General features: G+C 38.4%; 2 protein-coding genes across 4 annotated transcripts; both read right to left on the reverse strand.

Annotated features, from left to right (window-relative positions):
• Window positions 1-3458: 3458 nt before the first annotated feature.
• Window positions 3459-49876, reverse strand: ART4 (ADP-ribosyltransferase 4 (inactive) (Dombrock blood group)). Of its 3 annotated transcripts, none has more exons than XM_066253210.1 (4): window positions 49713-49876; window positions 13795-13903; window positions 10630-11335; window positions 3459-4169 (listed from the first exon to the last, which is right to left on the reverse strand). In XM_066253210.1, the coding sequence occupies exons 1-4, from the start codon at window positions 49859-49861 to the stop codon at window positions 4078-4080; spliced, it is 1056 nt and encodes a 351-aa protein (XP_066109307.1). In that variant the 5' UTR covers window positions 49862-49876; the 3' UTR covers window positions 3459-4077. The 3 variants fall into 3 exon arrangements, with proteins under 3 accessions (XP_066109307.1, XP_066109309.1, XP_066109308.1); XM_066253212.1 differs by lacking the exon at window positions 49713-49876 and adding an exon at window positions 31520-31570; XM_066253211.1 differs by lacking the exon at window positions 49713-49876 and adding an exon at window positions 14497-14630.
• A 4055-nt stretch (window positions 49877-53931) lies between these two features.
• Window positions 53932-57398, reverse strand: MGP (matrix Gla protein). The gene is made up of 4 exons (XM_066253214.1): window positions 57241-57398; window positions 55755-55787; window positions 54766-54841; window positions 53932-54308 (listed from the first exon to the last, which is right to left on the reverse strand). The coding sequence occupies exons 1-4, from the start codon at window positions 57299-57301 to the stop codon at window positions 54167-54169; spliced, it is 312 nt and encodes a 103-aa protein (XP_066109311.1). The 5' UTR covers window positions 57302-57398; the 3' UTR covers window positions 53932-54166.
• Window positions 57399-72089: the final 14691 nt, after the last annotated feature.

Genomic DNA, 72089 nt, shown 5'->3' on the forward strand with positions numbered 1-72089 from the left:
ACCTGGCTAGCCATTCACCCCTTTCCCCACAGGTGTGGTGGAATGTCTGGGAATCCATGTTTTCCTCCCCTTGCATTTATAGTACAATGCCAAGGGCCATCCTGGTTATGCCAGTCACACAGTACAGAGACTATTCTCACAATTTCTCTGCACACCTTAACCCAAATTAATAAAATGTTCTCCAAGCCACTTTTTCTGAACTTGTATGTCCAGGGTTTTACCACCTTCTCTTGTCCCAGGATGTTTCAACAGCTGGGGGGGGGGGGTGCTCATGGAAAAGAGTATGACCAGGACCCTATTGCAGTCTTTCTGTGAAATGACTGGAACAATGACTGGTGGCAGTTCAAGGGGTGTCCTTACCTGATGCCAGTGGGAATGGCTAGTGTAGCTCTTGATGTTAGAGATGAGTAGTGCCTACTTCTGTAAAAATGCATGGTCTTCAGGTGCTGGCCGTCACCCACAGCACTTCTCACATTCTCCCACTGCTGAGCACCAGTAGTCTGCCCACTCTGGTGGTTCTTGTCTGCCGCTGCTCCCAGAAGGTGGGAGAAAACATAGGGGATAGCTGTGCTCTTCTCAAACCTGTTACTCCTATTTAATATTTCTCTCAAAGACTTCAGTTTGGGGTTCCTCTCAATTAGTCTCAAGTTCTTCCAGGTTTTGAAGAACAAAGTGGGGAAGATACACCTGGTGCTATCTCACACCTGGTCTCATTCCTCTCCTGAGGCCTACAGCACAATATGGTCTGTCTGAATGTGGCGTAAGTGGGGAGAAAAAACAGATTTGCTATAAAGCCAAAGCAAAACAAAATGACTGGTTTATTAATAAAAAATAATAAAAGGAAGAAAGACAGAAAGTCCTATGATATTTGTAAGAGCTCCCCAACCCCACCACTTTTTTATCAGTAGCTAATGTTTAATATATCTTGGTATATCTCTGAAAGCATTTAGCTAAATAAATGTCTGTTGAATTTCACCAAATAAAGAACCAGTCTGCTCAGTGAAAATCTATTTGATTCATATTTTTAGACAACTCAGGCCAAGAATCCTGATTCCCCCAATCAAACCAAACTCTACTGAAATTTCCTTTCACTGGATTGATTTTTTTAAAAGTAAGAGTAAATAGAGAACTTCAGGACAAGCAGATAAGCATATTAGAACACTGGATTATAAAGATAAAAATAATAAAGGGGGCCAGAGTATTTTTGTATATCCAATAAAAGATGCATGTATAGTAATAAAATTACTATAGGAGATAAATACTATGTAGCCTTATAGTGCAGTTTCTGCTAATAAACCCTGTGCATTTGTACACATTGGAGATTCCATATATCTTCAGAACAAAGGAACAGAAATTACAGAGAATTTTTTGAAACTGGTCTCCTAAAGTTTAATGTACATAGACTTTGAATTAATTTAAATAAATGATCTACTATACAGATTCCTTGCTTAGAAAATTGGGGCTAAAGACAGATTAAGGGGATGCAAACTGTGTCCATTTGTCCTTAACTGAACCTACACATCCATTTGATTCAAGAGAATCATCTCGATCCCCAGAAGTTTATTCAAGAAAGCAGCAGCAAGAGGAGGAAAACTAAATTATCTTTATAAAAGTGTGGTTATTCCCTAAGGATTATAATCTCATAAATCACAAGCCTCGAGGGTTTATTAACACAGATTTCTGGTTTGCTGGTTCCATAGATTTGGGTTCAAGCCTTAGAATTCCTATTTCTAATAAGTTCTTCAAAGATGCTGATACTGAGAGCATGTTTTCAGAGTAACTAATTTAGGAGAATTGTCTTACCCAGAAAACTGATTTTTCATGGACAGCCAATGATGAAGGTTGGTTTTTGACTTCAACTTCCTTCTCCAGTCTGCATTGCCCCCCTTCTCCCTAGCAGACCTGTCTATCTTCTGACCCATATCTACACTGATCATTCTTATACCTCACCTCTTTTTTCCACTCAGCTTTCTTTCCCACCACTTTGAAGCCCTTTTCTCTGATAGAAAACTATAGTCAGACCCAGGCCAGAAGAAACTCATTTGTCTCTAAATTCCAAGCACTTATTATTTGTACTCATTTTTGGCGCTAAGCACTTGATACATACCTGACCCCATTGTTTTTTCCCTCCTTTCTCTCAACCCTTGCTCTCATGCCAATGCCCCAAGACCTCACTCAAAGGCTGCCTCCTACTTGAAACCTCTCCTCTTGCTTCAGTGAGAAGGAATCTCTCTTCATTTTCATGAATGGAAGACTTGATTTCCCCTTTTCTTTTGGTATTTCCTATGTGATTTGTTTGTGTCCTTTTCTTAATTTTTCCCAAGACATTATAAACTTATGGAAGAGCTGGTCTAGTGTATTCAGCTTTTATTCCCCAAAGTGTTTTGTGCATAATATGAATCATTAAATCCATTTATATAACACAGAAAAAAAATCATATATATGCAAGATTTTGAGAAGCTATTCTTAACCCGTCATCACTGCCTCACCAACAAAAGTTCACTGCAAAGCTTTCCTGGATGCATGCTTCCAGGACTCTTTACTAGGTAGCTACTAACCTGCCAAAATCCCTGTGCAATGGACTATAGCGATTTTCTTTATGGAAATTCTATGTTTGCTCTATTGGGTGTAGAAGCCAATGCAAGCTAAGTGATAAAGGTGTCCTTGGCCTTAATATTCTCAAAATCCCAATGTAAATGATGTAGTCCTAAATGGCTGATTCCCTACAAAGTGATTTCATGCCTCTGATTTCCCACTGAGTCTCTTCTATCATGACACAGACCCTTCGGGAAGTCTTACTGGGCTAGATGAGTTGATTTTCACCTTTGCTGTTTCTTATCCAAATCTTTAGTGTAGACTTTCAGAATTTATTTCACTCCATTTAGCTCCATACACGGGTCTTTGGAGATGAGGTCAAACAATCTCCCATCACCTCACACGTTGTATACAATTGGAGAGAGGAGCAGGGGATCATTCCTGGCTGTGAAGTTTGTTCATTTATACTTCTTTTTACCTAACTGCTTGCACATAATGGGGACTCAATATATTATTGGTACTTGCTTGCTAATGAGATGTTTTCTTTCTTCCAAATCTTTGACTTTATCTCAACACACATCTATATGCTTTCCTAAAATATGTAAATTTGTGGTGTATACTTAAAATCCAATTTTCCATAAGTTCTCTATAATTTAACATAGGAGTTTAAATTTTAACTTTTGTAATAGTTTAGAGACATGTATGCAGCACCCCATTACCGTCAGTGCATGAGATTTGACTAACATCTTTCCCTTGTATTTCTGAAGTTTCCATGTTTCCTCCCATCTGAGACTAAGCTAATTTGGTCTTGAATATTAATAAAAATCTCTGAAGAAAATTCACTCCTTAATTATTTCTGTGGGGCTCAAAGCTTTTCCATTTGATTACCAATGCTGCTTCCCTGGTTTGTTCTTATTTAGGACTACTTAATAAAAAAATGTAGGAGTGCCCTTATATTCATCATAACTCTTCTAATTGCTTGAAATGGAAAGTTTAACTCAAATTACTTAAGCAAAAATATAATTTATTGATTCATGTAATGAAAAAGCTCATGATATATGGTTTCAGGCACAGTTGGATCTAGGAGCTCATACACTTTTTCCCAGACTCAGTGTTTTTCATTCTTAACTCTTCTTTTATTGTATTAACTCCATTCTTAGGAAGGTAGACTCTCCCCTCCTAGGGGCAAGATAGCTGCTAGTAGCTTTTGGTTCATAGTCTGTTTTCATTGATCTCCACTCAAAAAGAAAAAAGGCCCTACCCCACCCCCAAACCTGATGCCAAAATTGTACCCTGAATTTATCCCATAGACTCTGATTAGGTCATTTCTACTCCAGCATGGATCTCTGTGTGCATGTAGAAGAAACATACTGAGTTACAGGCCCACATGAAGGCACTGGGCTGAGCCAGCTCTGCATCAACTGATGATGGGGGGTGGGGGTGGTGGTGAGAGGGAGGGCAGAGTGATTCCCCAAGGATATCACACTGTCCTGATCAGAACAAAGCAAAAGGGTTCAGGAAAAGCCAAATGGCAAGGTTCCTTTATACTCCACTTCTGGAAGAGATGATGACATTGATCAACAAGGAGAGAGCAGCAATAACTATAGGAGCAGGGATGCACTTTGTGCTGGAATCTGTAAAAACAAACAAAAAAGTTAAATTGGTTTTAGATAACAGATTTTTTTGTAAACTAATTTCTCTTGATTCATTATTTTAACTAGAAAATGTCTAATAAAAATATTTGAAGTTAACCACTTTGAAAAAAGTATTATCAAATATTTCTAATCAAACTCAGCTTGCATATTTTGCAGATGATAAAACAGGCACCAAGAGGTTAAAACATTTATTTCGGGTTACACAGCTGTTGGTGGTAGAGATCTCCTGATTTTCAATCTTTATTATTATTATCAGCATTATCACCATCTTAATTATCATCTTCTTCATCACCGTTATGAAAGCTAGCATTAAGTAATTTATTCGGTGTTTGTAACTAAAAGTTTTGAGTACTTACATGTGCCAGACACTATTCTAAGTGCTTTCATTCCCCAGAATCTTGTAAGGTAGGTGTTATTTAAAAAATTATTTCTATTTTGCCTGTAAGGAACACAGGCACAGAGAGAGTAAGGCATTTGCCCATGTTTACACTGCTAGTAACTGGCATGGTTAACATGTAAAACCAGGCTTACTACAAACAACTGACTATATTTTTTGTAGAAACATGCTTAAGAATTTTGATTATGTGAAACATTTTAACAAATAAATCCCCCTTCTTTGTGAATTCAGTGGTACGGAACAGAGCATGTATTTGTGTGTCTACAGATTTTTGGCGCAGGTTATTTTGCTGAAGAGGCAACATTTAAGGGCAAATAACTAACATAACATACTTTGAGTCTTTCCATGGGCCTGAAGCCATTGGTTTCTATGGTAACCAACATAAGTCATGCAAGGGGTAAGAGAAGAATTAGAAGGGAAAGCTGTTAGTTTAAAATGTCTTAAACAATTTTTCTTTTGCAGATTCATTCCCTTAAATACATATATCCTGCTATTAATTTGACCTCTTGACTCTCTAAGGGCAACAGATTCCTGGGAATTCTTTGAACTTGAGAACTGCAGTAGCAACTTACAGAACCAATTTTGAAATAAATTGAAGGACTGGAATTCTCTTTAATCTATTGTCTCTTCATTAGAAGAATTACAGTGTGCTGGCTGGCTGGTTTTAAATGTGTTCATGTAGGCTTTCAAATATCATGTCTGCCAGGTTAAGAGGAAACAGGAGAGGAAACATAAGTCACTAGCTCATAGGGACCCTGGGGGACACAGAATAGTTTATGGCTTTTACTAGTAAAAAACAGGAAAGGACAGGAAACAGTCTCCTGAGATGATTCCAGTTTCATGATGAACTGGCTATCAGTTCTCCAGAACACCAACTGTGATTCTCTAGGCTGAGGTGAATTGTCTAGTACAGGTGACTGGGAGAAGTGAAGTGGGGAGCAGCGGTTATATGGAAAATCAAGTCTGCCAAGGGGGTGGAAGGGAAACAGAATGTCACCCCAAAATATGCCTATTTGACATAATGATTATTTTGAGCTGAAGGCAATCAAGGCTGAGCAGACTTAGGAAAAGATTCTACCTCCCCCAAAAGAATTTAGAGCCTGACCTGTGGTGGTGCAGTGGATAGAGCATCGACCTGGAATGCTGAAGTTGCTGGTTAGAAAGTCTGGGCTTGCCTGGTCAAGGCACATATGACAAGAAATCAATGAACAACTAAAGTGAAGCAACCATGAATTGATACTTCTCATTCCTCCCCCTTCTCTCCCCTCTCTCTGTAAAATCTATACGTGACATCTTAAAAAAACAAAATTTAGAAAGGGGTCTTGCACCAGAAGAGTTACTACCAGAATTAATTTTTTATATCAGGGAGACTTATCTGAATGGCAGTGCAAACATTTGTTGGTCGAACATTTACTAATCTCGTCTTCCTATGAATTGCCTTCCTCCCTTTTGAAGCCTCAGAACCTTGTTTCTTTCCTTAGCTCAGGAACAATATAAACTTCAATTGCCTGGCTGCCTTTGAGTCTCATATTTTTATGGGGCTCCTGTATGTATAAAATTAAAGATTTTTTTCTTGTTAATCTGCCTTTTCATTATGGTGGTGGTGGTGGGGGGGGAAGGTGTCAGCCAAGAACTTAGAAAAATAAAGAGAAATTATTTTTCTTTCCTTATAGTACATTGATCTCAGTCCATCTTAGCAAAAAACTCCCAGAAAAGGAAACACATAGCTTCCATTGTTCATACATGGATCAATTCAATATTGCCTCAAGATGTTGGGGTAAATATTGTATTATTTTTTGGTTAATGGAAATGACTTAATAAAAGTGTCAGACATAGACATTTCTCACTCACTGAGAAAAAAAACAACACTGAAGTTAATCAAGCTTTCTTTTTTAATTAGTAGAGGTAAGTGGGTATTTGTTGTGTCCATTCCAAGTCTCTACAGTCTTTTTGTCCTCAACTAAAGTGACTCTATTAACAACAAGCCAGTGGCAGGTGATCCTTAGGTGAGGTAGAACCAGGGAATGAAGCAGTCTTCTCTGAAATTTTTGGTCAGAGCCCAGAGTCAAAGAACAAATGTCATCCTTAGAGCTCAAGATTATCTCTCTCTCTTAGATTCTCCCAGATAGTTTTATAGCTGTGCTGGCTGGGAAGACACACCAAATCCAGCTCTTGGTCTATGGTACAATGTCTTTGAACAACATATCACTTTCTAAGACCAGTGGGATATTTAGTCTGCCATTTACAATCTCTTTTCCGAAGGCTGTACAAGTTGCTATTTGGCAAATTTCTAAGGAAAATATAGATATGGTAAGTCACATTGCAAGTGACCACATTCCAGGTCATTTACACTATGACTAAAGCTCCTTAATCTTTACTAGGGATTGAACCTTCCAGAATATTTTACCTTTCTAGCAAATACTGGAAATGTTTTTACTCAGTTGAGATATATGGTAATCTGACCTAAGGCCCAACTCCATGAAACAGACTGCTTTATTTATTCATTCACTTATTCAACAAATATGCACCAGGGGATGAACATTTATAATAGTTAACACTTAGTTGTCATTTATTTTATGCTGGGGAGTGTAGAAATAATTTAGTATTTTATTTTATTTCCACAAAAGCCTTGTCAGATCTGATTATGATGCTCATTATGTAGATGAAGAAACTTAGAGATTTTAAGTAACTTGAGTGAGAACACAGCTAAAAAGTGATACAGCTGTGCATAAACCCAGACAGGGTGGATCTGAGGTCAAATGGCCTGGATTCCATGCCAAACTCTCAAATACTTGGCAGTCAAGTTTCTGCCCTCAAAGAGCTTACAGAGCAACACAAGATGATCAATTCCATTAAGTATGATTTATGCTTCAAATATCCAGTCAAGGCCAACCAAGCTTCCAGAATCTAGGAATATGCTTGGCTTACTCTTGAGCTAAGCTTTAACTCAAAACCAAGCTAAAGTGGTGTTTGAGTAGTTTCACCACAGGAAAGCAGACCATTAGTCTGGATGGGAGGGTCTTGAAATATTTTTCTTTGAGACATACAGAGTGACAAGATATGGGTAATAGTTTCCTACTCCTTGACGTAAATTCTATGATTTTTTTTTTGAAAAAGGAGACAAACAGAGACAGACAGACAGAGAAACAGACAGTCAGGAAGGGAGAGAGATGAGAAGCATCATCTCATAGTTGCATCACTTTTATTTGTTCCTTGCTTCTCATATGTGCTTTGACCAGGGGGCTCCAGCAGAGCTAGTGACCCCTTGCTCAAGCCAGCGACCTTGGGCTTCAAGTTAGCAACCTTTGGGCTCAAGCCAGTGACCATGGGGTCATGTCTATGATCCCAAGCTTAAGCTGGCAACCCGGTGCTCAAGCTGGTGAGCCTCTGCTCAAGCTGGTGAGCCTCTGCTCAAGCCAGTGACCTCAGGGTTTTGAACCTGAGTCCTCAGTATCCCAAGTTGATGCCCTACTTCTGTACCACCACCAGTCATTCTTTATGATTTTTAATATAGTTTACTGTGCTTGTTAACCTAGTAGAAAAATTATTTGTCTCAAACTAATGATGAGAATGAAGCAACAGTATTCTCGTCAGGTATGGTTCCAAAGAATCCTGGAACCTGGTTATAACTGTTCTTATTTATTATCAAAACCTCAGTTTTCTTAAGATTCTACTCTAAGTTGTTCATTCTCCTATGCAAGCATTAATGTCTTGGATCTATGGAGCAGACATGCATTTTCCTTATATTGCTGCCTGTCACTCTGGCAAGGAGAGGAGGAAAAGATAAAAGATGTGGTAAGTCACCTTTCACTTTGTCTAGGGCTAGAGTGAGCAGAACCTAGACCTCAGGTGGATGCCAGTTTAAGGCCCTTTGCAACACTGTAGCTCTGACAGGGTGAGACATGCTGACAGCCTGAATTATTAACTGTAGGAATATGCTATGAAAATATGCAGAGCTAGGCCAACAATTATAGAAGCAAAAGCCCTGGGAGGAAAAGAGTCCAGGGGCCTCTCTGACACTTACTGGAAACTGTGTGCTGGAAACAGCATAACAGCAGGATGAGATTCTGCTACAAGAAAATGTTTAGGCTCTCAGAACAGAGATTAGAAATCAGCATGCTCCTTATTTTTTACTTCAGCCCCTGAAAACTTCTGCTTACTGCTTCCTTGAGTTATTTGTACTGGCTAATTAATATGTGAGTAAGGCTGGGGATGGGACTTCAGTCCTTCAGTTGCTGACCGGGGGCTGTTGCCTCCCCTCGGCCCCTCAGAGCATTCCATCTGGTCTCTGAGTAGTTCATTGTCACCCCTATAAGTGGTGCCCTGTGTGAGGAACGGAAACAAAATGACAGGTTTGCTACTCTGAATAGTTCATTGACATAGTGACAACAGCAGCAATAATGATGGAGTAGAGAAAGGTTCAGGAATATTTCAAAAGCAAACCCTCCCATCCAAACTAATGATGTTTGTAGCTGGGCTGAGAGTAAACAACTGCACATATAGACAAGAACATTCCTTTTCCATTTGAATCAAATAGGGCATAGTGTTTGCTACTGAACTACTGCTCTGTGAAATGACTGACTGGCAGCATACAATGATAAAATGGAAGCCATGTTTTTCTTAAAAAAGGGCTTAACGATTTATTCTGTATTGTGATATCTCTACTTTCTTTTGCTTCAGTTCATTTTCCACAATATCATCAAAGTACTTGCTAAAATATTGATCTAATTGATGCTCCATTCTTTAAAAACTTCTAGTGACTTCTTATGACCTACATACAGCATGGAATTCAAAAGTCCTGAGCATGGAACACATGAGTTTTATAGAACTCTCCTGGCCTGACCACTTTCCCACTCCCCTACTCCTAGCCCCCTCCCATGTCCTGCACATCTGACATGGCAGCCATCCAGAATTTTGGAGAGGCCCTGAAGTTCCTAGGCTGTTTGAAATCTCTATAATTCAGTATACAGTATATCGTATTTCCTCAGGTATAAGACGCTCCCATGTATAAGATTCACATTAATTTTGGGGCCCAAAATTTGAAAAGAAAAAGTATTACATAAAGTTATTGAACTCAAGTTTTATTCATCATAAAATTCATACAACTCCTCATCACTGTCAAAACTCCCATCCATTAGCTTGTCCTCATCTGTGTCTGATGACGAATCACTGTTTTCAACAATGAGCGCAAAAACAAGTGCGAAAAAGCGGGAAATGCAAGTAAAAAAAATCTACAGCCATTGTATAAGACGCACCCAGTTTTTAGACCCCAAAGTTTTTGAAAAAGGGTGCATCTTATATATGGGGAAATACAATGCTGTATTCTGCTTGACTTTTCCTCTCTTCTCTCACTGAAAACCCCCATTCCTACTTCAAGTGCCATATGTCCTCTACTATGAAGTGCTCCTTGCTTTGCCCAGGGAGAATGAGTGACTTCCTACACTGAGAAGCCACATCATTGCTTAAACACTGGGTATTACTTTGTACTTGTGTGTGTACATATTTATTCATATTTCCATTTCTTATTAGATTAAAAATCCTCTTAGGATAGTTTTGCTTTATTCCTTTTATTGATATATTGCTTGGACCTTCCTATGCCAATTCCTGAAACATAGAATGTGTTTAATAGATAACAGTGAATGAATAAAGACAGTGAATGAATAAATCATGCTTCCTGCTTTACTTTTCACACTCCTTATTCATGACATGACCATAAGAAAAAAATGAATTTAAGGGAGAAGGTAAAAATGCTCTATTTTATGCACTATCTTTTCCAGGGCAGTTTTACTCTCTCATCCAGAATGCCCATATATTAGTGCAATTGCAGAAATACATCTTCCTAGAGGTGGTTAAGGAGAAAGAAGAGGGGGAAGCCAAGAAATACAGTGGGTTTTTTCTAATCTCCAGTTCCACCATTATTGAAGGTCAATTTCTATGTTTTTGGCCTTTCCCCCCAAGCCCACTCAGAAAGATATATTTCATAAAAGAATAATAGTCTGTGATCCTGATAAGAGTGAATTCAATTTAGATCAATAATAATACCTTTTAGCAGCTGACAGTTATATGTGCTCTGATTTCCAGTTGATCGCAATTGCATCCAGTTTTTGCTTGGATGGTAGCTCATGTTTACAACTTCAAACAGCTCATACGGAGGGACCAGGACCTCCTTCTTGAGAGAGAAGTCTTCTACAGGTGCACCCAGGCAGGTATATATTGTAAATAGGGTTTGGTTCCCAAACTTCTGTCCCTGTTTTCTTAGGAGGGAGGTGGGAAGAAATTGACCAAATCGAAAGGTGGCACCTTTGTAAGCTTTCAAGTAGAAATCAGCTTCATGATGTACCTCATAACACAGAGAACCGTTCTTCATAGCAACCCCTTTCCTCAGCAGCTGGATTGCTGAGGTCAGGTAGTAGTGTAGGTATTTGAAAGGGAATGAATGTTTATATTGCCATGGAGACCTGGCAGCACTGGCCATAGCTCTAGTGAAATTAGAGCGAACATCACTGTTCAATGTGTAAACCAAGATGGCCACAGCATGTATGATAGTCATGTCCGTGGGGAGAGCTTTAGCTCTGTTCAGCCAGGTGAAGTGGGCATTATTCCAGACCCTGAGATAACTTCGATGGGCTTCTAGTTCTTCTGCAATATAATCCCCTTGACTTAGCTCCTCCATGACCTGTTGGCTGCAGCCTTGGTATTGATCATCAAAGGAATCTGGTGCCAAGTCAAAGTTGATTTTAATTGCAGCCTATAAGAAAAGAAAAAACCTTGATTATAACTTATCAAGTCAGATGGTGAGTCTGATAGCAGATTTTCTGTATGTGTAAGACTGCCTCCTCAAAATCAGTATTTGTTGAAGTTTCACTCATAACCATTACATTGTATCAGTGACCTGTGTTAGAGTTGGTTTGGTAAATATCACTGAAAGCTCAATAATGCTCATCTCTCCAGGGAGGAAGTAACCTCTTTTGTATTACCAAAATCACAGTATTTTTTGTTTTTGCATATTGGGTACATTGAAGAAAACAATAAATAACCTTAAAGTTTAGTTATACTTTCTATTTCCTCTATTGACACCTTTAATATTCCCTCACGTATGTTTTAAGGACTGTCTCTTTAATAAGTACTTAGAAGCTACATTAAGCCTTTGAACTTTATTTAAGAAAAGATTTGAGTAATGAATAATGTTGGGTCTTCCAGGGGATCCCCAGTAAATAACAACCCTCTCCTCTGTTCGGGCTCTGAAAAAAACTGAGGAAAAAAAAGCACATAAGCACATACAAAGGCTATGCTATCATTTTTAGTAATGAATAATATCATGGTTGAGGAACACATCTTTAGATCCAATGGTGAGTGGGCTTGTTAGGAATAAACCCCCAAATGAGGCTAACTTGCCCACTCAGCTACAGGTTGTGCTGAATTGCAGCTTACCCAGGTACGAGTTTTGTCATGGAGGAACACAGAACTTCCGGCCATGGCCATCAGGCTCGCTCCCAGGAGTAAGAAAAGCAGAGTCAAGCTCAGCATACTTAGTTATTCTTCCTTATGTCACCGATCAGGGTAAATTTGTCCCCCTCCAGGGTAGCGCAGTGAGTAAAGGGTTGGACAGTGGTCAGGAGTGTGTCTAGGAAAATCACTCCTCTTGGAAATTGGGAGTGAGATAACACTTTTTCTTTTCTTTTTAAAAAATTATTGTTATTTTTTTTATTAAGTAAGAGGCAGGGAGGCAGACTCCCGTGTGCAACTTGACCAGGACCCACCCAGTAAGCCCCTTACTGGGGGATGCTCTGCCCATCTTGGGCTGCTGCTCTGTTGCTTGGCGAGGCCATGCAGCCATCCTTAGTTCTTGGGCCAATCTGCTTGAACCATCTGAGCCATCACTGCAGGAGGCAGAGGGAGAGAGAGAGAGAGAGAGAGAGAGAGAGAGAGAGAGAAAGAGAAAGAGAGAGAGAGAGAAAGAGAGAGAGAGAGAAAGAAAGAAAGAGAGAGAGAGAGAGAACAGGGAGGGGAGGAGAAGCAGATGGTTGCTTCTCCTGTGTGTCCTGACCAGTAATCGAACCTGGGATTTCCATATGCCGGCTGACACTCTACTGCTGAGCCAACTGGCCAGGGCTGCAAAACACATTTTCTAATGGGTAACCAAGTAAATATTACTTATTGATACCTAGTGCATATTAAACTGAAGTCAGAGTTGAAATATAAATTTATTAAGTACCATCAGTTCATCATGGAGAGCCACATTTCAATGATCTAAAGATAAACATGTTTCTTGCTTGACAAAGAAATGATGCTTTTCTAATAAACAGCAGCCATTAAGGAATATATCAAGAGATATAATTGCATCCAGTCAATATCAAAGATGTGGCTGAAACTCAAAAATCATGCCATTTGGTATTTTTTTTAGATTTTATTTATTCATTTTTAGAGGGAGAGGAGAGAAAGAGAGAGAGAGAGAAAGAAGTGGGGAGGAGAGGAAGCATCAACTCCCATATGCGCCCTGACCGGGCAAGCCCAGGGTTCTGAACCCATGATCTCAGCATTCCAAGTTGATGCTTTACCCATTGCACCACACAGGTCAGGCACCATTTGGTATTTTTACTGTTCTTTATATTAAATTATCTAGCTGTGTGTAAACAAGAGCCAATTTTTAAAACTTCTTAAATAATTTTAGCCAATAACTCTTCACAGCAAGTTTACAAGTAAATCTAGAGAATCTATTTAAACCAAACCAAAACAAAATTAATAATAACACATTATTGTCAAATTTCATTATGATAAACTCAAAAAGATTAATTATTATGTTACTAGATATCAAATATATAGTCTGTTAGCCTTTAACATTAGGTTATTTTTCTTCATGTGGAACTTCAAATTATAATAGTTCTTTTGAGTTGATCCATATGATACACTCTAAAACCAGATAGATTTGGTTAATGTTGCATTATTTGTCTACAAAATTCGGTGGAGAATCCAGAAAATAATGCCACGCCTCTAACTTCCATAATGTCAAATTTGTAAACTGTATAAGATTTCACAACTTTCAATAATTGTTTTCCACACTCTTTGCTAGCTAAATTTAAGATTTCTTAATGACATTAGATCTCAAGTGCTTACGGGTCACTGAGAGGTTTTCACCAGGAGAAGGCTCCGTGGGAGCTTTAATCATACAGATATCACCTCCCCAGTCGTCCTGACCTGGGAACTCACCGTAGGTCTCTGCAGCCCGGAGAACAGCAACAGGAGAAGAAGTTGCGCTCGAAGTAACCACATTCCTGTCCCAGGAGCTGCAGTTGTTGGGAGCAGAACCGTCCTGCATCTGTGGGCCAATGCACAGCATTTGTTTGTGTTAAATGTACTTCTTTGCTCTTGCGGCTTCATCCTGAAACGAGTTCTCACAGTTCTCCTTTGGGCCTATGTGTCAGTCTCAGCAAGAACCTTCCTTGCCCACCACCAACTAGCGGTTTTTCCGAAGGAAGAGATCAACTCCAACTTCACTGCAAACCTGAAATCTCTGAAATAGTCAGGCTTGTGCACCAAATAAGGAGTGCTACTAAAATGAACTGAAATTAGTTTCAAAAAAAAAAAAAAATCCCCAATCTAATCTGTATGTGGAGGAATTCAAAGGCCTGTTGAGGATCAGGCTTAGAGCCTCCTCCTCATTTTTCTCAGGGAGGCATGAGAAGGCTACAGTGTTTGGGGCCAAGTGGTTTTATCTTGAGCAACAGGCTTTCCCTGCAGTGATATGATTGGCTCGTGCAGGTTGCTGGGAAGATACCACCTCAGGATGGGCCTAGTCAGCCCCATTTGGGGCAGCTGATAGGCCCTGCCCAGAAGGGGCTGTCTTAAAGCAGCCAACCTTTTAGGGTTATTGTCCAAAAGAAGGCTGTCATTTTTGCTTTCCCACGTTACCTTTTAAACTCTCCAAGCCAGAAATGATGCCTCTTGGGGTCGTAGCTCTCCCTATCAGGGAAGGTATCAGATCCTCCACCCATGCTGCTGCAGTCTGTGTGAGTCTTAATGACTGCTGTCGGAAGAGAGCCTCCCAGCAGCTGACATTAACCAGAAGCAGGCTCCAGTGTGGAGTGAACCCCGACAGGTGTTCTAATAAACACTCGCTCCTAGGCACTTCCTGTGTTAGTCTGAACACCCTTCCTCTCTTCCCGATCCTTGTTTTTCTTGCAGATCTTTTCCATTTACACTTCCTGATTCATTATTTTGCTGTGAAAGGAAACTATGTACCATTCCTAGAATTGTGGTATTTTTTTAAAGCACCCTAAAGTATTTTTTTAATCTAAATTTTCTGATGATCACAGCAGTTTCTGTCTCATTACAAAAGTTTAGACTACCTAGAAAATAGTATAAAGGAGGAAACAAAATTACCCATAACCCATAACCTATAACCTGGAGAAAGGTATTATTTAGATTTAGATTTTGGTTTTATACACACACATACACACAGTCATGCACATACAGACACTCACTCATACACATTCTAGGCCTGAAATAATGTAGTATGCAATTTTGCATAGTTTTCCCCCCCTAACATTTTAATATAAGTACATTCCCATACAATTTATTTATTGAAAACAATGTTTGATGATTGCACAATATTGCACCATCGGAGCTACCATGCCAAGGAATATGAGGTGGATCCATTGATTAGTAAATAGAACATGGACTCTGGAGGAAGACCTCAGTTCAATTCCTGACTCTACTACTCCTTAATGTTTGACCTTGGGCAAGGTCCTTAACCTCTCTGTTCCTTAGATACGTCCCATGGTTTTTTTTTTTTGTTTTTTTTATTTTTTTTATTTTTCTGAAGCTGGAAATGGGGAGAGACAGACAGACTCCCGCATGCGCCCAACCGGGATCCACCCAGCACGCCCACCAGGGGCGATGCTCTGCCCATCCTGGGCATTGCTATGTTGCAACCAGAGCCACTCTAGCGCCTGAGGCAGAGGCCACAGAGCCATCCCCAGCGCCCGGGTCATCTTTGCTCCAATGGAGCCTTAGCTGAGGGAGGGGAAGAGAGAGACAGAGAAGAAGGAGAGGGGGAGGGGTGGAGAAGCAGATGGCGCCTCTCCTGTGTGCCCTGGCCGGGAATCGAACCCAGGACTTCTGCACGCCAGGCTGACATTCTACCACTGAGTCAACTGGCCAGGCCATGTCCCATGTTAAATGGACATAATAATAGTACCTATCTCATAGGATGCTTTGATATATTCATAACCCTTAAAACAGCATCTGGCACCAAGAAACTGCTCAATAAATAAAAAACAATTATCAATTTTTACCAAAGTTTATTTCAACTTAGTACAATTATAAATAGTGATTTGTAAACATGTTCCAGACACAAATCTTTGTGTGCTTCTTGCAATTTTAAGAAACATTCTAGAGATGAACCACCGACTGATGAGAGATGAGATGTATATTTTTTGGACTTAATGGAAAATACAAGAATGTATGAAAATATCCCTATAAGACTTTAAAAATTCTAAACATTTCTTATTATCAGTTGTTAATTTGAGATATGAAAAGAATTAGAATTAGAGTCTGACAATTTAGATGATGGGTCTAGTTTTATAGCTTGCTGGCTGAGTTGACTTAAAAGAATGAGTAAGCACATGGCCAGTAGGGCGCCGTGGGTAAAGCGCCGACCTGGAACACTGAGGTCGCTGGTTTGGAACCCTGGGCTCGCCCCGTCAAGGCACATACGAGGAGCAACTACTACCAGTGGATGCTTTCTGCTCCTCTTCTTTCTTTCCTCTCTCTGAAAAATCAGTAAATAAAATCTTTACAAAAAAGGAGTAAGCTATGTTGAGCTTCAGTTTATTCAGCTTTGTAAAGTTGTCAAATGTAAATAATAATTACTTTTATTTATCTATTTATTTATTTTTTGAGAGCATACTGCGCTTCAGGACCCGTTTACTGTGTTATCTCAAACCACACGGTAACTGTGTAAAGGAAATATTTTAAGCTTTACTTCGCGGGTGCATTTGCTGAGGCCCTGTATGTTAAATAACTTATCATTGATGACAGGCCTTTTCCTTTCACCCCTGAGATTTACTGTCTCCAAAAACTCTAAAGGATTGTAAATGTCGTTTCATTATTGTCATGAGGATTTTGTTAATATTCCTAACATGACTGACATTTCCAGGTGAAGACCACTAGGGGGCAGCAGAAAACTTTGTCACTTTTTTATACAAGGTGGCAGTGAGGAGGGAGAGAGAAAAGAAAAAAGAGAGAGAATACCAATAATAAATTGGGGTAATAAAAGGCCAAAGATCTAGTGTGTGAGTGTGCATATGTTTTTAAATTAAAATTAAAAAAATGTTTTCTGACAATGTTTAAAGCCATTAAAAATCATCTTTTGCCTTGAGGGCTATTTTATTAAAATTGTCATGAGATAATTTAATATTAGTCATTTAGAGCTTGGGGTTTACTTGGAATTATTATTTTCTTTTTTTTATTAATTTCAATGGGGTGACATTGATAAATCAGGGTACATATGTTCAGAGAAAACATCTCTAGGATATTTTGACATTTGATTATGCTGCATTCCTATCACCCAAAGTCCAATTGTCTTCCGTCACCTTCTAACTGGTTTTCTTTGTGCCCCTCCCCTCCCCTAACCCCCTCTCTCTCCTCCCCTCAACCCCGTAACCCTCACCCTTTTGTCCATGTCTCTGAGTCTCATTTTTATGTCCCACCTATGTATGGAATCATATAGTTCTTAGTTTTTTCTGATTTACTTATTTCGCTCAGTAAAATGTTATCAAGGTCCATCCATGTTGTTGTAAATGATCCGATGTCATCATTTCTTATGGCTGAGAAGTATTCCATAGTATACATGTACCAAAGCTTTTTAATCCACTCGTCCACTGACGGACACTTGGGCTGTTTCCAGATCTTCCCTATTTTGAACAATGCTGCCATGAACATGGGGGTGCATATTATTTTCTTGATTATACCCAATTCCTCAAAATGCAGCCTATTTGTGCTGTCTTGGTGAGTAAAAGGGGTATGGGTTTTAAAGTCACAGACTGCGTTGACACTTGGTCTCCATGACTTTCTAGCTTTTGTGAATTTGAACAAGTCATGTTATTTCTATATCTCACTTTCTTTATATGTAAAAGTGAGGGTGGTAAGAGTCACGTTTCAAGGCTGTGTTGACAATGAAATTGAAATACTCTATACATATCACGGAATGGATCTAAAACTACACTGTCTTGGAAGCAGATTGATTAGTGAATAGAACGTGGGTTTTTTAGAAAGACACCTCAGTCTGATTCTAATTTTATCACTTCATTAATGTTTTACCTTGGTCAAGGTAATAACCCTCTGTTCTTTGTTTTCCTAATGTCATTGACACTTAGCAGTTGCTCAGAAGTCATTAGCTCTCTTTACACTCTACTCAGATATTTAAAGACCAACAACTTATAGGGTGTTCAACAGAAAGAAAGTTAATTTTTATTAATTAAGAAAAAACTAAACATCTGTTTAAGAAAAAAATCTTGCTGGTTTTCTAGAATAAATTTTAGATACTCCAGACTAGCTTTCTAATGCCACTTTCAGAGTATGGGTTGAAGTAGTATCTAGAGGGCCTTGCCCAGGAGAGAACTATATTTTTTGCCACTAGCCTCTAGGTTTGGAAATGTCCCTTAATATCTCCTGTTTGTATCTTGTTGAACTTCTTTAACCTATGTAAATTTAATGGTGGTGTTTTACTATTCGAAGTCCTGGTGATCTAAAGAAAAATAGTTTGATAGAGAGCCTCCAATTTTTTAAACATATGTATACTGTTGTTGTTTTTATTTAATTTAATTAATTAGTTAATTTTTTTTTTGAGAGAGAGGGAGAGAAAGAGATCCAGGAAGAAAGAGAAGGAAGAAGAGAGTGAGAAGCATCAGTGATAGTTGCTTTACTTTAGTTGTGCATTGATTACTTCTTGTACATGCCTTCACCAGGAATTGAACCTTGGGCTCAAGCCTAGCCAGTAACCCCTTGCTCAAGCTGGTGACCTTGGGTTTAAGCCAGAGACCTTGGGCTCAATCTGGTGACCTTTTCACTCCAAGAAGCTTGGGATCAATTTTGCATGTAAACTGGTGAGTCCATGCTGACAAGTCTGCATTCAAGCCAGCGACCTTGGGATTTTGAACTGGCTACCTCTACACTCTAGGACTAGGTGGATACTCTATCCACTGTGCCACCACCGGTAACCCAGACACCCAAATATGATCTAATAGTTTTAACATTTTAACTTGTTGGTTCTCTTTTACCTTTAATACTTTTACAGAAGTGAGCAAAACTGCCTTAACTATGTTATATTTTTTATAACTTTTTATTTAGATAAAATTTTGAACTTACAAAAACATTGCAAGTTTATGTACCAGGAATATATATATTCAAGGAACTCACAAAAGCCCTGTCCACATTCATTGATTGCTTATACTTTCACTATTTACTAGACCATTACTTTCTTTCTCTTTTTTTTTTTTTTTTTTTTTTTTTTAAGTGAGAGTATGGGAGATACAGAGACAGACTTCTGTATGCACCCTGACTGGATCCACCGGGCAACCCTGTCTGAGGCCAATGCTTTGCCCATCTGGGGTCATGCTTCCAACCGAGCTAGTTTTAGCACATGAGGTGGAGGCTCCACAGAGTCAACCTCAGCTCTCATGGCCAATGTGCTCGAACCAATGGATCCATGACTATGGGAGGGGAAAAGAGAGAGAGAGTGAGAGAGAGAAGGGGAGAGGAGGAGGAGAAGTAGATGGTTGTCTCTTCTATGTACCCTGACTGGGAATCGAACCCCAGACTTCCACATGCAAGATTGACACTCTACCACTGAGTCAACCGGCCAGGACTCCATTACTCTTCCTTTTTTTTTGGAACCACTTGAGAGTAAGTTGCAGACATCATGTCTCTTGTTAAAAGATAAACTGAGACATATTAAAAATTTTGAGTTTATTTGAGCATAAATAATTTTAATTGAGTAGTATATACACTGATACTCATTGAATTCATACATTGATAATGAAGAAGCTGCAATAAGATTGCTTTGCGGTAGCCTAGCATAATTGATACGATTGCTTCATGGTAATTAAAAAAATTCCAAAAAATTTCCAATAAATTTATTGAAAAAAATCTGCATGTAAGTGAACCCATGTAGTTTAAATTCATGTTGTTCAAGGGTCAAATGTATTTGATGAGCTATCATGAAGCATTTGCCTTATCAAAAAAGCCTCGTTGGCTGTTGATGATTGGTTGTCCTTAGATTTTGATTTCTTAACCTTGAGGCCTTTATAGGCTTAAACTTTGGTTTGCTTTTGTAGGCTAACAGGTATTTAGAACCACTTCAGCCTAATTGCCTCCTTATTTTATTAATTTAACACCCATAATGGTGAAAAGTATTTTTCTTCTTCCCTTTCTGTGGTTTTGGCTGGCTTAATAATTAAATTGATATAAAACAGATTGACAGAAGAAAACAAATTTAATTTTGTATGTACAGAAACCCCATAAAAATGTGAGACCCAAAGACAGGCAACTGAAGCTTATATAACAAACTGAGCTAAGGAACAGAATAATGCTCTGGGGTCTTAAAGAGGAAAACAGCAATTCAGAGGAATATGAGAAGAAAAAATATTTGGTAATTAGATATTTGCCCTTCCATGCAAATCTTTCAGATTAAAAAAAAGTTATCTTTGGTAATATAACTCTTTTTCTGATACCAGCCCCCTATCTAAATTACCCTAGAACAGGGGTAGTCAACCTTTTTATACCTACCACCCATTTTTGTATCTCTGTTAATAGTAAAATTTTCTAACCACCCACCGGTTCCACAGTAATGGTGATTTATAAAGTAGGGAAGTAACTTTACTTTATAAAATTTATAAAGTAGAGTTACAGCAAGTTAAAGCATATAATAATAATTACTTACCAAATACTTTATGTCAGATTTTTGCTAAGTTTGGCAGAATAAATCTTTATAAAACAACTTACTATAGTTAAATCTATCTTTTCATTTATACTTTGGTTGCTCCACTACCACCCACCATGAAAGCTGGAATGTCCACTAGGGGGCAGTAGGGTCCAGGTTGACTACCACTGCTCCAGACAGTTAAGGGAGAGGTAAATGTTATTCCTGAGTCTGCTAGGTCTTGTTTGCCTTCAGCTCAAAATAATCCACGGGACAGAGTGACACATTTTGGGGTGGTGTATGCTGCTCCCCTTCACACTCTTCACCCTTCTATGCCTCAAAATTTATTTTCTAAAAACAAGAGTATTTTCCTACACAACCACAATCCAATTACCAATATCAAAATTTTAACATTTATATAATACTGTTATCTGATCCATAGTCTATATGCAAATTTTATCAACTGTTCCTGTGAAGTGCATTATAGCTCTTTTCTGGGATGACAATTTGCATTAGGTTGTTCAGTCTCTTTAGTCTTTAAATTGGAACATTTCCTTAGGATTCATTTTGCTTGTTGACCTTGACATTTTGGAAAATTATTGGCCAGTTATTTTGTAGAATAGCTGGGGTTTGTCTCTTATTTCCTGATGATTAAGCTCAGGTTTTGCAGACTCAGCAGGGAAGCTGGGGAAGGGATGTCCTACCATCCATTGTCATAAGCACTTTGCAGCCATTGCTTCAATATGAAACATGTTATCTAACTGTTCTCATGTCCATTTTTCCCTCTTAGCATAGGACCCTAGTGTTGGGAAAACTTACTTTCATCTTCTTCCACCCACTGTGAAAGTTCTCTTTAACATTCTTGACAGAGCAACTTGTGCTGTGTGCGTTTCTATGATATTGTGACTTAGAGGAAGCATATATTTGGTCTTGTCCGTGGTTCCTGGCACACAACTCCTAAAATTTTGTAATTTCTTGAGTGATATGAACTGTAGGGGAGTTATTGTTCTCATTTTCTCAAATAACACCAGAGCCATGAAGATGTAATGGATATCTTTTGTTATTTGTAACAAGCTCCTTTCAACCATACTTGAGTTTATGTTCAAGTATTGACATTTGGAAGCCCTTAAAGATGGTTGTGGGGGCAGGGGTTGGGGTGGGCATGGGGACCTAGCAGGTTATAGAATTGGAATTTACAGGCCCACCACCTCCAAGGAAGGGGGGTTGGAGGTTGAATCAATCACCAATGGCCAATGATTTAATTCATCATGCTTTTGTAATGAAACCTCTATAAACTCCACCAGGATTGAGTTTGGAGTTTCCAGATGGTGCACACATTCACAAGTCAGGACAGAAACTCCTGCAGTCAAGACCATTCTGGACCTTGGTCTACATACCTCTTCACCTGTCTGCTGACCTGTATCCTTTATAATAAATTCGTAAATGTAAGCAAATGTTTCTCTGAGTTCTGTGAGTCAGCAGATTAATCAAACCCAAAGAGGGGTTTGTAAGAACCTCTGATTTATAGCCAGTCATTCAGAAGTACAGATAACAGCATGGACTTGTGATTGGCATCTGAAATGGAATTGTAGGACACCCCGCTGATGTTACAGAATTGCTTGAAGTGTGGAAAACCCATACATCTGGTGTTAGAATTGAAGTTTTAGCATAGTATTGACAACAAGGAGATACATAAGAGGAGTGCTTTACAATCCCCACACCACAGTTTGCATTCAGTGTTTGTTGAATGAATAAAGGAATGAATGCTTTCAAACTTTCAGTAACTGGGTGTTCTCTATCACCCCAAGAAGTTGACATTTTCATTGGAAATGCAAATTAGAAAAGCTGGCATTTCCAACAGCATTTTAGTTATCTGTTAATTTCTTTCAAGGAACATGGAAGAATTAAAAAATAAGAAAATCAAAATAAAAGTAAATAAAGGAAGAAGGATGAAAAAAAGAAAAATTGTAACAGAAAAGAAGAGAGGCCCTGGCCGGTTGGCTCAGTGGTAGAGCGTCGGCCTGGCGTGCATAAGTCCCGGGTTCGATTCCCGGCCAGGGCACACAGGAGAGGCGCCCATCTGCTTCTCCACCCCTCCCCCTCTTCTTCCTCTCTGTCTCTCTCTTCCTCTCCTGCAGCCGAGGCTCCATTGGAGCAAAGATGGCCCGGGCGCTGGAGATGGCTCTGGTCGCGACAGAGCAACGCCCCGGAGGGGCAGAGCATCGCCCCCTGGTGGGCGTGCCGGGTGGATCCTGGTCGGGCGCATGCGGGAATCTGTCTGACTATCTCTCCCGGTTTCCAGCTTCAGAAAAATACAAAAAAAAAAAAAAAAAAAAAAAAAAAAAGGAAACAAATGAGCAAAAGATAACTTAAAACAACTTTTGAGGTGACGTCAGAGAAATGACATGAGAGATACTCCCAATCTCTCCCCTTGAAATTTCAACAACTAAAGGCAGAGAGAAAACCCCAGGAGCACCTGAAATAAACACTTATCAGATAAACGTATGATTTGGTGAGAAGAGGGGTGGAAGATAGAATTCGCTCACAGAGGAAAAATCCAGAGGACAGAGTTTTTCTCTTTCCTTACTGATCTGAGGGAGGGAGGCGCTTTTAGCATGGGTTTTGTTTCAGAGCAGGGAGAAATAGGGAGACTGAGAGGCAGAGGGGAAGGAGCTGAATTAAGGTGGATGCGCAACCAAGAGCAGGAACATGACTGGTTCAGGCATCTGCCTGCATCGCTGGGCTCCATCTGCGATCACAGGTGCTGCACACGCACATAGCCTGCAGCACGCACCCAAGATAGGCATGCGAATAGCCTGTGGAGATCGGCCTAATGGTGCTGAGGCGTGCTGCATCTGCCTGTGTGGCCCATGGACTTTGGCTTACGTGATGTGGAGGCATTCTTTTTTTTTTTTTTTTTTGGAGGCATTCTTGATCTGCAATCTGCACTCCACCCACCCTGATTCCTAAACTCGGGCACCACTTTTTGCACACAGCCCCTGCCCTGCCCAAGATTGTGCTTTGAATGGTATCAGAGGAAGGACGTGGCTGTCTCTCTCCCAATGCCTGAAGTCCTGCATTGCTCCCCTTGCTATGTGAACATTGGCGGTAGTGAATCCTCCACAGTTGAGTCTCTGAGCCGCAGAAGTGCTAGGCGTTTGATCCCCTGCTCTGTTGGGATGTGGGGAGAGGAACCTGGAGAACTGAGATAGCCACTGCTACAGCCATACAATTGCAAAGCCCTAACAACAAGCCCCTCCTACCAACATGACTGCAGCCGTGCCTACATCATTACAACAGCAATGCCTCAGCAGAGATCTGACCAAGAAACTCTCAGAGGCAAAACTTGTAGTACAGTACTACCTGCTGAAAAAGGGAAAAATTACTTCTCAAAACTGGAAAATACTTTTATTTTTGCTTTTTCTCATGTTTTCTTTCTTTTTTCTTCTTTCTCTTTTTACTGTTTGAACTTCATTATCCTTAGTTGTTATATTTTTTATTCTTATTTCTTGTGAGGATTTTATTTCTGACACTTTCTTTTTTACTTTTTTTCTCTATTTTTCTGTTTTCTGTTTTTCCTTTCTTCCAAACATCATTTTTCATCAACATTATTATATTTTGGACTCATACATTTCTTTGTGCCATTTTGCTTGTTTTAGACTTCTTTTTTTTCCTCTTTTTCATTATTTCTCAGTTTCTGCTCCTTTTCTCTGTAGTGTTTGTTCTACTTATCATTATTTATAGAATTTTTATTTGATCATCGTGTTTCTTCAAAATTTATTTTTATATATTTTTTAGTTATCTTTTGTCAGTGTTATTAAAAATACGCCTTTCAAATGTCATCAAGAAAAAAGAAATAAAATATCATGGATACACAAGACAGAGATGTAGCTCAGATAGATGATGAAAAATCTCCAGAAAACAATCTCAATTACATGGAAACCTTGGAGCTAAAAGACAGAGACTTCAAAATTGAAGTTCTAAAAATACTCAGTGAGATACAAGAAAACACTGAAAGACAATTTAGTGAGCTCAAAAAACAATTTAACACACAAAAAGAGCACTTCACCAAGGAAATTGAAACTATAAAAGAGAACCAAACAGAGATGAAAATCTCAATACATGAACTTAAAAATGAGGGAACAAGCTTAGCTAATAGAACAGGCTAGATAGAGGAGAGAATCAGTGACATTGAAAACAGGTAACTAGAGATACTACAAAGAGAAGAAGAGAATGATTCACAAGTTAAAAAAAATGAGAGAGCCCTATAAAAATTGTCTGATTCCATCAAAAAGAGCAATATAAAAATAATGGGTATATTAGAAGAAGAGGAGGGGGAAAGAAAATGGAAAACATATTCAAAAAAATAATTGATGAGAACTTCCCAAATCTGTGGAAAGAGTTAGAGCCTTGAATCCAAGAAGCAAACAGAACACCAAGTTACCTCAACCCAAACACACCTACTCCTAGTCACATCATAATGAAATAATCACAAATCAATGACAAAGAAAAAATCCTCAGGCAGCTAGGGAAAGAAGAATATGACATATAAAGGAAGGTCCATTAGCCTATCATCAAATTTCTCAGCAGAAAATCTACAAGCCAGCAGAGTGGGCCCCAACATTTAAAGTACTAAAACAGAGGAACTACCAGCCAAGAATACTATATCCATCAAAGCTATTCTTTAAATATAAAGGAGAAATAAAAACATTTATAGACAGAGAAGCTGAGGGACTTTATCACCAGAAAATCCCCACTTCAGGAAATATTAAAGGGTGTTATTTGAACAGATACAAAGAACAAAACAAGACAAAACTACAAGTAAAATCTCCAACAAGACCAAAATAAAAACAAATATAATCTGTGACAACAATAACATAAAATGGGAGAGGACAAAGATTAGCAGTAGCAAAGGAGAATGGAGTGCAGAAGCACTCATGAGTTAATGAACTCCAATGAATGTGATAATTTTTCTTTTAATTACCTAATGGTAACCACCCCTGAAAATACCACTACTAAAACATGTAGCTTAAAAAAAGAAGAAACAGAGGAAAGAAGTATGGAATACCACCAAACAAAAAACAAATGACAGAAAAACCAAAGAGAAGAACAAAACAAGACCAGAGCTATCAGAAAGCAATATATAAAATGATAATAGGAAACCCTCAAATGTCAATAATTACATTAAGTGTAAATGAATTAAATTCACCAATAAAGAGGCACAGAGTAGCAGAATGGATCAAAAAGCAAAACCGAACTGTATGCTATCCTCAAGAGACACATCTAAGCTACAAGGATAAAAATAGATTCAAACTGAAAGATTGGAAAATGACTCTCCAAGCAAATAATATCCAAAGAAAAGCAGGTGTAGCCTTACTCATATCTGACAATGCTGACTACAAGATAACAAAGGTAACCAGAGACAAAGATTGTCATTTCATAGTGATAAAGGGGATGTTGTATCATGAAGACATAACACTTCTTAATATAAAAGGTCTACTGGAAAGTTCTGTTTGTTTCTATTACAACAAGTTTCAACACATAAGCACATGTTTATCTGGCGCATGTGTGCCTCTCTATTTTTATCACTTAATGTATACATACTGATGTAGCAAATTAACTAAAACAAAGTTGATTCACGTTAGTCTTATGTGTGAAGTGATAGTGTACCCATGGCTACTGATAAAAATTCATTTACGCCACTGTAATTTTTATGAATTTCAACAAGGAAGAAATGCTACAGAAGCATGTCTGTCACATCCACCATATTCCCTGGACTTAGCACCTTCTGACTATCACTTGTTTTTGTCCTTACAAAATTTTTTGAAGGGCAAAAAAATTAAAAAATGAAGAAGATATCAAACAAGCACTGGTTCAATTTTTCACATCAAAAGATAAAACATTTTTCAAAAATGGGATATACAAATTGCCCTCATGCTCGCAAGAAATCATTAATAATAATGGCAATTATATTATTTAATAAAGTTTATTGACGGTAAGAAAAATTTGTATTTTGTTTTATTTCAAAAACGGACAGAACTTTTCGGTAGACCTTATATATGCACCAAACAAGGGAGCACCAAAATATATAAGACATCTACCAACTGATCTAAAAATAGAAACCAACAAAAATACAATCATACTTGAAGATATCAATACACCACTAGATTGTTCATCCAAACAGAAAATCCAAAAAGTTCATCCAAAAAGAAATATTAGCCTTAAATAAAACACTAGAACAAATGGATATAATAGACATCTACAGGACATTCTGTCCCAGAATGTCAGAGTATACATTTTTCTCTAGTATACATGAAACATTCTCAAAAATAGACCATATATTGGACCACAAAGCTAACATTAACAAATTCAGGAAGGTGTTGATATTATACCAAGCATATTCTCTGACCATTATGCTTTGAAACTAGAATTCAACTTCAAAAAAGAAGTAAAGAAACCCACAGAAATGTGGAACTTAAACAACATACTTCTAAAAACTGGGCCAAAGAAGAAATAAAAGCAAAGATCAAAAGATATATACAAATGAAAATAACAACATGATATATCAAAATCTCTGGGATGCACCAAAAGCTGTAATAAAAGGGAAGTTTATATTATTACAGGCTTATATCAAAAAATAAAAGAGAGCCCAAGTAAGCAACATAATCTCACATCTTAAGGAACTGGAAAAAGAAGAACAAAGGCAACCCAAAACCAACAGAAGAAAAAAAAATTAGAGCAGAAATAAATGAAATAGAGAACAGAAAAACTATATAAAAAATTAATACACAAAGAGCTGGTTCTTTTAAAAGATCAACAAAATTGACAAATGCTTGGTAAGACTCACCAAGGAAAAAAGAGAAAAGGACTTATATAAACAAAACCAGAAATGATAGAGGAGGAATTACAACAGATATCATAGATATACAAAGGATCGTTGTAGAATAATATGAAAAACTATATGCCACCAAAGTCAACAATCTAGAAGAAATGGATAAATCCCTAGATCTATACAATCTCCCTAGACTGAATCACGAAGAAGTAGAAAGTCTAAATAGACCAGGGGTCGGGAACCTTTTTGGCTGAGAGAGCCATGAACGTCACATTTTTTAAAATGTAATTCCATGAGAGCCATACAACAACCCGTGTACATTACGCATTATCCAATAAAAATTTGGTGTTGTCCCAGAGGACAGCTGTGATTGGCTCCAGCCACCTGCAACCATGATCATGAGCAGTAGTAAATGAATGGATTGTAATACATGAGAATGTTTTATATTTTTAACTTTATTTTTTTATTTTAATTTATTCATTTTAGAGAGGAGAGAGAGGATAGAGAGAGACAGAAGGGGGGGAGGAGCTGGAAGCATCAACTCCCATATGTGCCTTGACTAGGCAAGCCTGGGTTTTGAACCGGCGACCTCAGCATTTCCAGATTGACGCTTTATCCACTGCACCACCACAGGTCAGGCTAACTTTTTTTTAAATTAAAGATTTGTCTGCGAGCCAGATGCAGCCATCAAAAGAGCCACATCTGGCTCGCAAGCCATAGGTTCTCAACCCCTGAAATAGACCCATAAGCAGGGAGGAAATAGAAACAACCATCAAAAACTTTCCCCAAAATAAAAGTCCGAGGCCAGATGGCTACACTATTGAATTCTACCAAACATTCAAGGAATGTTTGGTTCCTATCCTTCTCAGTCTTCCAAACAATTGAAGAAGAAGCAATATATCCAAACACATTTTATGAGGCCAACATAACCTTCGTATCAAAATCTGGCAAGAACAATACAAAAAAAGAAAACTACAGACCAATATCTCTAATGAATACAGATGCAAAAATCCGAAACAAAATACTAGCAAATCAAATACAACAACCCATAAAAAAATAATACATCATGATCAAGTGGACTTCATCTCAGAAACACAAGGATTGTTCAACATATGTAAAACAATTAATGCAATACACTGTATCAACAAAGCAAAGAACAAAAATCATATGATCCTATCAATAGATGCAGAAAGAGCATCAGAAAAAATACATCATTTTATGTTTAAAACACTCAATAAAATGGGTATAGAAGGAAAATACCTCAACATAATAAAGGCCATATATGACAAATCATCAGCTAACATCATACTAAATGGTAAAAAACTGAAAACTTTTTCTCTAAAATCAGAAACAAGACAAGGTTGCCCACTGTCTCCACTCCTATTCAGTATGGTGCTGGAAGTTCTAGCCAGGGCAATAAGACAAGAGAAAGAAATAAAAGGCATTCATATCAGAAAATAAAAAGTAAAGGTTTCACTTTTTGCAATGAGATGATTCTGTATATCAGAAACCCCAAAGACTTTACAGACAGACTATTAGAAAAAAATAAACCAGTACAGTAAAGAAACAGGATACATAATTAATATACAGAAATCTATTGCTTTCATATACACCAACAATGAAACTTTGAAAAATGAACTAAAAAATAGAATCTCTTTTACAGTTGCAACAAAAAGGAAAATACCTAGGAATAAACATAACAAAGAACGTAAAGAATTTATACACTGAAAATTACAAAGCATTATTTAAAAAACCCGAAAAAGACACAATGAATTAGAAAAATATCTCATGTTCTTAGGAAGAATAAATATAGTTAAAATGGGCCTGACCTGTGGTGGCGCAGTGAATAAAGCGTCGACCTGGAAATGCTGAGGTTGCCGGTTTGAAACCCTGGGCTTGCCTGGTCAAGGCGCATATGGGAGTTGATGCTTCCAGCTCCTCCCCCCCTTCTCTCTCTCTCTCTCTCTCTCTCTCTCTCTCTCTCTGTTTCTTCCTCTCCTCTCTAAAATGAATAAATAAAAACAAACAAAAAAAAACTAAGCTTTAAAAAAATATATTAAAAAAATATATAGAGCCCTGGCCAGTTGGCTCAGCGGTAGAGCGTCGGCCTAGCGTGCGGAGTACCGGGGTTTGATTCCCGGCCAGGGCACATAGGAGAAGCGCCCATTTGCTTCTCCACCCCTCCGCCGCGCTTTCCTCTCTGTCTCTCTCTTCCCCTCCTGCAGCCAAGGCTCCGTTGGAGCAAAGATGGCCCGGGCGCTGGGGATGGCTCTGTGGCCTCTGCCTCAGGCGCTAGAGTGGCTCTGGTCGCAACATGGCGACGCCCAGGATGGGCAGAGCATCGCCCCCTGGTGGGCAGAGCGTCGCCCCTGGTGGGCGTGCCGGGTGGATCCCGGTCGGGCGCATGCGGGAGTCTGTCTGACTGTCTCTCCCCGTTTCCAGCTTCAGAAAAATGCGAAGAAAAAAAAAATATATATATATAGTTAAAATGGCCATATTACCCAAAGCAGTATACAAATTTAATGCAATTCTCATCAAAATTCCAATGTCATTTTTTAAAGAAATGGAACAAAAATTCATCAGGTTTATATGGAACCATAAAAAACCCCAAATAACCAAAGTAATCCTGAGGAAAAAAATGAGCTGGAAGCATTACAATACCTGACTTCAAACTATATTACAGAGCCATGATAATCAAAACAGCATGGTATTGGCAGAAAAATAGACACTCAGACCAATAGAACAGAATCAAGAGCCCAGAAATAAAACCACATATATACGGTCAAATCAACTTTGATAGAGAAGTGAATAACTCACAATGGAGAAAAGGAAGCCTCTTCAATAAATGGTGCTGAGAAAATTAAAAAGCCACATGCAAGAGAATGAAACTTGACTACACTTTGCCTCCTTGCACAAAAATTAATTCAAAATGGATTAAAGACCTAAATATAAGATCTAAAACTATAAATTATATAAAAGAAAACATAGGTATTAAGCTCGTAAACCTTAGTCGTAGAGAACAATTTATGAATTTGACCCCAAAGGCAAGGGAAGTAAAGGTAAAAATAAATGAATGGGACTAGATCAGACTAAGAAGCTTCTGCACAGCAAAAGAAACTGACAACAAAACAAACAGCCAACTAAATGGAAGACGATATTTTCAAACAACAGCTCAGATAAGGAACTAATATCCAAAATATATAAAAAACTCACAAAACTCAACAATAAACAAGCAAACAATCCAATAAAAAAATGAGGGGAGGACATGAACAGACACTTCTACCAAGAAGAAATACAAATGGCCAATAGATATATGAAAAGATGCTCATTTTCACTAGCTATTAGAAAAATGCAAATCAAAATTACAATGAGATACCACCTCACACCTGTTAGATTAGCTATTATCAACGAGACAGGTAATAACAAGTGTTGCAGAGGCTGTGGAGAAAAAGGAACCCTTTTCCCACCATTCACTGTTGGTGGGAATGTAAATTAGTACAACCATTATGGAAGAAAGTATGGTGGTTCCTCAAAAAATTAAGAATAGAATTACCATATGACCCAGCAATCTTTCTACTGGGTATATACCCCCAAGCTCAAAACATTGGTATGTAAAGACATCCCCATGTTCATCACAGCTTTATTCACAGTAGGCAAGACATGGAAACAACTAAAATGCCCTTCAGTAGAGGATCGAATAGAGAAGATGTGGTACATATATATTATGGAATACTACTCAGCCATAAGAAATGATGCATAGTATCATTTACAACATGGATGGACCTTGACAACATTATACTGAGTGAAATAAGTAAATCAGAAAAGGCTAAGAACTATATGATTCCATACATAGGTAGGACATAAAAATGAGACTCATGGGCATAAATAGGAGTGCAGTGGTTACCAGGAGGAGGGGGAAAAGGGAGGGAGATGGGAGAATAGGAAGGATATAAAGAGAGACAAATATAAGGTGACGAAGGATGATTTGACTTTGGGTGATGGGTACACAACATAATGGACTGTCTAAATGATGTGGAGATATTTGTCCAAAATCTATGTAGTCTAGTTGACAAATATCACCCTGTTAAATTTAATCATCTAAATAAAAAGAAAAATAAATAAATAAAATAAAATAAATTTTTTGAGGTAACATTTTATTCAGGTGCTGTAATCTTACCCACCTTTTCCTTTGCCAATACATATACCTCATCTTTGAGGATGAAGCAACGTATGGAAGACTGATGACTAGGAAGCTTAGAGCAGGGGTAGAAGGCAGAAAGGGTCCAGACTGGATGATGGGGAAGAATTCCTGGTGGCTCAGAAAAAAATGTGAAACTCAGGCTCACATGCAAGGTGTAGGTTCAAGAACTACAGCTGAGTTTGTCCACAGTTTTGGGTACACAATGAGCAGTGAGAGATCCAATGTAACTCTGGGAGCATTTCAATGCTCTGAGGTATCAGAGTGATTGAGAATACCAGGCAAGGTAGTAGCCATCCATTCATGCATCTGTTTATAACATGTTTTCTGAACTCTGTGTGATGCCTGAGGGATTCAGCAGTGACCAACCAGATGTCGTCCTAGCTCTCAAGGAACTTAGACTTATGCAAATTTGAAGGTCAGTTCATAGGTAACAGAGACTTCACAGTTAGGAAGAGATTCAGGCAAAAAGCTCCATTTCCCTAAAGAGACAGAAAACAAAAAGAGAATATTAGTCAGATTAGTTGGCTAGAGCATGAAGATTAGACTTCAGTCATAGTCTCAAGAACACCAACTTTTAATAGAGAACCCTTAAAATTTTGAAGACAGTCGGGATTGCAAGTACTATACATTAATTGTATTTCTAGGGAAGGGTCTGTGATTCCACTTATATTCTGAAAGCCAGTTGTTGGAAGGGGAGAGCAGCAACTAAAGCAGGGGTTGGGAAACTTTTTGGCTGAGAGAGCCATTAATGCCACATATTTTAAAATGTAATTCCGTGAGAGCCATACAATGACCCCTGTGTACGTTATGCATTATCCAATAAAAATTTGATGTTGTCCCGGAGGACAGCTGTGATTGGCTCCAGCCACCCACAACCATGAACATGAGCGGTAGGAAATGAATGGATTGTAATACATGAGAATGTTTTATATTTTTAACGTTATTATTCTTTTTTATTAAAGATTTGTCTGTGAGCCAGATGCAGCCATCAAAAGAGCCACATCTGGCTCACAAGCCATAGGTTCCCAACCCCTGAACTAAAGGGACCTGTACCCAACACTTGGACACTGGGTTCCAGGGAAATGAGCTGGATTGGGCTTTTCAGAAGTGGAATGTGGGGGCCCATATGTGGGAAGATGAACATGGCAGAAATGGGAGTGGAAACAAGGAAAGAGCAGTGTCATTACAGGAGCAGCCTGGCAGTGTTATTGTAGTGAGCTTCTGACAATTCTATTTCAGGGTTTTAAACATGATGTATGAGATAATTTAGTATTTTAGGGGCAAGTGTTCATGAGAGAAGAGTTTTCTATTGAACTTGTGTTCCTGTATTTTCTGTACTGTTCCACTTAGGCCCATGTTTGGATTGACATTCTGGTTGTTCCTCATGTGCCTTGAGCTTGCTGAGTAGACTGAGGTTTCCAAACAACAACAGCAACCCTCTGCACTCCATGGATTAGCAGTTGTAAACTCAGTTTCACACGTGTCAGCCCCTAGACTCCATTGAAATTAAGACACTTCCCTTTTGGTATAATGGTTTTCCATTCCATCTTCTTTGCTTTACACAGTTCCACTTTGTTCACTAAGGTATAACGAGCTGGAGGGCTTTTACCAGATTTGTATCTATACCCTGTGTGGTCAGCTCCTTCCACTTATTTTCTACATGATGTGTCTCTAATCCTCAGGAGGGTGTAATTCAGGGAGCACGAGCTTTACTTTCCTCCTGATGGTCCTAGTGATGTAGTGCTTCCTGTGGCTCAGAAGTCTGCCTCTTGAAGGTTTCTTTTAACTTATTATCTTATCAGTGATAATGGATTTTATCCCATATCTTGTTTCTTTGGCATCGCAAACTACTCCCTAAAAATGTAATTAACTTCCACTTTCCTCAGTCCTGACTGTGTCTTAAAGAATTTGTAGCTTTGCCTTCTACTAAAAATTGATGATCTTTTTCCTTCACCCAGGTATTGTCTCTCTGAGAAGTGAGGTGAAGTTTGGGTTCACTGTCCATTGCTGTTCCTTTAGGGGTGGGAAGGGTGAGCTCTCTTTTCATGGATGGTGGTGAGGACAGGAATAAGCCATGCTACAGCAATTCTTTCTCCTAGGCCCTATGAATATGTGAAGTCAAATCCATTTCACCAATTTAAAGAAAAACTTTCATCATCCTTGACAAATTAATATTTTACTCATAAACATAATATTGGTCTTATTCTATAAAATTCATAATTCTGGCTTTATGTTAACAGAATTTTCACTTTTCCCTTACTACAATTTTTTTTACACCTACCAACAATGAAAGGTGCAAACAGATCCACAATTTCTCTAATTGTTACTCTATTTTATTTTTCATTGACCAGAGGGGAAAATGTTTCAGTCTGTTTTACCCCAAATGTAACAACTCTTCAAATAACACATATTATTACATCAGTCTCATTTAATCCCAATTTTTTCACTGTTGTTTGGAATAATCTCTGATCTGTTATGGCCAACTCTCTCACTTTTCTAATATTTAAAGATGCTGTTCTGTTTCTTCAAGTTTTCCCTTTCCACACTCAACATTCTGACTCAGCTGTTCCTCAGACTCTCTATCATCCTGGCTGTCTTCCTTATTCTGAATTCCAGTAAGTCAATGACCCTTGCGAAGTACAGCACAAGACACCACACACGTGTCTAATCAAGGAGACTGAGTGAGGCTTCTTTTGTTCTGAATGCTTTCCTTCCACTGACATAAAGGAAGGTAAAGCAGATTTCGGGGGGCAATTATATCATTTTTTTGAGTTACTGAATTCATACCTATTAGAAATCATCAGTCATTCCCACATAAATTTCTATTATTAAGTCAAATATCACCAGTCCTATGCACCTGTCCATTTGAATTAGATTTGGCAAGCTCAATTTTAGGACCTTACTTTTATGCATACTTATCCTCTTTATTTTAACCTGTCAATGACTTCATAAATCCTACTTATGATATAAATCTTATGAATTTGAAGTTCGGATCAAACCAATACTTAAGTAACAGTTTGCGAGTGTAATCTTTGTGAGCGTGGAAGCCCTGTCTTTTGTCCACTGCTTGCCAAATATTATGCTATGCATCTTCTAATTTATTTTTACTTAATCCTCCCAATAATTTGTGAGTGTCTATAATAGTCTTTTTTTATAACTGACGAGCACATTGATAGCACTGGGGAACAAAATGTTTGTTGCATCCACAAAAATACCTGTTCTTACCTAATTCCAGTGTGCTGATCTCAAATCTGACATTAGTTTTTCTCTGTAAGCTACAGTTCTTTTGCAATTCAAGATTTTAGGTTTTCATCTTATTGTAAAATTTTCAACATTTAGTTTAACATAATGAAGTAGAATGTCTACTTGGGCATCATCTTTGTGAAAATATAATAATTTATATAATGCAGTAAATACACTAAAAGATATGATTGCATCAGAATTTGTATACAATTTTGAAATAGAACATATTAAAACACTTACTTTAATCATAAAATTTGTGCAGAACTTATTTAAATTCTATTCAGGCAAAAATTTGCATTTGTAGCTCTTTCGTTTGTGTACTTGTTGAGGCCAATTTCGTTTGATGCTCCAGCAGTAGTCTGCTCATCACTAATAGATCCAAGATTTTTAGGAAACTTATCAAGGTGACTGTTCAGGAAGTGAATCTTTTTTTTTTTTGTATTTTTCTGAAGCTAGAAACGGGGAGAGACAGTCAGACAGACTCCCGCATGCGCCCGACTGAGATCCACCCGGCACGCCCACCAGGGGGCGACGCTCTGCCCACCAGGGGGCGATGCTCTGCCCCTCCGGGACGTGGCTCTGCCGCAACCAGAGCCACTCTAGCACCTGGGGCAGAGGCCACAGAGCCATCCCCAGCGCCCGGGCCATCTTTGCTCCAATGGAGCCTTGGCTGCGGGAGGGGAAGAGAGAGACAGAGAGGAAGGAGGGGGTGGGGGTGGAGAAGCAAATGGGCGCTTCTCCTATGTGCCCTGGCCGGGAATCGAACCCGGGTCCCCTGCACGCCAGGCCAACGCTCTACCGCTGAGCCAACCGGCCAGGGCCAGGAAGTGAATCTTAATGCTCATGTTACATCCAATGTCGTGGAAAGCCAACAGCATCTTTTGAACCAGAAGTTCATAATTTTTTTCTGCTTTTTTGTTGCCAAGGAAGTTCTTTGTAACTGTCACAAAAGACTGCCATGCTGCTTCCTCCTCCTTATTCATCTTCCTGGCAAATTCTTTGTCACATACGAGGGTTCAAATTTGAGGTTCATTGAATACACCTGCTTTTATCTTCTCAAAAGACAAGGCAGGAAAAGCAGAAATAATATGTTGAAAGCCTTCACTTTCTCTATTCAAAGCCTGAACAAACTGCTTCATTAAGCCAAGTTTGATGTGAAGTGGGGGAAAAATGATCCTGTCTGAATTAACTACAGGTTCCTTCACAATATTTTGCATCCCTACTTCCAGAGCTTCATGTTTCGGCCACTCCTTCTGTGTTCATTGTTTCTCCCGAGCTCGGCTGTCCCACAAACACGGAAAGCAAGGATACTTCGTGAAACCTTTCTGTTGTCCTAGCAGGAAATTTACCATTTTAAGATCCACACAAATGATCCAGTTATGCTCTTTATACTTCAGAAAGTCGAGGACAATTTTTATGTCATTATAATCTTCTCGCAGATGAGTTGAATAACCAGTTCGAACCGCTGCATAAACATTACCGTTGTGTAGGAAAACACTTTTCAGTCTCTGTTTAGAGCTGTCAAGAAATAGCCACCATTCTGTTGGACTGTGAGTTGTAACACCTAGCTGGCTGAGAAGACTACTGATATAACAGTAAACAAAGTGTCTTTGGAAAAAAAGTCCACAAAAATTTGTTCACGCTTCCTGAAATGGGATATTTTAGCTGTCCAGTGAAGTACATTCTTTTCTTGAAGCCTGAAGTCTAATAACTCAGCTACTTTCTTTGATAGCCCCAAATCTCTTACTAAGTCATTCAATTTGGGTTGGCTAAACTGCTGAGGGGTTAATGACTGCTTGGCATCAGAAGAAGATCCTTCAGATTCTACAACCATTTCCTCATGGATCTTATCAAAATACACTTGATCACCATGTTCACATTCTTCATCCTTAGAGGAAATAAAACCGTTGAAAACTGGAACCGGGAGTGTCTCAGAGTGTGGGATAGGTCATATTGCTGAAGGAGTATTAGGATATGCAATCATATGCCATTTTTTCCTGCCGATGCAGGATGTATGGATCAGACAGAAATAACAGTCACTGCTGTGGTCCTTAGGTTCACGCCAAACCATGGGAATATCAAAAGACATTCCTTTGCATTTCCCTTTTGTCCAGTCATGAAGCATTTCCTCACAATTATGACACACAAATGAGGAGCCCAATTCTTGTTTTGATCACCAATGGGAACTTGAAAATAGGCAATATATGCATGTGTTACAAATGATGAAATATTGCGCCTTTGATGTTGAAGTGTGTAACAGCCACATATATAAGGTCTACCGGAAAGTTCTGTCGTTTTTGGAATAAAACAAAATAAAAATTTTTCTTACTGTCAATAAACTTTATTAATTTCCACACCAATATTATCTTCCAAATATGGTCCAAAATGGTTTGCTGAGCTGAATTAAGCCTTTCTGCGATCTCTGATGTTGTCAGAAAAGGATCTTGCTCCAACATGGTCTTAACAACATCATCATTGATCAGAGGTGGTCGCCCAGAACATGGCTTATCAGAAAGGTCGAAATCACCTGTTTCAAATTTTTTGAACCATCTTCTGCATGTCCTAACAGAAACTGTACCTTCACCAAACACTTTCAATAGATTTCTACATGCTTCTGTAGCATTTCTTTTTTGTTGAAATTTGTAAAAATTACAGTGGTGTAAATGAACTTTATCAATAGCCATGGGTACACTATTGCTTCACACATAAGACTAATGTGAATCAACTTTGTTTTAGTTAATTTGCTACATTAGTAGGTATACATTAAGTGATAAAAATAGAGAGGCACACATGCGCCAAATAAACATGTGCTTACGTGTCAAAACTTGTTGTGATAGAAATGGACAGAACTTTCCGGTGGACCTTATATAGCAGAAGGTGTCAGGACTATTCTTATATTTACGCCTACTGGAAGGAGCCATGATTCAATCTCAAAATAAGAGGGTGTTATTATCAGATAATAATTTTTTACATTTAAAAACAACTATAATTATGTAAAAGTGATTTTTGTAAAACATTAATTGACTTGTGGTTATGTTCAATCCAAGAGTTGTTGCCCTTTAACTCCAATTTAAAAACCAATACATGCCATTAACTATAAGAAAAAGAAATTAAAATTGTATAAAAACTAGAGCATGCACCAAAAAAAAGATTTCAGATTTGGAGTCAGCGATGCAGAAATATATAGAAACAGTTCTAAAACCTCATGCAACAGAAAATGAAAAAAAAAATTGTTCCCCAGTGTAATGTGTCTTGTCCAACACTACTCAGTTAGTACAAAGCAAACAGAAGATTTAAATCAGATCTTTGACATCCAGTCAATCAACCATTGCACTAAACTGAACTATATTGGAAAATTGAAGGTGATGCTCTAAACAAGAGGTAGTCAACTTTTTATACCTACCAACCACTTCTGTATCTCTGTTAGTAGTAAAATTTTCTAACCGCCCACCGGTTCCACAGTAATAGTGATTTATAAAGTAGGAAAGTAACTTTACTTTATAAAATTTATAAAGCAGAGTTATAGCAAGTTAAAGCATATAATAATAATTACTTACTAAGTTCTTTATGTCAGATTTTTGCTAAGTTTGGCAGAATAAATCTTTATAAAACACCTTACTGTAGTTAAATCTATCTTTTTATTTATACTTTGGTTGCTCCACTACCACCCACCATGAAAGCTGAAATGCCCACTAGTGGGCGGTGGGACCAGGTTGACTAATATTGCTCTAAACCAATAAAACTACCTCTTTAAATTAATTGAATACTTCCTATACTTTGTATATAAACATATAAGTACTATATGTGTTTAATTCCCCTAACCATCATGTTTGGTAATAGTATTATCATTAATCACAATTTCCTGATGAACTTTGTTTTAAAGTAACTGAAGTCACTTTCCACATTCCTTCCTATTTTTATATCTCTTGTTCTCCAGATCTCTTGTTGGGCTGACGGGAGTGAAGCGACATTTGATGCTGTTGTCCTCACTTTCCTGACTGACTTGGGTTTATGACCCCTGCACTTGCATCTACTGTCCTGAATGGTTGCACAGCCTTATGTTTTCCTTATCTAGAAGATTTTTGTATGTTTGATTTTTGTCCTTATGAAACAATAGTATTCAGTGGCTCCTTACTGACCCAGTGTATTTCTCTGAACTTGACATGGTTTGTCAAGTTCACAAATCCTGATCTGTAGGATTTGTGATTCTCTGATCCAGTCTAGATGAATTCTAGGTGCAGTTTTAATATCTCTTGGCCAGCCTTATAGTCTTAAGTTCTCAATAGTATTATCTTTCAAATCCCTACATGATCAAAAAACACAGTGTTTTAGAGACAAGCAGATGTGGGCTTCCCTCCTGGTTCTATTCTTTCTAGTCTAACAACACTAAGCATATATTTTTCACCTTTTCTGAGTCTCAGTTTACTCTTTTGGAAAATGAGTTAATACCATCCATCTCAGATGGTCATTATTATGACTGAGATAATAATTTTTGTAAAATGTTTAGGACTATGTCTATTACACAAAGAGTGTTCAGGGAATGATAATTACTGCTTTTGTTTTTAGTACTAAGATTATTATTGTTTAGAAGGAAGTTGGTTAGACCCAAATTGATACCTTTACTGTTCTTAGCACTATAGACTAATCATCAGATCACACAATCAAAATCATCTATATGCACTATAGTTTCCTATCAAATGGATTTCACTTTTTCTATATCTGTGTTTTCCATCAGTGGACTGCTTAGCAAAGACTTATGGGTGGAAGAAAAGAGATTTAAGTATCAGATGAGGGTCCTTTAGGTTCCTTTTTTTTTTTAGGTGAGAAGTGGGGAGATAGTGAAGCAGACTCCCACATGCACCCCAACCAGGATCCACCTGGCGACCCCATCTGGGGCAAGGCTCAAGTACCAAGCTCTTTTTAGTCCCCAAGGCTGTTGTGCTCACTGGAGCTATCCTCAATACCTGGTGCCATGCTCAAACGGATTGAGCCACTCGCAGCAGGAAAGGGAAGTGGGAGAAAAGGGGGAGGGGGAGGGGGAGAGAAGCAGAAGATCGTTTCTCCTGTGTGCCCTGACCGGGAATTGAACCCAGGTTGTCCATATCCCAGGCGCCGTTCTATCCACTGAGCAACTGGACAAGGCCTAGGATTTTTTTTATTTTCTTTTTCTTTCTTTTTTTTTTTTTTTTACAGGAACAGAGAGACAGAGAGCGGGATAGATAGGGACAGACAGACAGGAACGGAGAGAGATGAGAAGCATCAATCATCAGTTTTTCGTTGTGGCACCTTAGTTGTTCATTGATTGCTTTCTCATATGTGCCTTGACTCCTGGCCTTCAGCAGATGAAGTAACCTCTTGCTCAAGCCAGCGACCTTGGGTCCAAGCTGGTGAGCTTTTTTTTTGTTGCTCAAGCCAGATGAGCCTGTGCTCAAGCTGGCGACCTCGGGGTTTTGAACCTGGGTCCTTCCGCATCCCAGTTCGACGCTCTATCCACTCTGCCACCGCCTGGTCAGGCGGATTTTTTTTAAATGTTAAATTATGTAACTTTTAAGTTGCAACTGCTCAACATTTTATTATTGTTTACATTTCATTTTTAAAGCAGTTATGAATGTAAGAATTATTATTTTTCTCTTATAGAAGAAAATATCTGTATATTTTGCAAATAGGTGTTTTGTAATTTCAATGTATATTTAATATGTTTAATTGTAAAAATGTTCATTGATAAACACCTCATTATTGTTCAAATGTAGAGTGTAATAACAATATTTAACTAAGATATAGCATAGGTATTCTGGACCTAGTATACAGTTTCATTGCTTAATTTACTGTATTTTTTCCCTTAATTTGAAAAATGCGTCTTTAAATATTGTTTCAGGCTGAAAGATCTTAGGTAAAACACTAATTGCTGTCAAGGAAAACATAATTTTCCGGCCAGTTTAATATAACCACACAGTCTTACATTCATGTAAATTGTGTACAAAAACAGAACTGTACTGTAATATTGAGAAGGAAAGTTTTGGTCAAGCTGGTACCTCTGGATTTTGACTGCAGTTGCATAAACATTGACATTTTGTGATTAATCACCAGGAAAACAGTTACACCAAAAGTTCAGGGTTAGCGTCGTTCCCTTATTGGCCGAGTGGAACAGCTTAGTATGATTCCCGTAATGATTTGAATCGTGAGATTGTGGATCCAGCTGGGCCAGAAGAAGTAGGCAACTAAGCACGTGACTACTTGACCTTCTCTACTTGCTCACTTGTGCCTGATCTTTCTTAAATTACATAGGGGCTAAGCTGGCAAGCTATACCTGGGGATAAATCTGAAAAGGCAGTTATCTGTGGAAAAGATGATACATTGACCTTTATGTATCAGGGCACACAAAACTTCCTGCAGATTTTTTCATTGGGGAAGGTTTTGAATTGGGGTATGGGTTGAAAATTGTGATACAGGGACACTCTCCTAGAAGGAAGGAGTGGTGGTGGAAGGAAAAGAAAAAAAAAGGGAAATGAGAAACATTAGAGAAAAACAAAACTACTTTAGGATTTTCCCTTGTCTTGGTTCTTTATATGATGAAGAATCTTTTATTTTCAAATTTAGGTTAGAAGTATTAAATTATAGAAAAATACAGAGGTACATAAATTTATATATACTTTACATTTCTGTGTATAACATATAGGAAGTTCCTACATTAAAGATTAATGTTAAATTTTTTTTTTAAATGACTTACGATTAGGCTCTGGCCAGTTGGCTCAGTGGTAGAGTGTTGGTCGGGCATGTGGAAGTCCCGGGTTCGATTTCTGGTCAAGGAGAAGTGATCATCTGCTTCTCCACCCCTTCACCTCTCCTTCTCTCTCTCTCTCTCTCTCTCTCCTCTCTCTCTCTCTCTCTCTTTTCACCTTCCACAGCCATGGCTCAATTGGTTTGAGCGCATTGGTCCTGGGCACTGAGGATGGTTCTGTGAACACTGCCTCAGGAGCTAAAAATAGCTCTGTTACAAGCATGGCTCCAGATGGGCAGAGCATCAGCCCCAGATGGGGGTTTCCAGGTAGATCCTCGTCAGGGCACGTGCGGGAGTTTGTCTTTCTGTCTCCCCTCGTCTCACTTGGCAAAAAAGAAAAAAAAGTGACTTGTTATCTGGTAACAAGTGGTTGAGTAGTGTATATTTTTGCAAGTTCTATATATAGAAGTATGTAATAGTGTAGATAAAAATATCTAACCTGAGTTAAAAATTCTATTTATGTATGATTTCCCCTTCATATATTAAATATGACTTAGCAGTTCAAAAATTCTCATTTTCCAATTTAATTTCCATAATAATCCACCAGGTAGGTAGAACAGATATGATTAACTTTGTTTTCAAGGTGAGGAAATGTGGGTCAGATAAGCTAAGTGACTGTTATGAAACACGTATAGTATGTGTTAAGACTAGGTATAAGACCCAAATCATTTACACTATATCACGTGAACCATAGCAAAATAAAATGTGTAATATGTGTTTATATTAGTTTAATTATATTTGAGGTTATGAGACATAAACTGTATAGAGAGTAATATAAGTTCTTTTCCTCCTTCCTTGTGAAACTCTTAATCGTTACTTGTATTTGACCACATTTAATTCACAACCTAAAGAATGATATCAGTTATCCAAAAAGTAAAAGGCAAGATATAAATACTGTCAATTTAAATATATATTATCTGCATATATTAATGAAGAGTCAAGATTTGGGCCTAAAATGTCAAATAGTTACTTAGTTTTATTTCTGTGACCATTCACCAATCTAACAGATCCATTATAATCAGATCCTTATTCGCCTATCCTGGCTTGCTCATCTGTTTGTCCTGCAAGACTTTGTTCAGCCTGTTTTTTCCATTCTATACCATTTAATCCTCTCCCCATTCTGAATAAAATGCAGGCTAATTACTGGTTTTAAGATTTAAGCTTCATATATCTCCCCTCTTTCAGCATAGATAACAATCAGAGACTATTAAGGTTTGAAGTTTCATCTGTTCTGACAATCCATTCCAGGGTTCTCTTTTCTTTGTCTCTGTCAAGTAGTGGTGTCCACATGCTTAAAATATTCTGTGATGAGTTCACTCCACAGTTGTTTTCAGACTTGAACTTGTCTGTTAGATTTTGCATTCATTGAAACAAAATTTTCTTCCTGTGTTTTTTTACCCTTTGTTCATAATATTATGCTTAGAATAACATGTAAGTCTTTTTGCTTATTCTCATGTTGTACCTTTGCATGCTGGTACATCCTGGCTCCAAACCAAACCAAACTGCCTCTTTCTCTCTCTCTTTCTTTCTTTCTTTCTTTCTTTCTTTCTTTCTTTCTTTCTTTCTTTCTTTCTTTCTTTCTTTCTTCATTTTCTTTCTTTCTCTCTCTCTCTTTCTTTGTTTTAAAAGATTTTATTTATTGATTTTAGAGAGAGGAGAAAGAAAGAGAGAAAGACAAGAGGAGCAGGAAGCATCAACTTGGAATAGTTGCTTCTCATATGTGCCTTGACCAAGCAAGCTCAGAGTTTTGAACCTGTGACTTTAGCATTCCAGGCTGATGCTTCATTCACTGCACCACCAATGGTCAGGCCAAACTGCTCATTCTTTAACCATTGGTTATATAGCTTTGTTTTAAGTTCCTTTCCTTCTCATGTTTATTCTTCTCTAGACAGAGTGCCCCTGATCACCAGAGCCCATGTATGAGCTGAAAAACAGAGCTGTAAAATGAGCTAGGATGAAGACACATTCTGATTTAAGAGACACACCCAGCTGAGCTTTCCCCAGTGGAGAGGTGCGTCGTGTGAGATTATGGCATGAGCAGAGACCAAACAAAGGAGAAGGATACTCTTCTAATTTTGATTAGAATGACTGGGACACAAGAGACATGGAGAAGGATCTTGAAAACGAGCCTCAGTGAAGCTTAGCGAGGTACAGGTGGGGTGACACTGACTTACAGTTTATGCTGTCTCAGGAAGAAACAAACTTTCCAACCCACCCCTCCCGAAAGTACACGCCCAGTAACACATCAGTCAGTGCAGAGTTGTAGAAACAAAGCCGGCTGTCGGCACCAAGTGTGGAATATCTGGAAGCCTTCACTTCAGTCCATCCACCTATCTCTTTACCTGTTTTACATTTCATTTGGCATGTGAGGCCAGAAAAAAGGCATTTTGTCAATTCCCATTTAAAGCCCAGATTTATGTGTACCATGCTTAGCAGAGCCAGGAGATCTTCTCTGGTAGATAAAGTATCCTGTGAAATGGTTTCTCACAAAAGATCTAGGAAACTAGTGGCTTACAAATACAGATACTGCAAAAACTCTGTAGTATACATAAGGTGAATTTTGAAGAGTCAATACCTAAATATCTAGTTAATCTTGTCGAGATCTTATTTAACCTCTGCAAGTCGTATCTGTTTGTTTCTAATACAAAAGAAATAAATCATGTCATTGTTTAAAATTGTAAGATATGTGTACACGACGCAGGCACAGACTTGAATTACGGCTTTGAAGCTAACTGCAACATTTGTAAACCCAGTTCAGCTTGTGAAAAACCATGGACATATTTTGGTTTGGCTTGAGGCCTTCTTTTCATCTTCTAGGTCACTGAGTGCAAGGGGAAAAAAAAAAACATTGTAAATATTTTTGAAGCACAGGTCTATTTTTCCCTCTTGCGGAACTAAAATCGAATTATTTGACTTGGTCTAGGGGATGTAGTTTGTTCCAAGACATCAGACCGGCTCTCTTTCACTTAAAAATGCCTTTTAAACTGATTTCAAACACATGACTTTATGATTCTGAAGTCTTATCAGAAAGTGAATGGTGATTCCTAAGGGATGTTGCATTCTCAAAGCATTTTCTAGCGTTAGGGTTGGGTCTTCTCTCCTCTATGCTGTTGAAGGTCTGGTCAGTTTGCAAACATTTGCCATCCTTAGTTTTGCTTTTATAAAAACACTCTGGTACTTCTTACCTATAGTGGATAAGGGGGTTTTTAGGTATTGAAAATTGGATTTCAGTGTTGGTTCTGCTTTTATCTTAATCATGACTTTAACCTAACTAACGTTCAGTTTTCACACCACTTGATTACGAATGATAATGCTTGCTTCACCTACAACCCATACATCCTGTTAGCACAATGGAAATAATATAAGCATGTGAAAGCATTCACAACCAATCTATTTAGAAAGATGGAAAATTAATACTATACATCCAGGGCTCCTAGGGCAGAAATAAGAGCAGAGCTTCTGTGGAGAAGACCTTGGCTTGGGTTTGCATTGAGCTGGGTCAGAGGAGAATTATCTGCATTGAGCTTGCTTCTCCTCTTTCTCTCAGTGCACACTCACACACACACACACACACACACGCACGCGCGAGTGCAAATATAATCTCTGTTCCAGGTCTGCATCGACAGCTGACATTCTAGAGGTTAGGACTAGCGTGCTTTTTCTTCAAACCAATCTTGACTTCTTATAAATTCTGGGAACATGAAGGAGGCTCCAGGAGCTGGGGGTCCTGATAAGCTTCAGGCTCCTCCTCATGGAAGGAATCTCTGGGACAAGGTTGGTCTGGGCCTTTTCTCCTTAACACTTGGTTCACAGCTTGAGAAACCTGCCTCAATGCTCAGCTGGCAAAGAAGAGCTTCTTTCCTTGTCAGACTAAGTTGCTACTTTATAATGTGATTTGAGAAGTACTCTGGGAGCCATGCCCCAAACATCTTGTTCAGGAGCTTATCTTACTTCCTTTAAGGTCACTATTTGAGACTAATTGTATTTATGTCAACATAGTCCTCTCCAAATTCTATTTTTAAAATGCAGACATTTAAAAATGGAAAGACAAAGGCAAACTTGTTTCCACCGGTAGTGGGGAAGGAGTAGATAGAAAAAGAGAAACCGGAAGGGAAAAGTGTGGATGCTTAGACAGTATTCTCCTTCTTGGTCATAGAGTTCTTCTGTCTCAGACGGCCCTGGTCTCAGGACTTTCTGTGCCAAAGCACATTTTAGTACCTGCCGAATGTGGACTCAACTCTGGAGTGGGGAGGAATGAGTAAGGCTGGGCCTGGGAAATCCTCTAAATAGCACTTCACCCAGGAGAGTTCATCTGATTCATTGTAAATTTTTAATGAGGTCTGTCTGCCTTCTAGCCTCTTGGCTTGGTGAGCTGGGTTATGCTGGATTACATATTAGTTCATCATTATATAGCACCTGATAATTTAGTTAGGCATTTGGAATAATAAGGGAGCAAAGCAAGCAGCGTCAAGTTAGCGACCACAGATAACACCTGTAATAAACTTATCAGCTCCCTAAATGTTCATTGACCTCCCCGATATAGCAGGCTAGGCTAGTGGGGAGCACGCGCCACAGCAGGTGACGCAATCAGCTTTGAGGTGAATTTAAACACCAAGCACTTCTTTCTAGGGCTGCCTTCCTAGCCCCTTCCTCACTCTGCCCCTTTTGGCTCTTTCTGCCTGCTTAATCTGTTTCTAATCCTTTTTGGTCTACATATTTTATTCAGAGGCATAGATAAAGACATTCTCATCAAATTTTCAGATGAGTCAAATCTCCAAGAAAAAGCTAAATAAAATAAATGGCAAAATTATCTAAGCCAGCAGTTCTCAACCTGTGGGTCGTTCGACCCCCGCCGGGGTCGCGACCCACAGGTTGAGAACCGCTGATCTAAGCTATTGAATTCAACAAGATGACATTTTAAAAGGGATACAATATACTTTGCATTTAGATGATAAAATGTTCTCACAAGGACAGGATGGGGGATGATGTGACTTGTTTGCAGGTTTTGTTAAAAACACCTGGAAGTTTTACTAGGTCAGGAGAAGCAACCATGAGAGAAACAAACGCTGGCTTAGACTCCGCATAGACGCAGTAAGCCTTAGGTTGTGAGCAGGCACAATTAGTAGTACTCTGAGACCATAGACAATATTGTGCTTTATGCTGAGTCTTTTAGGACCAATGCTGATGAATGAGAATGTATTTAGAAAATGCTGCATGGGGAAGGGTGATGTAAACAAGACAGTGAAGTACGAAACCCTGGACTCTCCTTATCCTCATGAACACAGCAATTTAGCAACAATTTACAAATAGATTCCCTTTGTAAGGAATCCAGAAACAAATTAAAATGCTCTTTTCATATCTATGCAAAAAATAACCCAATGACACGTTTCATTTGTTATTATTTAAGATAGCACAGCTATTTAATTTACTTTTTCTTAATATTTGAAATTTTATTCTGGTAAGTGCACTTAACATAAGATATACCCTCTTAAAAATTTTGTTTAAGTGTATAACACTGAGAGTTGTGAGCTCCTGGACACTACACCCTTCTCAGACCATGGCTGATACACCAGACCACCATGCTCATGAGGGGTTATGTTTTTGCTTGCTAAGAAAGAGAGAGTGAGAAAGAGAGAGAGAGAGAGACACTTGGGAGTGTGAAGGTGTCTGAGCAGCATATCCAACGGGGAAGCTTTAAAAGAAGAGAAATGAGGCAAAAAAATATACCAATTCTGTGCTTTTCTAAATATAAGAATTGAGGCCAAATGTTGAAATTCATTCAACATAAAAAAAATCTTGTAATAATTAGTTATCCAAATGAACTGGGATATCATGTGACATAGAGAATTTCTTAACATGGGAGGTTAAGTGCGAACTGAATGACCATCTGCTACTGTGTAGTAATATTTTATAGTGTAGAATAGGTACATGATAAATATTTATCAAATGTTAAATATATGGAAACTTCATTAAATGTTGCTTCTATGAACTGTGGTATTAAGCAATAATGGCTTCATTCTACTAAATGTAAAAGCTAACCTTTTAAAATATGAGTCTCCTTCAATGACACTAAGCTATAAAGTTTATTTCAGGGGAAAAAAATAACACTTTAAAGCTTCCATTACCTGGGTGGGCTCATATGATTTCAAAAGCATTTTATTTTAACTTAAGATTTTGGAAGCAAAAATTTAGAAAATTCTAAAACAAGAGAGATCTATACAACGCATGTTTACAATCAGAAAGCAGCAAAAAATTAAAGGTGTCTAATCTTTAACAACCATTTTGAATTTCTGACCCTTGTTATTTTGTTACAATGATATTTGAATTAAAACTGAGGGATATTGGTTACTTAATAATTAATACTCACAAAATATGTTTTTAAAAAAATAAAATTTTTTGTCCATGTGCTTCTTCTAAATTTTGCAGCTCTAGAAACCTTTTCTTGAATACTGTGCTATTTTATAGACATGTATTTACCAATTTAGTAAACATTTATCTCCTCTTTCTTAGCTCTATGATTCTTCTTTGGAATCCTCTCACGTCTGAGGTCCAGTTCACTCCTAGAATTAAGTCATAGCACTTACGATTTGATTTTCTTAGAATACTTTTATAATACAAAATTATTATCCTTCCGGGACCCTTCCAAGACTATTTGTAAGAAAGAAAATTCTCTCTAAGAATGTTTGAAAACATGTATCCAAATGTATGCAGATTATTCTCCTATTTTATTACAGGTTTGTGGTCAAAAGCGGTGGTTATTATCCTTAGATGTAACAGATAGAGACAAATTTTATATATTGCTCTTTCCAAAGTAAAAGAGTTAGAGTGTTTCTAGGCAAACACCATATAAATCTCCTGTATTAACTGAGAAAAGAGCACACTTCTTGAACAGTATTTTTCAAAGCTTAACCTCATGTTTTAACAACCCCAGATGACTTGTATTCCTGGCTTTCTTTGTTGGTTAGTTTTCAATGCCTGAATTCAGAGAAATGAAACATGGAAAAAAACCCCAACAGGTCACGCAGTTCATTTCTCTAAAGAAATTCACAGATGAGTCTCATAATGTAGTTTCTAGCATTGACTTATTTAAGAATAGTTCGAGGTTGTATTTCTAAATGAGAAAAATTGGGACCAATTTTAGTCCTAGGATGAATTTAGAGGCCACTAAGGGGTTCCCATATCCTACTTTCCTACCTCTGCTGTGTGTGTGTGTGTGTGTGTGTGTGTGTGTGTACATATACTCATAAACTGAGCAATTAAGCCAGGGCGCATTCTGGCTTTTTACATTGTGCTGGCAGGGGAAAGGAAAATAAGAAAGAAGCAATCACAAGACTGAAAAATACTGGTGTCGGAAAAGGAAGCTAGGCTTTATACCTCCTGTGTTGACCAGTTTTTGATGGAGGCTGTTTCTGGAAAGGAGTTGGAAGTCCTGAGAAAACTTGGTGGCTATAGTTCACATGACAAAGTATTAAAGAGGAGAGAGCTATAAAGAAAAGAATCTGTATATCTGTGGAGGTACATTATAACCAGTGTGGTCAGAAACAATGATAAAGAGAAAAACCCTGGAAGCTACCACAGATAAAAAACACGGTACATGTAGAGGACTAAAAAATTACAACAGATTTTATAATAAAAACAATGTAAACTAGAAGACAGGAAAATTACATTTTAAAAGAATTAAAAGGAAAAAGCTGGCAACATATAATTCTGTATACATCTTTTTCACAATATGGTGGAGTAGTAGATGGACACTATACTTCCTTCCTTCCATACCACATTAAAATTACAACTAAATTATAGAACAATCAAGCTATAGATTGGCTGAACAGTTCTATAACTAAGGATATAAAGAAGAAGCCATGTCAAGACTGGTAGGAAGAAACTCAAAATGAGCTGGCCCCACACCCACACTTAGTGGTTGAGAATTGGAGGGATATTTCAGCCACAGAGGTCTCCCTGGAGGAGTGAGGAGTCTCAGTCCCATGCCAGGCTCCCCAGCCCAGAACACCAGTGCTGGAAAGAGGAGACCACATAACATTTGGCTGTACAAAATCAGTGGGAATTTTGTCTGTCTGGGTGAGACAGAAGGTTGCTGGAAACCCAGGGTCCTCTTAAAGGACTCATGCATAAACTCTCCCTTGCAGGTACTCACCTTGAGCTCCAGTGAAGAGACAGTGGCTCAGAGGGTGCCACAGACATGCAGGGAGAAACTATGTTGTATGGCTTCAGAACGAGGGCTAGAAGGGTGGCTGACACTGTCTCCATGTTGAGCTTTCCTCCTGCACGGCTAACAGGCACCATCTTTCTTATGTTGAACCCTCCCCTGCATGTCCAGATATGCATCTGCAGTAGCCTCATGAACTCCACTCATTTCACTCTGATGACTCTCTGAGATCCTGCCCTACCCAACTCATTCTCAGAGTATTGCTCTTTTGGCAGCAGCAAGCCTGGGCCTGCATTGCAGTCTTTCTTAAAAAATTCTCAAGGAATTTTAGATGCCAGAGACAAACATGGAGAAACTGAGTTGTGTGGTTTCAGGACAAAGGCCATAGGGATGGCTGCCATTGTCCTGTGTTCAGCCCTTCCTGAATCTGCATTAGCCTGGTGAACTCTACTACCTTCACCCTGATGACTTCCTGAGACCCCAACCCACTGCAAAGGTTTGCAGTCACCAGGTGGGTGTTAGCTGGCTTCAGTATACCCTGAGACCTTTGCTAAATAGCCTGTTTAGCACTGATACCATATCTGAATCTGTATTAAATTGATGAATACCACTCACCCCACCTTGATGACTCCCTGAGACCCTGCTTCACCCAGTTTGTGTACTACCTGAGGCTCTTTTAGTGGTTGAGCTTTCCAGGAAACCAGCAGGTGGTGGCAAATCTTGGGGTGCCTTGGGCCTTTTGGTGACCTGCCCTATGCTTGGTACTAGAGACAGCCAGCCTCAGTTTTCAGTTTGGCCTCTGTCATGTGCATTTATGCCCAGCACAGGCAGCTACTAACCCCTGATTGCTCTGTGGCTCCTAACATGTAGCTCAAGGTTGGTCACAGGCAGTGTCTGACATTGATCTTCACTAGATCTCATCACAAGAGGTCCCAGAACCAAAACACCTAGTGGTGGGCTTCAGAGCACAGCAGAACACTACCTGATTAACTCCACAAATGGTAACCTAAAAAGTAGTCTTGGAAGGCACCAGACCCCCATGGGGTAAGCTCTTGTGCAGCAGCTGGTATGCTGTGGTCATGGCCAGTCCTCACAGTCAGTCAACCTGGGGATCAGTCCCACCCTCTGATGTGTCAAAAGCAATTTAGGCTCAACCTCAATAGAAAGGCACACACAACCTACACACAGGACACTCCAGGAGCACCTGGCTCAAGCAATTAGGAAGACTTTGCCACTGGGCTTCACAGAATACCTACTACATAAGGCCACCCTACCAAGACTGAGAGACATGGCAGATCTATGTACAGGGAAACAAACACAGAGAAGAAGTCAAAATAGGGACACAAAGAAACATGTCCCAAATGAAAGAATAACAGACATCTCCAGAAAAATAACTAAAGGAAATGAAGGTAAGTGATCTACCAGATAGAGAGTTCAAAATACTGGTTATAAGAATGCTCAACGAATTAAGTGAGAACTTCAATGAAGAGATAGTAAACATAAAAAAAGGACACAGCAACCATAAAAAAGAATTTATCAGAAATGAAGACTACAACTGAAATAAAGAATACACTGGAAAGAATCAACAGCAAATTAGTTGAAGCAGAAGACTGAATCAGTGATTTAAATGACAAAGTAGAAGAAAAGACCAACTCAACATAAAAAGAAAAAAAATTCAAAAAAATAAAGATAGTTTAAGATATGTCTGGGACAAAACCAAGCATACCAACATTTGCACAATAAGGTTACCAGAAGGAGAAGAGAAAGCACAAAGTATTGAGAATCTATTTGAAGAAATAATGGCTAAAAACTTCCCTAACCTGGTGAAGGAAATAGACATATAAATCCACAAAGCACAGAAAATCTCAAACAAGGTGAACTCAAAGAGGACCACACCAAGACACAGCATAGTTAAAGTGGCACAGCTTAAAGACAAAGAGAGAAGCTTAAAAGCAGCAAGAAAGGAAGCTCCCATAAAATTTTCAGCAAATTTCTCAGTAGGAACTTTTCGGGCCAGAAGAGATTGGCGTGAAATATTTAAAGTGATAAAAAACAAGGACCTAGAATGATCTTATTTGAATTTGCTTATGCTCCAGGTGATTTCTGCCTTAGCAGTCCCCCAAATAATTATCCTATTTTCACTAGTCCCCAAGTGTAAAAAGATTGAAAACCACTGATTAAACCATTTAAAAAATAATTGACAATTTAAAGAAAAAATAAAAGAATTCACTGTAAGACCTATAACGTATATAAAATTAAAAAAATAAGTGAATTGTTTAGCTTATATCCATATAATGAGATTATTGAAGTAGGTCTAAGTTTATCTTGCCATTTGTTTTCAATTTGTCTTTTCTGTTTCATTTTATTTCCCTTTTCCTCCATCTTTGCTTTCTTTTGGATTACTCAATATTGATGCTTAAGAGATGGGGGACAAATGAGGTGAGCCCTATGGCACCCAACTTACTTCCTAGAGAGTGATCAGGCCATGAGACAGAAAACCGAACCTACACAGACCCTTATGATCATCCTAAATTGAGGAGACAGAGCTGGGAGTTCAAAGAGGTGACTAGCAATCACAGAGAAAGGACCAGTGAAGAGGAAGATGTACACAGAGAGAGCTCTAGAGATCTGTTGCTTTTAGCTGAGAACCATCAGCTGCCAATATTTCTGGTAGCCTGGGGCACAGTTTCTCAGTTTGAGTGGCACACCTCTGCATCTACTAAAAGGTCTTCAGAAAGTTACCTCCTTGAATCTCCATTTTACCATCTACTACATATTACCCATCTTCTGAATTGTTGTAAGATCCAATGAATATGCAAAAGAGCTTAGAAAATTGCAAAATACTCATCGTTGGCATTAATATTACAATGGTTTAAAATATACAACACACATTCTTACATGAATCTAACAATTTCAGAACTGGGTGGTCACTCCCAGCATGACTAGCTTGTTTATTCAGCTTTCTTTGAATAATCTTTGTGAACAGAAAATAGTTCCAAAACTATAAAGAGAAAAAAATTGCATTTACAGTGTTTGTCTTCAAAGAAATTAACATAATGCAAAAAAATATATAAAAAGAAATTTTAATAAAAACTTATCATTGTACTTGACTCTACATTAATTCTGAAAGGACGGCATACTGGCTTAAATGGCACGTTAGGAGGTAGGTGAACTTAATCATCACTGATTTCATAAGGTGCTTGAGATTTGGGCAGAATTCTGCAGGAATAGAAAGACAGTGCACTTAACACATTGAGGCAGTGCACCTACCAGAAGGAATGGATGTAAAAGGTGGACATGAACAAGTTATCCAGGCAGAGATGAAGAAGGTCTCAACTGGGCTTGAGAAATCCTGGCCTCTGTCCCTATCTACCAAGAATGGAGACTCTGGAACCCCGTTTCCTCCTCAGCCAAATCTGGCCTGAAGGAGCTCTAGCATCTTCTGGCCCCAAAATTCCATGATGGCACATTTTAAAAAGTCTTTGATTATGAAACAGACTCATAGATACAGAGAACATTTTGAAGGAGGAGGGAGTTGGGGGGAGGTTGGAAAAGGTGAAGAAATTTAGAAGTACAAATTGGTAGACACAGAATAGTCACTAGGATGTAAAGTATAGCATAGGAAACATAGTCCATAATATGTAGCGTAATACCTATGTACAGTGTCAAATGCATACTAGATTTATTGGGGGAATTGCTCTATAAGTTATATAAATGTCTAATCATAAGGTTGCACACCTGAAACTAATACAATATTTTACATCAACTGAAATTTAAAAATAAAAAATATTTTTAAAGTATCTGGTGATTATGAAAGTAAACATATTTTCTTGGCTCAAGTAAGAGTCAAAACTACAGAATCTTAGGAAATGATCACCTTCAAATGAGGGTGATGAGCCAAGATACAGAATCAGAAATCCACAGAGAAGAAACTTAGAGGCCATTTAATGTTAGAAAGCAGGAAATTATATGATTAATCATCTATGATGTTTGAAGACATCTAATAGGAGGCAATCATTCACTGACCCCATAGTAGAGAGTCTAGACATATGATGGCTGATTGAATGTCTTCTAAGGTTTATTCTTTCAATGCAGTTATGCTTCTAATCAACACTAGAACACGATGAACAGAATCTCCTACACTGGGTTAGGTGGGTCATGATATAAACACCTCAGTATTTTCTTAGAAGAAATCAGACTCACAAAATGAAAGTATCCAACCAGAATTTATTATATTAATAATTGCACATTGTTAATTCCTCTTCCACCTTCACTACAGTGCACATTCATGATTTATCAATCTGGGAGCAGGGAGGAAGGGCACAACCAGATGAGAACATTTAAGAGACAAGCAATTCGTATATGTCTAGGTGTTCAGTGATGCTACTGCAGAGAAATACAAAACCAGGCACCAGGCACTGGAAAGGAGACATTTTCCAATCTCATTTGCCCCCTCGGGGCTGCCGGAAATAGCGATTGTAGGCAGCATTGTATCCGTAAATCATGGCGTAGCGTTCGCAAAGTTTGAAGTCATCACAGGCTTCCCGGTTGAACTCATAGGCAGGCTTGGTGCGTTCTCGGATCCTAGAAAGTGGTGGTAAAAAGACATCCAGATTGAGAAGTGTAAAGAGAATGGGGAAATAAGAAAAAGGAAAAGAGAATAACAGAAAATATTGGCCAGAGATCCCATTTATCCCCACATTAAGAGGTATTAGAAGAACGGGGGAGCAGAGGTGGAACACGGAGGACTTTTTTTTTTTTTCATTTTCACTTAGGGGAAACGTTTTCTAAAATGAAAACATAATTTTTCATTCTGTACTCTTTTCTGTCCTCCTGCACTGTCCTTTCTAAGTCTTTCACAAAACAGTCTTCTAGAAATTCAGTTGTTTTCTGTATGTTGTTTGAAAATTCTTTAACTTTGAGATACAATTAGAAATACTATCTCTGATCTTTAAAACCCATTTCTCACTCCACCCTGATCTGGGATGCTACAGATGGTACACTGGGAAAAATGGCTCCTCCCTGGAGTTCTGTCACCCACCTCTCCTGGGCTTTAGCTCTCCATCTCTGCTGCTGGGATATGAAGGTATTAGCATATCTCCTGTTGATGAAGGGACCTTAAAACAGAAATAAATAATTATAGTTTTAGGGAAACAGTAGCTGAAAATATTTCTATGAGTATTCCCTAACACAAATATGTTTGAAAGCGCATTACTTCCTGTGCATTTCATGTCACTAGAGATATGCAAAAATCAAAAGGAAAGATAAGTATATTTCATAAACTGCCTGATTAAAATAAATTAATAGCCCATATGTGTGTCTTTGAGACTTGTCACATTGGCCACTGACATTTTTGCTTGCTTGTTGTGCCTTTGGGCAATAACTTGTTGTTTTTTCAATTTTAGTATTTCTATTTTAGAGTGTTTTTTAAATTCCATTGAGAGCTTCTCTCTGCCCTGAGGATTTGTAAGGCATGTCGTTAGAGCACTAGTAAATGAACAGTTTAAACATGATAAAGATAACGAACAAATTGAAAATGAGAGTGATATGTTATTTCCTCTTGTACTCAGTCTTTATAAGTCTAGAAATTCAATAGCATTCAAGCAATGTTGACGTCTGTGGTCTCCCAGCTGATTTGGCCTCCAATTTTGTACTTTGCCATTTGTCATTACTCCTTGTTTACCATCTGTGTGGTTGACGTGGTGCCAACGTAAAATTTCCAAATGAGGTTTTATGGCTCCTAAGTAAGTTAAATGCAGTTTAAGTGCTATATTACACTACTTTAAGCTTTAAAAAATTGCTAATTGCCAGTTTTTATTGTGATTGAATTTTGAATTTTACTGTTGTTTTCCAAAACTCTCTGAGATTATATATATATATATATATACACACACACACACACACTGTATATATACAAGGTACCACTGTGTGTGTATATATATATATATTTAAAATATACAATGTTATATATATATTAGAAAGTTTCTATAATACATAAGATTTAAATAAGGAAGTCAAATATTCACTTACTGATTTCATAGGATTCCATGCTTTCATGGGATTCTGGAATTTAAAAAAGATTCACTTTATTGTTACTTATCGCAGATTACAATAGTCTAAACACAGTGAAGGAGGGAGAAGGAAGTCAGAAAGAAGTTAGGAATATATTTAACGAGATGGTCATTACAGATTTCAGACATTTATGACCTATGAATTGTTTCTCTAGCTCAGTCTTTGCTGTGCATACATCTACACTCTAGTTTCTCTGATGTTGAAGAAGCTAGTGAACACACAGTCTTGGCTAAAATTTCCCAAAGGCTCTGAGGTTTTCAACAGTGAAATAAGGCAATTTAAGTGCTGCACACAAGTCTCCAGAGAGCTATCTTCTCTGATTAATCTGGGACCTGCCTGACAGCAGAATTGAGGAAAGAACAGAAGAGTCTAGAAGACCACTAAGTTTCTCCAGGCAAGCTAGTCAGATGCTCAGCTGGGTTTTACCAAGACAGGCTTCTAGGAGGTTCCCAATGCCTCTTAAGAACCTATGTTACATTGGTGGCCACAGAAACCGCTGGCTCCAGCTCACAACACACACGGGCACGTTGCCAGTTCAGAGAAAGAACTGAGATGATGTCAAAGCAGAAGTCTTTTTCTTTCTCTTACTCTCCTTCTTTCTACCTTCCCAGTGGGTAAATTTGGCAATATGTGTGAGCAAGTACATTTGCTTGAAAAGTTCAAAAAGAGGTAAAAAAAACAAATCCTCTAACACAGAAACCTTATGAATAATTTCAAGAGTCAGAAGCAAAATACACATGGTTATTAATATAATTTAGGTTTAAGAATGGCTAAAATATTCAGATTATTGAAGCATAGGACTGAATAATCTAAATGATTTTGCTTCGGTTTTCTTTTCATAAGCCTTGAACAGACAGAGATATATTTAACAACATACAGAAACATGGCAAACTTTATCTTTTGACAATAGAAATTATGAAATCTATTTTTCTTTGAGATGCTTTACACATAAAACTTCATTTCTAAAGGAACTCACCAAACATATGTAGTAAATCCATGATGAGGTTGTTCTGGCTGTAGAGAGAGCTATACCTAATACTTCTTGTGAAAATAGAGGCTTTTAAAGGTAAGTTATTCGACCAATATTCTTAACAAATTGTTACCGAAGCCTAAGTAAACATCCTTAAAGACGAGAACTCAGGGGCTAGGAATTTATCTTCTTTCTGAAATACCAAAGTTTCTAAGTATATAGTGATTTACCATAGGAAGGACTTCCCCAATAAGTTGCATACTCTAAGAGTCTGGATATTTAGGATATAAAAATAGACTGGATGGAATAGACATGTGGCTTGGAACATGGGAAATGTTAAAGTAATGGTACTTTAAGATTATAATAGAGAAAGAAAGGGGCAAGAGGAGGAGAAGGGAGAGGAAAAATCGAAGTACACTGAAGTCAGGCACAGGAAGGAAAACCCAGAGAAGTGGCAGGAGAAAACTTTCTCACCGTAACACAGAACTGCCACGGCCAAGGCAGCCAGAATGGAGAGAAGCAGCAGGCTCTTCATGGTCTCTCTGTGGTCCTGTGGGTCGCTTTCACTGTCTTGTGCCGCAGCAGTAGGGAGGGAGCTCCTGCAGGCTGTTCGCAGAAGGCTGTGGAGTTTTTATAAGAACTAGAGCAGTTGAAAGGGGAGGAACCAGTGGGAGGGGGCCAGAGAAGGTGGGGACTGGTTGGCACTAAACTAGCTCTGGGACTTTTCCCAAATATTCATTCCTTCCAGATATTATCTTCCCTGGGTGGGCAGTTGTCCCTCATTCCTGGATGTGACTGTGCTATGGCAGGAGGCTGCGCTGGTCCAGAAGTTGTGGCTGCCCTAGGTTTGGGGCCAGATCTGGGCAAAGGTCCATGGAGAAGGGAGTTGCCACAGACACGTGTTTGCCTTCCTAATTTCTTCTCTGATCTACCCTCCGGCTCTGACTGTGGGCCTTTCAGATTTGGTCCCCAAACAGAGACATAGTGTTCTGCTTGTTCCCCTGATGGGTGGGTGAGAGGTTCTGGGGAAGAAAGGACTTCACTTTTATGCAGTTTTAATTTAGAGTTTTATTTTCAGTAAGGCTGAAGTATCAATCTGGACCAAACGTTTGCTTGATGATAAGCACCTTGAGCATTTTGCAAGTGCTCAGGAGGGTAGTGATCCTGTGAGTGAGTTCTGTTGCCTCCGTTGGCTCTGCTATAACCTGTTTATTTAGTTTTGTGACTTGGGTCAAACCTGTGTCTAGAGCTCTCTAAGGATGGCTATCACTGATCTAGGGTGCAGCCAGGACAAACAGGTACCCGTCTCCCCTTTTCCGAAGGCATTGTCCTGATAACTAACAAATTCAATATGCTTTCAGTGAGTGGCAGATGAGAAGCAAGGTACTGTGCTAGGTGGTGTGGGGGGATCTAGAGACAAACAAGACATGTCCCTAAGGAGGTAAGTAATAGCTATTTATTCTTCACTTTGCTCTATAACTGTCATATATCCTCAAGCACAGGTTTTTCACAAACACTTCCTTCAGTACTAGAAGTACTGTTTCTTTTCTTATAGGCAGAGGGCTGCAGTTTGGTGCCTCTGGTTATGCTATAGACTGAGCTTTTTTGTTTTTGTTTTTTCTTCTTCTTTGAACAATTAGTAAAACTTTCCTATCAGATGTGTCTCTGTTGCCTGGCTACCTGAGAGTCTTCTTAGCCTCACAAATAGACTTGAGTCACAGAGCAGGAGACTGTAAAAGAGCTAAAGCTGCAGGACTTCTGACTCTTGGGCCGGAACAGCAAAAGGGCTGGGCTGGGGGTGGCTGGGTATACTTTTCAGTAATGACTTATTTCAAGGAGTAGTGATAAACAACTAGGTGGAGCCCCATTCTTTTTGTCTTATTGAGAAGGACTTTCCCTGCCAACCTCTACCATATGAAAACCTTTATGAACACTGAAGGATTTCCTGCTAAAGGAAGTAATTCATTTGTAATCTGAAGGATTAGTGAATTTGGAGGGACCAACAGTATTTAGACATTTCCTCCAGATATTCTCATGTTAGGAGAGACAGTCTTTGTAAGAAACTATTAAGAAGAACTAAAAAAGAAGACAACATATGTTCATTACTGATAAATAAATTCAACCATCATGATTTTATTCACAAGACTGGTACCTGTTCCTCTCTTTAAATCACAAACTTGTTTGCCTTGTTGGCTTCCATGCCTTCTTCTAAGACAAATAATCTAAATCATTACATTGTCAATAAATAAAGTACAGAAGTCAGTTTACCACATTGCCTAGTTTTGGGGAAACAAGCTAGCCATGGCTTGTTCATATACCTTTTTCTTTTCTTTTCTTTTTAAGTGTGTGAGAGAGAGAGGAAGAGAGGGAGAGAGAGAAGGACAGACAGGGGCAGACAGACAGGAAGGGAGAGAGATAAAAAGTTTCAACTCAGAGATGTGACACCTTAGTTGTTCATTGATTGCTTTCTCATATGTGCCTTGACCAGGGTGGCTTCAGCTGAGCCAGTGACTCTTTGCTAAGCCCCAGAGACCTTTGGGCTCAAGCCAGAGACCATAGGGTCATGACTATGATCCCACGCTCAAGCAGGCAAGTCTGCACTCAAGCCATCAACCTCGGTGTTTCGAACCTGGGTCCTCAGCATCCCAGGTCGATGCTCTATCCATTTGTGTTACTGTATGGTCAGGCCATTAACATTTTGTAAATATTTAGTCAGTAATTCTCAGTTAATATAAAAAAGTTTAGTTCTAATATTGTACCCCTAACATGAGTGGGCTGCTCACCTCCCTTCATCTCTAGGATTAAAAAAAGAATTCCCTTTTATCCAGATACAAACATGTGCTTTGTAATGTACATTAGCTGAGTCTATTCCAGCCAGATTGCAGATGTCTCCTTCCTCTACTGCCAAGTTCAAATGGGAACTGAGCTCTGTCTGCCTTCTGACATCACAGTTTATTTTTCTACTTTCTGAATCCAAACTTGAAAGTCTTACATTTCTCTTTCCAATATAAGCATTGATTTTTTTCATAAGTCATTTTTATCACTGTTTTCTAAAATTTTAAGCATTTCTCCTTATCATCTTGCTTCTGGCAAGGCTACCACTTTCTATTTCTCACCAGTCTCTCATCTTCTTTTTCACTGTTTTCTACCCATTCCTTGGTTCTTCTATGCTAAGTCTCTTTTACATACGATTCATAAAAATTATTAGTGTGTAAGAATTCAGAGCCCTTCTTTTTTTCTTCTTCCTTATCATTTCCCACCTCACAAAATTTTTTTAAGTGCCAACTGCAGTTTGTCTTTTTTATGAAGAGAGAAAAGAAATGGAGGTAGAAAAAAGGTGTAGGGGAAGAAATGAGAAGGACTTTGTATATTTGGTTTGCTGGATGAAAGAATTTTGGGTGGAGATTGAGTTGTAGAGAGAAACATTTTGAGGCAGGCATATTAAATATAAAAGATGGGAAAAGACAAATAAAAGCTGTTTTGTTTATATGAATAGGATTTTTCAAGATTGTAAAACATTATTTGAAAATTGCCAGAAAATATTGAAATCACTTTTATTTAATGTTGACTGCTAGTTTGTATTTTCTTTTCTTTTAAATTATTTTTTAAATTTTCAATTATAGTTGACATACATTATTATATTAGTTCCAGGTGTACACCCCAGTGATTAGACATTATATAACTTACTAAGTGATCAGCCCGATAAATCCTGTATCCATATGACATCATATATAATTATTCAAATATTATTAACTATATTTCCTATGTTACACATTACATCCCATGATTATTCTGTAACAACCAATTTGTATTTCTTAATCCCTTTAACTTTTTCACCCATCCCCCCTAACACCCCTCCCTTTGGGCAACCATCAAACTATTCTCTGTAACCATGAGTCTATTTCTTTCTTCTTGTTCATTTATTTTGTTTTTTAGATTCAATTGTTGGTGGATATATATTTGTTGCCATTTTATTAATATTTTTAATCTTTTTTTCCCTTCTTTTTAAAGAAGACCTTTAAACATTTCATGTAGTCCTGGTTTGGTGGTGATGAATTCCTTAAGCTTTTTCTTGTCTGGGATTTATCTGCCCTTAATTCTAAATGACAGCTTTTATAAGTAGAGTAGTTTTGGTTGTAGGTCCTTGCTTTTCATCACTTTGAATATTTCATGCCAATCCCTTATGTAAGGTGACCAACTTTTTTACAATAAAAAGGAGGACAAAAATAAATTGAAGAAAACAATATCAAAAATAAAAGAAACATTTTATTCATTGCAATAATAACACACTATAATATGATAAATGCATAATAAAACATTTGTAATATTTTATATTGTAATTATGCTTACATGCCTATTAGTTTTTAATAATAATTGTAAGAAAAAAGTACTCATTTAGAAACAAATACGTCACATCACACGCAATGGATTGACTTTGCATCAAATATGGACATTTACAGATTAGTCTTACAATATCAAAAAGGAGGACATGTAGGAGGACACTTTTTGAGGGAGGACGAAACTTACAAAAGGAGGACAATTGGTCACCTTACCTTATGGCCTGCAAAGTTTCTGTTGAGAAATAATCTAACATTCTGTGGGAGCTCCCTTATAAGTAACTAACTGCTCTTCCCTTGCTACTTTTAAGATTCTCTCTTTGTTTTTTACTTTTGGCATTTTAATTATGATGTGTTGTAGTGTGGGCCTCTTTGTATTTGTCTTATTTGGGACTCACTGTACTTCCTGGACTTGTATGTCTATTTTCTTCACCATGTTAGGGAAGTTTTCTATCATTATTTTTTCAAATAGGTTTTCAATTTCTTACTTGCTCTCTCTTCTTCTTCTGGCACCTTCATGGTTTGGATAATGGAATAAGTATTGGAATAATGGATAAGTTGTTGTCCCAGAGGCTTCTTATGCTATCTTTGTTTTTTTAAGATTGTTTTTCTTTTAGCTGTTCTGATTCTTTGTTTTTTACTTCCTTATCTTCCAAATCACTGATTTGATTCTTGGCTTTCCTGTAAATTAGTCTTCATGTCAGTTAGTGCATTCTTCATTTCTGACTGGTCCTCTTTTCTGCAGCTGAGGGTCTCACTAAGTTCACTGAGCATCCCTATGACTAGTGTTTTAAACTCTGCATCTAGTAGGTTGCTTATTCATTTTATTTAATTTTTTTTCTGAAGTTTTGTTCTGTTCTTCTATGTCTCTAGGACATGTTTCTTTGTCTCCTCATTTTGACATCCTCCTTGCATTTGTTTTTATATATTATGTAGAGATGCCATGTCTCCCAGGCTTGGTAGAGTGGCCAAATGTAGTAGGTATTCTGTAGGACCCACATCCTCCTTGGTCACTCAAGCTGGTTACTCAAGGTTTATCCCCCAGTCTGGGCTTTGTACGTCTTCCTGTTGTAGTCAAGCCTTGATTTCTATTGGCACATTGATGAAAGGGATTTATTTACCCACAGACTGATCAGCTACAAGGTCTAGCTGTGACCACCAGCCACCAACCTCCAACCACTGTGGTCGATCATCTGTGCAAGGGCCCACCCCATAGGGTAGGACTTACTTCAGCAGGGCTCTGGTGCCTGCTGATACTGCCCCTTGATGAGTGTGTCACTTGTGGAGATGATTGGGTGTTGATGCTTTGATGTGGTCTGAAGTTGTCCACTGGGTAAGCTGGCTCTAGGGCAACCTAGAAAGTGCAGGCCAAGGTCAACCACCACCTGTGTTCTGCCTGGGACCACCCAGCATGAGCTACAAAGCAATCTTCAGATGGCTGCCACTTGTGCTGGGCTTGGAGCTGCCCATGAGAATCCAAGCTGTGAACCAATGTTGGCTGCTGCTAATGGGGGCCTGGAGCCACTTAGTGAGAGGTATGGGGTACACTGAGGCCAGATACTGCTTGTTTGAGAGATTTTAAAAAAATCTAAGCATGAGCCAAGACAAGCTATACATAAGGAAAAGCTACTGGAAACAGTTTGTGTGGGCCTGTAAATTAAGTGAGGCAGGGCCTCAGGGAATCTCTCGGGCTAAGCTGCTAGTGCTAGCCAGGCTGATGAAGTCTCAGATATGGACACAGCTATCTGGCTCTGTGTGGGATGGACTCATCGAAAGGACAATGGCCTCTGCCAACATTTCTGTCTGGGAGGAGGCTCCTGTCCCGCCTCCAGCTCTTGCTCTGATACCAGATAATTCAGCTCCTCTGCTTATATTTCTGGTGCATTTCAAGCTGCTGCCTCAGCACTGGAGCTCAAAGGGAGTGACTCCGTGTAAGTCTGTGAATGGGCCCTCCAGGAGGAACTCCTGGGACTTCAGCAGCCCTCAGTCTCACTCAGCCACAATCCCTGGAGGTATCTGCAGCCAGAAGTTATGTGGACTTCTCTTCTTGGCACTGGTACACTGAGTGAGCTTGGGGTCCTGGTGTGGAGCTCAGACCCCTCGCTCCTCAGGGGGAATCTCTGGGATCTCTGCAGGTGAAATATTCCTCCCATCTTTTTATCCACCACAGGTGGGTGTGGGACCAGTCCATTCAAGGTCTCCTCACTTCCTACCAGTCTTGATGTAGCTTCTTTTTTAATTCCCTAGTTGTAAGACTTCCATTCAGCCAGATATCAGGTGGTTCTGAATGATGGTTGTTCTGTAGTTTAGTTGTACTTTTGATGTGGTTGTGGGAGGAGGCGAGTACTGCACTTACCTATGCCACTATTTTGACTGGAAGTTCTCTGTGTTCTTAATTGCACTAAGAGTACATTACCTGAATCTCCAACTTATATTTAAATTTAGATAATTGTAAAAGACATTTACATAGATATCATCACTTAACGAAATAGGATTATTCTTTAGTGGGGAGAATATTTGAAGATCTTCCCAGAAGTGATGACAAAGGTATGAGTATGATTGTCAATTGCTTTTTTGATTATACAGAATCTCAGGTTAGTTGGCAATGTAGTTTAGCCCAGGCAACAGGAGCCACAGAGTATTATAAGATCACTTACTCCACCAGCCCTCTGTAGGAAAAGAGAAGCATAACCACACCTTTCAGGGCCAGATGTAGCCTCATAATTTCAGTCCTGTATCCACTCACCCAGAAAATGTACTGAACATCTATTGTGTGCCACTTCTAAGCTGGAAATATAGTGGAGAAAATAAAGATGTGAAACCCACTCTTATGAATCCAATGTGTTGATAAGTCACAAACTTTGTTTCAAAATGTGTTTAAGCATCCAGTTGGCCCTAGAGAGATCAAAGGATATGCCTTCTCATTGGGCTTACCTTTTTATGGGCACTCAGAAACATCTGCAGAACATTGCAAAGCAGTGAGGACAAGCTCAGATAATTTTGAATTCAGGGAAAGAGTGGAGTAGACAAAACATTGGCAGAGCTGCCAGGAATTATTGTGGGAAGCTTCTCAGAAAAGCATATTTGCTGGAAGATATAGCAAAATAGTCATTTTTTTTCTACAGTATTTCTGTGACTGAAATAACGGTGTAGCGATAATAAAGTGGATGTATTTCCCTACCAGTTCTGCTTCCTTCACTCTGCCCTTGCTCATTCTTTCTCTATTCTTTTTCAGACTGTTAAGCATTTTGTCTCTTTGAGAAATTTTTCTGGCTTCAGATAGTTTTTTTTTTCTGTTCAATGACATTCAGCTTTTATTTACAGAATGTTGGTTTAATGGAGTTTATATTATTATTTTATTGGCAGCAATAAAACCCTTACTCTTGCCAGTAAAGAAAAAAGAGAGGAGAAAAGTTAAAAAGCAGCAGCCCTGAAAATAAAAACAGAAATCACGTTCTAGGACATCAAAAGACAATGACACAAGAGACAGAAATCCAGCCAACTTCATGGGATGGTGCTGACCTCTTAGTTCTGTTCTTGTAAGGAAACCCCTTTCATGGAGTCTACATCTCAGATTTCTTTATTGACATAGTTTCCCATGCACCCGAATCCCTCAGACGTTTTCTCAATTTGTCTTTGCTGAACTAAGTGAAAATAAATGTCAAACTGAGTATGGGAAGAACATCCAGGGAATCAAGGGTAAAAACTTCTGGAGAACCCTGGATGTTAAATAAACTGAGCTTCCAGTTGGGAACAAATCTAATTTCTCTTTTTTACCCATATAGATAATTTCTCCCTTTTCTTTCTATTAAAAACTTTACAATTCAAACAAGATAGTAGATGGCAAATAAAAATTATACAACTATCCAAATAATATATATCTAGTACTTGCTATCTATTAGGTACCACGGTAATCACTTTTTATTCATTGTGTTATTTACTTCTTATAATAATCCTATAAACTGCGTGTAATTACCTACATGCACACATGGAAAAAAATGAAGCTCAAAGAAGTTGTATATTTTATCCAAGCTCACATAGTAGCAAAGTGGCAGAAGCAGGATTCAAACACAGGGCTGTTTGACTTCAAAGAATGTAATTTTAACCATTGATACAATCATGACATATTTCCCAAGTTTTTGACACCTGCTTAAATAATTCTCTAGTTGTGCCTATAGGGATTCTTGAGTTCTCAGCTTCAGAGTTAAAGTTAAATTATACAAAGATATACATATTTTAAAATGCTAATTTCTTCAATAGCCTTTTAAAAAGGACAGCAGAAATGAAAGATTAGCATATTGTCACTTAAGCCTATTTGGTTAAATGACTTAAAAGTCAGAAAAAAGGATGAACTTAGTATTGGAACTCAAGTTCCCCTTTCTCTTTCCAGAATTCTACATACTAAATTATCTGTCTAGCCAAGTTCCAACTTAAATAGGTTGCTTTCCAAAACCTTTCAGTTTACTCCAGGAATTACCAAGTCTCATCCCAGTCTATGAACGCTCATGTTTGTTGACTGTCACCTGACACTAACTCTGGTTTGGCATAAAAATACGGGCTCCACTGTGTCTACAAAGTCAATTTATTTTTTTTAACGTTTATTTTATTGATTTTAGAGGGAGAGAAAGGGAGGGAGAGAGACAGTAACATTGATCCATTCCTGTATGTGCCCTGACCAGGGATCAAACCAATAACCTCTACGCTTTGGGCCAACGTTCAAACCAACTGAGCTATCTGGCTAGGGCTACAAAGTCAATGGGTACAGTTACTTAGACCCCAAGCAAAACTGAAAATCTTGGCTCAATTTACCAATGCTTCAATTTCTGAGTGAGGTGTGAAGTTAGACCCTACTCAGAACTGTTGCATGAACTATCTTTAATAAATCCACAAACAACAAATGCAGGTGAAGATATAGAGGGAAAGGAACCTTTGTGCACTGTATAGGGAAATGCAGATTGGTGCAGTATAGAGTTACCTCAAAAGATTAAAAATGGAACTGCCTTATGACCCACTGATTCCACTCCTGGGAATATATCTAAAGAAACCCTAAACAGTAATTCAAAAGAATATATGTACCCCTATGTTAATTGCAGTGTTATTTACAATAACCAAGATTTGGAAGCAGCCCAAGTGCCCATCAGTGGATAAGTGGATAAAAAACTGATGGTACATTTATACAATGGAATACTACTCTGCTGTAAAAAGGAGAGAATCTTACCTTTTCTGACAGTGTAGATGGACCTGGAGAGCTAGGTAAAATAAGCTAGTAGAAAAAGACAAGTACTGTGTGATTTCACTTACAGGTGGAATCTAAATGTAGTAGGCAATTAGACAGGTATGAGAAGAGCAGAAAGAGTGGGCTAGGTGCAAGCAAAGGGTCATCAGGGTGAAGAGCCCTGGGTGCCTGGCAATGGGCAAAACTACAAGCCTTTGCAGGATCACTTCCTTAAGCATCAGCCCCTGGGAGATGACATCTAGGCCTCAGTTGTGTTTTAGTTTCAGGCCCCAAAAAGAAGCTAAACCAGATGGAATGACTGGACCAATCAGTAGAGACTGCAACCCTGAGGAGACACATTGGAAAGCTGATGAATCTATTGAGATCTTCCCTTGAGAACTCAGATAAAAGTCCTCAAGATGGAGGACTCAGCCTGGCTCTCTCTCTAAGGAGCACACCCATATCTTTCCCACCTCACTGCCTTCTTTCCCTTGGTCTCTTTCTCTTTCTCTTTCTTGTTCTCGTATTCTCTCTCTCCCCCAAAGTCCAAGGGCCCTTCTTCTGCTATAACTTGATTTTTTGAGATCACTTCTTCTACTTCTGTGACTTTCTAAACAACATTCTCTTATAATAATAATAATAATAATAATAATAATAATAAAAGAATTGTTGGATGGATTAAATAAAACAATAAGTGTAGAGCTCCTAGATTAATGGCCAGCCTGCAATGCCATGGAGTACACACACACAGCAAAATGTGATTTCAAAAAAGATTGGCTTAACTCTGTTAGTTTAATGTTACTTTCATTTTTTCTCAGTAATAGAGAGGTAATAGATTGCTGAGGAGAAAATGAAAAAAAATGGAAGTGATTGAATCAGCAACATCTTGTACAATAGGAGTCAATTTGAAAGCTGAAAGAACTCAGTTTAGTTCTGACCTTGCCAGGCTTTGCCTGTCTGACTTTTGAACAAACTATTTAATTCTCTTTTTCTTTTTAATATAGATTTGAATAGACTTCTGTAATTTTGAGCTTTTAGATTATTTCAACCTTCAAATAGATAAACAAGATCAATTATTATGTAATCCAGTATTTGAAGGAACACTCTGTTCTTAATGCTATTTTGGAAGTGATAGTCTTAGGGCTAAGGCTGTTGACTGGTGCTTGGATGTTCATTGCTGGCCCTGGAAGCCATTAGCAAGTCTCTGTTCAAATTCCTGCTTGTTGAGTAGGTCCCATCTGCTGTTATTTCCTAGTGTAGTCATACAACTTCATTCATTTGCGTTAGACATTGATATGCTTTGAAATCTTTTGAACAAAAAAGGCAATCTTTTTATCCAGGATTTGGTCAGTAGAAAAAAATCTTGTAGAAAAGATCTGAAACTCTGCAGCTCCTCTCTTTGTTTCATCATCCAGTATTGTAAACCCTGGAAATAGGAGGAAATTCAGTGGGGAAAAAAGGAGAATTTAGAGAGAACAAAGGAAAAATTTTCAGGTTAATACTAAGGGCAGTATAGTGCAGAACATGCTTTTGCAGATCAAGCCACAAAGTGAACAGGCTGTGAAATAGATTATATCCACATCTGATTTCTTCCTGATAGATTTGCGATGGAAAATTATACAGTGACATGGGTTGGGGTGACTTGTGGAGATTTAATTCAGCCCTGTCTCATGGCATTCACTTAAACAGTGTTTGTTTGAATCTTGAAGGCCTTACCTGTCACTCTGATTATTTCAATTTATTATTTTCTGTGTTTCCTGTTTCTCATATAATCTTAGATTTTTTATTTCCCACCATCATGAAAATACTTTTATTTTGTTGATGGAATACACAAATTTTTTAAAATTGGAGTTCTATCTCTGGCTTTTGGTAGGAAATAAGTGAGTGGGAGTAAGAAAGAGACCAAAAGGAAGGGACGATAAACTGACAGGAACAAGATATAATGTGATTTTTTTTGGTTTGTTTTGATAGAACAATAGAAAGGCAGGTGAAATGGATTTGGGCTGGGTGGGGGTTAGTATCCCTGACATGAACCTTGTTTGTTCTGCTCTTCCACCAAACTGTGAGGTCTTTGAGGTTAGTCTCTGGGTCATATTCACCTTAGAAGCATGCAGTGGTGACCTGTTGCTTGAATTAAGCTAATATCCCTCATATATGCATTCCCAGTTTTCTGGAGACATTATAGACAGTAGAAAAGAGTTTGGACTTTGGAGTCAGCAGGACTGAATACGAATTCTGCTCTGTTACTTCACGATCTCTGTAATTTCTCTAATTCTTATTTTCTTTATCAAAAAATGAGGGTGATAATGAAAAGTAGTGTGTAGAGTTGTAGTGAGGATTAAATGAGATAATGCATGTGAGCATCTAGCTGGCATAGTGATGGCCCAGTGTAAAATTTCCATGAAAACAGCTGTTATTATTATTATTATTATTATTATTCTAATGAGCTTTAGAATCTTGACTAAGTAATTTTCTCATTGTAGAATGTAAGTGATGACAGTTGTTACATACATTGTTATAAAGATTTAAGGATATAGTTTTTGTAGAATATCCTGTGTCTGTGAGATTGTAGTTGCTCATTAAAAGTTAGTCCTGGCTCTGTATTCCCAGCTGTCTTTCCCATACTTTGCTTTCACCACCTCCTAGCATATAACCAACACTAAGCTCAGCTGAGAAGCTTTTCCCCAAGACATCAGCTATCACACCTTTGCTCATTTTATTGCATATTCTCTTCTTCTTTTCTGTCTCTAACAATCTGGGATCTTTTAAGGCTTATCTCAAATACTACCTACTCCACGGTGTATTGCATAACTAAGCTTCCCAACTGGGTTGTTTCTTCTTCTTTTAAATGCTCTCTTAGGACTCTGTGTTAGTTCTTTACTAACACATATCTTCCTCTTTGTTGAATTACAGGCACTTTTGTTCTTCGATTTGCCACACATAGCCTCTTCCCAGCTATCGGTGGTACAATCACAGCTCTCCTCTCCTTCCTCCCCCGACACATTTATCTACCAGACTTTGACTTATTATCTAGAAAACTGTCATCTCGAAGAAGACTGGATTCTTTCTTTCTTGCTGAAAGATGAATCCCTTTGCTAAATTTACATATTGAGTTAAATGACTCACTGTGTTCTCATAGTAACCCTAGGATGCCCCTTCGGAGATTTTACCTCGTTTCATTACAGAATCCTGAAACTGTTTAAATGACTGGGTCTTATACAGAATTTTAAGCTCCTCGAGGGATGTCATTGTTGTGGCCCTAGTTTCATACATATTATCTTATCTGTAAACCTAGTGCAGTGTTCGAAGACCACAGAGTCCAATGAAGTTACCCTTAACAATCCACTCCAACAGGCTCATAACACACTCAAAATATCCCTAACCTTTAATTGAAGTATAAATTTAATTCCTTGTGAAGTTAGGAAATTGTTATAATTTAAGAAACTAAATAATTATAAGTATGCTCAAAGAAGGGATAAATGCTATTTCACTTCATATTTTCCCCACCTTTTACTTGTAGTAATCCAACTACTAAATTAGCCAATTATCCTCTTAGTGAAATAGCAATATTCCCCAAAAGTTTTCAGCTAATAACATTGTAAAATTAAATTATAGTGTAAATGCACAAAGAAGTATATTCTCTCTCCAAGGAAAATTACTTGAATAATAAAAATTCTTTTGGAAGAATAAAACAAAAAAATGATCTCTTACTGTGTGGGGGGTATAAATTCTGCTCTTATATACTTCTAGATTTTATACATTGATCTACAAGAGTGGTCCTCTGCATGCAAATGAGGCCATATAAAGAAATAAACTCCATGTGTGGCACCAAATGTTTGCATATTATGGATATAAAAGGTGCAAGGAAAATAAAACAAGAGTATCTGAAAGTATTAATTAATTATTAAATTAAAAGTAAATAATTAATATTTATTAATCAAATTGTGTTTCATTTCTTTCCTTTTCACTTTTTTTTTCTGATCCACCAAGAAAAACCTGTCATCTATGCTGAACAGCTTAAAACAAAGCACATGTTTTTGGTTTGAAAAGGACAAATATGACCATCTTATCTATAAATAATGCACAAGAGTTAATTCATGAAAAAGAGAGAGAATAGCCACCCAAAAGCTTCTCTCTATATACATATATATGCAAAGTTTCTTATAATCACTGAGCATATACTGAAGAGCTGAAAGGAAGGAAATTTTGTGTCATTCTTTGTCCAAAAGCTGTGCTGTATTTGTCAGAATGAATTTTAGAACTCTCTTCCCATCTTCAAATGATGAAGATGTGAACTTTCTCACAACATCAACAGCCAGAGCTGGAGAATTTGTGGGGGATACATGTTTTGAAACCATAGATTTTTGGGAAAGAGAAGAGCTCAGATGTAGATATTGATTGTTCTCTGTATTCTGAACATTCAAGAAAAGCGGTGCTTAAGTGCTTAATATTTTGGAGACAGAAATAAATCAAATTGACAATGGCGCAGAAGTAAAATTATTCCTAGAATGAGGGGAGGTCATTGTTGACCTCAGCTAGTGTGGCACTCTTCACCTGGGTTTCTTGGCCCCCATATTTGGTCTTCATATTGTGTTTTATACCTGGACTCACCCCTTCTAGGGCCAGGCACAGTTCTTGGCCTGGGACTTTTCTGGTGTATGCTTAAAGATAAATACAAAACCTTACTCACTGCTTTCCTTGCCAGTGTGTCTTTCTGTTGCACAAAAAGGAAGCAACAACATAGGGTATCATGAATAGATTTGGCAAAGCTGCGGTGTAGGAATGACTTCCATATGGTGTTAGATAGGAATTTATTATTCAAACACATGGCAGTTAAAGATCCCTGAGGCATTTTAAGTGTCCTGAAAGAAAAGATCAAGAAAGAATAAGAATACTGAACAGCTTCAGTGATTCTATAAATACATGTGTAAAGACCGTAGCTTACAGCTTATTATTTAAACTATCTGGGCCTTAAATAATGTTTTTTTTGTGTATGTGTGTGTGTGTGTGTGTGTGTGTTTCTGAAGTTGGAAATGGGGAGAGACAGTCAGACAGACTCCCACATGTGCCCGACCGGGATCCACTCGGCATGCCCACCAGGGGGCCAACGCTCTGCCCACCAGGGGGCGATGCTCTGCCCTTCCGGGGCATCACTCTGTTGCGACCAGAGCCACTCTAGAGGCCAAGGAGCCATCCCCAGCCCCCGGGCCATCTTTGCTCCAATGGAGCCTCGCTGCGGGAGGAGAAGAGAGAGACAGAGAGGAAAGAGAGGGGGAGGGGTGGAGAAGCAGATGGGCGCTTCTCCTGTGTGCCCTGGCCAGGAATCGAACCCAGGACCCCTTGCATGCCAGGCTGACGCTCTACCACTGAGCCAACCGGCCAGGGCCTAAATAATATTTTAAGAGAAAAATCCCCACTGACAGGACAGCATGCACCAAAATTAAAAAAAAAAATACATTCATAAAAAGAGGCAATTTTTATTACTCTTCAAAGAGGAGTAATAATAAATGATATCTAAATAGTAGAATAAATCTATAATAAAATTTATATATGCATTTGAATATATAATATAACCTACAATATTATCTTGATACAGAGAACATCATTTATTTTTGTAAGGTTTTTATAAATTAATGGAAGCTCAGAGTTGTCAACTGACTCGTCCAAAGGGAAGCCATGGACTTGTATGTCTTGGGCTTATGTTTGTGTACATATCATTTGCACTAGATTGCATATAATTTATATTAGGTTATAGATACCTAAGAGTGAAG

This window comes from Saccopteryx bilineata, chromosome 1, assembly GCF_036850765.1.
Source record: "Saccopteryx bilineata isolate mSacBil1 chromosome 1, mSacBil1_pri_phased_curated, whole genome shotgun sequence".
Taxonomy (NCBI): domain Eukaryota; kingdom Metazoa; phylum Chordata; class Mammalia; order Chiroptera; family Emballonuridae; genus Saccopteryx; species Saccopteryx bilineata.

Bases quoted from the DNA above. Each gene is read 5' to 3' on its own strand.
- ART4 (XM_066253210.1), bottom strand. From the start codon at position 49,861: ATGGTGCCTGTTAGCCGTGCAGGAGGAAAGCTCAACATGGAGACAGTG. The intron at 11,336-13,794 runs GTGAGTTCCCAG...CTTTTCTTATAG, and splicing joins CCGGGCTGCAGAGACCTACG to GCTGCAATTAAAATCAACTT. The intron at 4,170-10,629 runs GTATTATTATTG...TTGTTTTTACAG, and splicing joins TAACTGTCAGCTGCTAAAAG to ATTCCAGCACAAAGTGCATC.
- MGP (XM_066253214.1), bottom strand. From the start codon at position 57,301: ATGAAGAGCCTGCTGCTTCTCTCCATTCTGGCTGCCTTGGCCGTGGCA. The intron at 54,842-55,754 runs GTAAGTGAATAT...TTCTGTTTTAAG, and splicing joins CATGGAATCCTATGAAATCA to GTCCCTTCATCAACAGGAGA. The intron at 54,309-54,765 runs GTGGGTGACAGA...ACCACTTTCTAG, and splicing joins AGAGCTAAAGCCCAGGAGAG to GATCCGAGAACGCACCAAGC.